Source organism: Monodon monoceros, unplaced genomic scaffold (genome assembly GCF_005190385.1).
Source record: "Monodon monoceros isolate NGI ecotype Baffin Bay Population unplaced genomic scaffold, NGI_Narwhal_1 Super_Scaffold_4, whole genome shotgun sequence".
Lineage (NCBI taxonomy): Eukaryota > Metazoa > Chordata > Mammalia > Artiodactyla > Monodontidae > Monodon > Monodon monoceros.
In genome coordinates, this window is record NW_021703781.1 from 29,171,190 (window position 1) to 29,240,985 (window position 69,796).

Sequence of the window (69,796 nt, forward strand, 5' to 3'; positions counted from 1 at the left end):
AAAAAATCAACATACAGAAATCAGCATTTCCATATATATGAATAATGAAACATCTAAAAAAGAAATGAAGGAAGCTAGCCCATTTCAATAGCTTTAAAAGCAATAAAATGCCTAGCAAAGATTTTAACCACTTAAGTGAAAGATCTGTACAATGAAAAGTACAAGACTTTGTTGAAAGAAATCAGAGGCAAAAACAAATGGAAAGACATTTGATGTTCATGAATTGAAAGATTTAATATTGTTAGAATGGTCATAGATTTAGATATAGATAACAGATTTATAGATATAGGTCACCATCGATAGATTCAATTCTATCCCTATCAGAATTCTAATGGCATTCTTCACAGAAATAGAAAAAAAAAAAAATCCCAAAATTTGTATGGAACCACAAAACACCCTGAATAGCCAAAGCAATCCTGAGAAAGAACAAAGTTGGAGGTATCACACCTCCTGATTTCAAAATACCCTACAAAGCTATAGTCATAAAAACAGTATGGTATTAGACTAAAAATAGACACACAGACCAGTAGATCAGAATAGAGAGCCCAGAATGAAACCCTCCTAATATGGTCAAGATATTTGACAAGGGAGCGAAGAACACTCAATGGGCAAACGATGGTCTCTTCAATCAGTGGTGTTGAGAAAACTGGATCAACACATGCTGAATATTGAAATTGGACCCCTATCTTACAACACTCACAAAAATTAACTTGAAATCATTCATAGACATAAGACCTGATATCATAAAACTCCTGGAAGAAAACATAGGGTAGAAGTTCCTCAACATCGGTCTTGGCAATGATTTTTTAGATATAACACCAAAAGCACAAACGATAAAAGCAAAAAAACAACCAATGTGACTACATCAAACTTAAAAGCCTCTGCACAGCAAAGGAAACAATTAAATGAAAAGGCAACCTACAGAATGGGAGAAAATTTTTGCAAACCATGTATAGGGGTTAATATCCAAAACATATAAAGAACTCATACAACTCAATAACAATCTGATTTTAAAATAGGCAAAGGGATGAAACAGACATTTCCCCAAAGAAAACATGCAAATGGTTAATAGTAGGTACCTGAAAAGATGTACATGAAACATGTACATGTTAATAGGTACATGAAAAGAGAAATATAAGTCAAAAGCACAATAAGCTAACACCTCACACCTTTAAGAATGGCTATCACCAGGAAGACGAGGGATGGCAAGTGTTGGCAAGGATGAAGAGAAAAGGGAACACATCGTGTATACTGGGAATGCAAGTCGGTTCAGCTACTATGGAAATCAATATAGAAGTTTCTCAAAAAAATAAACAGATCTACCCTATGATATAGCAATTCCATTTCTGGGTATATGTCATAAGGAAATGAAAAGAGGTTTTTTAAGAGATATATGCACTCCCATGTTTTTTATAGCATTATTCTTAATAGCTCAGATATAGAAACAACCTAGGTGCCCATCAACAAATGAATGGATAAAGAAGATGAGGTATACACATATGTGCAATGAAATACTATTCAGCCATGAGAAAGAAGTATATCCTGCCGCTTGCAACAACATGGATGGATCTTGGGGACATCAGGCATAAGGACACAGTCAGACAGAGAAAGACAAATACTGTATGATATCACTTATACATGGAATCTAAAAAAAGCCTAACTCATAAAAACAGAGTAAATGGTTACTAGGGGATAATGAGGGGGGAGTTAGAACATGTTATTTTAAGTGTACAAACTTGCAACAAGCAGTAAATACGTCCTTGAGATCAAATACATAGTACAGTGAATATAGACAACAGTATATTGTAATCAAACATGCTAAGAGACTAGAACATAATATTCCATCCACTATAAAGAAATTATAATTATGGTTTATGTTAAAGGGGCTAATTATCACTACAATGGTAATCATATTACAATATATAAATGTATCAAATTAACATGTTGTACACCTTAAATTTATACAATGCTGTATGTTGAGTATATTTCAATTAAAAAAAAATTGGCATTCCAGAAACTAGAATCCAGGTATGCTTGAATTTCTCTTTCATTATGTCTCAGGGTCAAGATAAAGAGACAACCTGGGCTAGCAATTTTGACTCAATACCTTATATCAGGTATTTTGCTAAGAAATTTTTGCATGTTATATCATACAATGTGAAGGATTAAATACGAAAAAATAAATTTGTCTATATCTTCTACCAATGGAGGAAAACTTGGTTTGGGGCATTCACTGATGGGGGAAGGGAATTGTACTGGATATTCACTTCACAATAGAAAATTAAGTCACATGTGGACACTGTAGAGAATGTAAGCAATAGGGTCAACTTGATCATGGTACATTGTCATTGATCACTGCAATCAATACTACAGAATAATGAACAATATATAGTATAAGGACTCTGGATGAAAATAATACCCATATTTCCAGTTTTCAGACCAGGATTCCTTTTTTTGTACTACTTTTTTTTTGACACAGGACAGTTTACAGACCAGTAGAATAATTTTGAATGGAATAATCAATGTAAAAAAGAAAGAAAACAATGCATCTAGAGATCAAAGAGACAGCTAGAAAGAAAATAGTTATTCTAGAAGAAGCCATATTCAGACTACCAACAAATAAAGTGAAGGAACTTATTAGATATAGGGTTTTTTCAAATGTTATAGTTCCCAATAAGCTATGGGTTACAGGAACTTCCATCTGAGGGCATGCTGGGGAGAAGACTTTTCTGGGGTTTTTTTTGGGGGGTGGGGGTGGGGTTGCACCACGTGGCTTGTGGGATCTCAGTTCCCTGATCAGGGGTTGAACCCTGGCCACGGCAGTGAAAGCCCGGAATCCTAACCACGAGGCCACCGGGGAACTCCCAAGATGATGTATTTCTCTTCATGCTTCCCTTTTGGGTGTCTGAGACAGCATATACTCAAATCCTAGTAGTGAATGTGCATCCCTTGGGAACACGTGGCCATAGGTGGCTGATGGCTCCAGGCCCATTTGAATGGATGGTCCAAAAGGAAAGTCCATGAAATAATGAAGGATCAGGCTGGTTAGGAATAAAGAAATAAACAATATGTCCATCTCCAAGGTACTACCCGTGCTGAAGACTGCATCTCTGGTAAGTTCTGAAGTTATTATGGAAGCAGAGGTAACATTTGTTTATCAGCATCTTGGGCCTGAGGGGCCTGGGGGCCCATACAGACCCTGCCCAAAATCCACCTCCATCCTCCCCTACCTCTAATAACCTAATCATATAGGGTCATTGACCTTATCCTTGGTTGGGGGTGGAGACACAATTGCCCCTGGTTGAGAACTGTTGTTCTCCATAAGTTATGAAGATAGTGGTTTTGGGTATATCAGAGTCTCGAAAGACTCATTTGTATCCAAGAACCTGTGATTCTACTTCAACTGGCTTGCAAGACCTGGTGTCCTTACCTCTGTTCTCCATGGATGGAGAGGAAATTCAACCTCATCAGGAGAGCTCCTTTCCTGATACAACCCTGAAAGAAGAGGGTTGATTCTAGACTCAGGTGCTTTTCATCTGGACTTGGTGGCTGCCTGTGTCTGCACGTCTGTCAGTAAGAGATGGGCTTGCAGTCGTATCAAGTGGGCACATTCACTGAAGCCATGAATTTCAACCATGCCTGAACCGGGACATCCATCTGAGTCAGAGAAGGTGATTTTTCCTTTGGATCACAGCTCTTAGCAGACGGGGGAAAGGTTTTAAGGAATGCTTGTATACCTGAGGACTTGAGTATTCTGGGTAGGGAAGGGGAAGCAGATCACTATTTGCCCTAGGACTCATTAAGTGGGAGATATTAAGACATCAACTTTCAGGGAAAGGGCAAGAGAGGTAATAGTGTATGAGGAGCCCGGAATTCTAGCCAACCAATGTAGGAGCCACTCCTAGCCAGGTGTGGATAGTTGCCCTGAATTTGCACCTAGTTTGCAAGGACCAGGTGAAAGATATAAATAGGACCCCAAGATTAGGCCTAACAGACATTGCCCTCTGCCTGACAGATCAGGGGGCAACTGAGCCGGAATCTTACTTCTTCTGAGGTCCACGTCTCCTTTTTTCTACCCTAGACATGGTTTTAGAACCAAAGAGCTCAGCACCCAGAGCAGAGCAGAAGTGGGTCCGTGAATGCCCCGGCAGAAGGCCGCAATGCCAGACCTCCCCTGACTGTTCCCTGGGACCGAAACCAAAGCAACCTGTCCACCATTGTTGGGCTGCACCTCACAGGCCTGCAAGCCTTGTAGATACCCAGCCTTGAGACTGAAGAAAGAGCCAGAGACAGTGAAAAAGACATCAACGGTTTATTGGACAGGGGATCTTACACATCCAAAGCAGAAGTGTCCTACAGCAACACCCCACCATGTACGGCAGCAGGACATGGCTGCAATCTTTGACACTGGGGGGAGAAGGAGGCTACCATTTATAGGGGGAATTGACGTCAGGCTGGCTTATCAGTTACCGTGGAAACCAGCAGCTAGGCAGGGGCAAGCATGTAGGCAGGTACTAGTTAAGCCCTATAATTAAGAGGATTGGATAGTCATGTGAGCGAAGCAGGGACTGTTGGAGCAGGGGGATGTAGAGAGAGCAAGACAACAGCCATCTTGAATGACCTGACCATACACTCCCCCCCTACCTATCCCACAGGACCCTTGTAATCTTGGTCTGCCCCTCTTCCACGATATCCCTGGGGTCAGCTATGTAGAGGTGCACTGCTACCAGATACCACAAATTCGATACAGACAACAGCAGCTAGAGAGTACTGGGAGCCCAAAAGGTGGGTAAACTTTGGGGCCAGGCGCTTATCGGGTCAGTTGTTCATGGAATTCCAGAGGAGGACAACAGTGGTATCTCACTGTAGACCCACCAATCAGACTCATTTTGCAGTGAGGCCACCGTTGTCACCCAGTCTGCAAACAGATTCCCTCCGCTCAGACTAGAGACGAAATGTAAGATGTCTAGCCAACTCGATACAGGGAAGATCATGACCATTAAGCAAAATACAAGCAGTAACAGCATTCTTTTTTTTTTTTTTTGCGGTACGCGGGCCTCTCACTATTGTGGCTTCTCCCGTTGCGGAGCACAGGCTCCGGACGCGCAGGCTCAGCGGCCATGGCTCACGGGCCCAGCCGCTCCGTGGCATGTGGGAGCCTCCCGGACCGGGGCACGAACCCGTGTCCCCTACATTGGCAGGCGGACTCTCAACCACTGAGCCACCAGGGAAGCCCAGTAACAGCATTCTGACATAACACCACCCCTGCCTGTGGTTTTTGTCCTGAGCTGCAGTACCATACCACCTGTCCACCCTCAGTCCCCACGGCCGGTGCCAAATACTGGGGAGGGGGTTTAACAGACCGTAGGGTTAATATAATGGCGTCTTTCTTTCTACAGTAAGGGGCCTGGATTTATTACCTTAGTAGTCTTAGGTGGGGCTGGGTAGAAGAAAGGTGAAATCTATTAATTCCTTTTTAGTCCTAATCTCCATGGGACGGCAAACCCAAACCGCCAGGGGACTTACCTGCCAGTCCCAGGGCCATTTATAATATGTTCCCCTGCGGGTAGATTCTGTGGGAAGGGCAAAAGTGAGTTACTATCCTGATCATTAGCTGGCAATGGTCCTGGGCCGCTCAACAGTTGAACTCGGATAGTGTTGACTAGTTGCCTCTGGGTTAACACGGCATAGGCACTGGGATGATTGCTCCTGGGATGTTTAGCTATAAATTTGTATGAGCTGAGTTAGCCTCCTGGTCCACAGGTTGAGACAGCAGGTCTCCTGTCTCAATTGTTGTTTAAGTAGGCTGCTCATCCTTCAATTAGCCTTCAATTAGCAGCAGTGGGGTTGGAGAGCAGGTGAAAATGCCAGTGTATAGCATTTTATCGGCCCAGGCCTGAACTTCATGGCTGCTAAAGTGGGGTTTTTTGCATTGCTTAACAACGCGGGTAGGCCTTTTGTAATACCTTCCACCTGTTGTAAGGCCTTGTAGGCTGCATATAGCTTTGCTCCATCACACTGTATCGCTGCTCTGCCCCCTGCCATAGCTGGGACCAGAAGCCCAAGGGTACCTTTATTGTTTTGCCGTTGTCCCGGCCTCAAACAAACCCTTCAGGGTAACTGGCCACGTCCAATTCACAAGCCTGTCCCTCAGTGAATATCCTTAAAGCCTGTGTCTGTAATTGTTTGGGGGTGGCAGATCAGGGGTATGTTTGTATTTTGTAGATAACAACAACAAAAGAAACCAGAAAGGCTCTTGCGTTTTGTCTGTATTCACCAGCCCTCCTCATGCACTGGGCTGCTGCTTTTAAACTGGAAAGAGGCTCTAAGGTTAACAGGATGTCATCAATACAACGGGACAGAAAGACAACTCTCACAGTAGTCAGCTGCCGTGGGGCCCCACATGCTGGTGGACGGCCACCCCAGGATTACCCCCGCAACTTTCCATTCCCCGTCCTTATTCCCCGGCATCTCGGCTCTCCCGGGAGTTTCCTCAGCGTTTTGGCTGACTCACCGTTTGTTGAGCTGCACCCCGCAGGCCTGCAAGCCTTGTCGACGCCCAGCCTTGTGACCGAAGAAAGTGCCCGGAGATAGTGACAAAGACATCAGTGGCTTATTGGACAAGGGATCTTACACGTCCAAAGCAGAAGGGTCCTAGAGCCACAACATACCACCTTCGGCAGAGAGCAGGAAGAACATAACAATCCCCACTCGGGAGGGAGGAGGCTACCATTTATAGGGGGAATTGACGTCAGGCTGGCTCATCAGTTACCAAGGAAACCAACAGCTGGGGCAGTGGGTAGGCAGTTACTAATTAAGCCCTATAATTAAAAGGATTGGATACTCATGTGAGTGAAGCAGGGACTGGTCGAGCAGGGGGATGTAGAGAGAGCAAGAGAACAGCCATCTTGAATGGCCTAACCCTACATGGGCCGACTGAGCTGGGTGTTTCAACAGTAACGTGGACAAGCAGCCGGTAAAATACCAGAGGCTACAGCTTAGCTCTGACAAAACTGCAGCTCATGAAGTCCACCACGGGGTGCAGATACTTCTGCGGCTGCAGTACAGCACCAGTGACCAGCTCCCAAAGAAACTGTGCAGTCATCCTGGACTTTGTATTGGGAAGACAGTGTGGTCCAGTGATCCTCTGCATGAAAGCCATTGTGATTCTTCTCACCTGTGTTGGTGGAACTGAGAAAAGCAAAGGTTATCATTGCAACACGAGTGTCTGGGCTGGATCATAAATAGAACTGGATTCTGTTGGAATGTGAAGTTAGACAAAGGAAACACCATATTCTGGGCTATAATGGGGCCTGAGGGCATCATGAGGGATGTATCTGACAGTCTAGGAGGTGGTAGTTAGTAGAAGCCAGCTTGCAGGAAGGAACAAAGTATAGGACTCCTGAAATAAAAGTCACCATAAATAAGGAGGGTTTGTCTAGCCACCGGCATAAGACTTGACAATTAGGCTTTGTGGGGAGAGGAGAGCAAATGTTCAGTTCAACCTCCATGCTGACCTACATCTCTAGGGGGCAGGGCACATGAACCTCTTAGAATAGAGAGGGCTGTGTGTTAATAATGGAAGAGCTCAAGCATTAGGGGCCCATGTTCTCTACTATGGGATCCTCCTTCAAAAAATTGCAGGATGGAAAAGAGAAGACCTTTCCCTACCAACTGAGGAAAGCTGGCATTATAGATTCCATAATATACAGGGATCATCAAAACCCAGGAGCAAGTCAGCACCTCCAGTGGGGTGGCCAAAGGAGAGGATTGGAGACCTGGGGTGGCTGGTGTGTAGACCTAGGTGAAGGGTTGATGGAAGAGATAAAGTCACAGGGATCTAAAAAGCAAGCAGAGATGCCAGCAGCTGCCCCACAGTCACTGGAAGTTAGAGTTTCCTTGGGGATGGCTGCAACAGTATATTAGCAGCTCAGGGATCCAAACTGGCCACTAGAGCCATGGAATGGACAAACACTGGCAAAAGAGGTGGAGAGATTCGGGCAACCAAGTTAAGGGGAGGCCATCCCATAAAAGGCAAGGGGGAGGCTGTCCTACATCTAGAGCAGGAAGCAAAAGAGCGACCCTTGCCGGGTGGCAGCTCTCCCAGCCACTGGCTCCCACAGGCTGCTGCCTTGGCAGCCCTTCCACCTGCTCCACCCCTGCTCAGGTATGCCAAGGAGCTCCCACCTCTTTCCTAGTATCTGAGCCGTAATGTGGACATGAAGGAGAAAGAGAAGTGGGCACAGCAGGTGCTGGCTCTTGGACTCTGCAGACACAAGCTGCTTTTGCAAGAGGTGGAGGTCATTGTACAACTTGCTGGTCTTCTCTGGACCTTGGATTCCCGGACATCTGTGAAATACAGACACTGATGCTGCCACTTAACTCACAGGGCTGCAGTGAGGTGCAGATGAAATCGTGGGCTGAGGGTGCCCTATGAACCCTAAGGTGATGTGTGTGTAGTTTTACGAACATCAGTGACAGGTGTCCAGAACCCAGGTGGGGTGAAATTGAGTGTGTCAACAAGGAAGTAAATTGCCTTACTTCTTGATGCGAGTTCTTGGGAAACCGGGGCTGGGAGGCTTACATTACAGGGCGTGTATAAATAGCCCGTGCCTGCCCAGGAAACTCTATTTGCCTGGAGATTCTGGAGCCCTAAAGGAAGCAACTGTGAGTGTCTCTGTCCTTGCCTCTCATTCTGTTTTCCCAATGTCTGGTGAATATCTTCCTGCCTGTCTGGGTGGTTTACCCTAGGGGTGTTGAGGAAGGCAGGTCTGTGCAGCTGCTCCCGTCTCGGAGGGTAGCTGTTGCAGGTGAGGGCACAATGGAGTACGAAGGAGCGCTCTTCATTCTGTTCCCTTTGCTCGGTAGGAGATGTGTTTCCTGGGCTGGGAGAGGTTGGGTGAGTTGGATGTGACATCCAACCAGACCTCAGATGCCATTGTCTGGAAGCCCCTGTGGAAAATGCAGTTCATCTTCCTCTTGGAAGGAGGCACTTCTCTGGCCAGGAAGCCTCTCCCCTCCCACTACCTCAGCCTGCCTCGTGACCCCCTGTCCTTTGCACAGGTCCTCAGGCTTTGTTCCCAGCCTCTGCAACTCCCATGAGCCCTTTCCACGCTCGTAACTTTACAGTTTCTCTCTGAGAGAGGAACGAAGCCCAATGTTGGGCCCAGGTCCTGCACCCACCCTGACCTCACTTAATTCCTGAGTCCCTTTCCGATGGTAACCGGATGTGCTCTTGGACATCTGCTCTTTCCTCCCCGAGACTAGCCTTCCCCTGACTGTGCCCGTCTCACACGTCCCCTTCCTCCATGAGGCCCCTGTTCCGAGTCCTCTCAGGAGGCCTGGACAGGACTCTAGGTGTCCCATGGACTTTCCTCATGGAGCCCGGGAATGGCAGATCACCTGGCAAACATGCAGTCATTCACCCATCCAGTGCTCGGGGCTCTGGCTTTTTCTCAGGCAGCCCTTGAGACCACCAGGACTAGTCCATCCAAGGCAGCAAGTGAGAGGAAACGAGTTTGCCTTGTCGGAATTAAGTCAACCAACTTACTGGTACAGAAAGGGAGAAGGAGGTCCAGAGATGGGAAGGGTCCCGCCCGAGAGCTCTCAGTGAGTCCTTCCTGATGTGACAGATGGCCTAAGTGAGGAATTCTACATCCTTGCCACAGTGCCCATGGCAGTGCCCAAGGGGAGGCACAAGAAGGGATGACACAGAGCATCTAAGAATAGGTTCGTGCTGCTGGTCACCCCCGTCAGAAGTCCAGCTGGTCAACTCATGTGCTCTCAGGCCAGACCTTATGCCCACCTTGTCCCTAAACTGCTTTCAGAGCCCCGCTGCTCTTGGCCCCAGAGCAGAGGAGAGGAGGTTGAGGATGTGCTTCTCCTCGCCTCCAGGAGCTAGGCCAAGCCCTGAAATCCACATCCTCTCACCAAAAGCATGTCCCCTTTCTTCCTGTTCCTCTGCCTAGGACATGCTTCTCCTCCCTCTCTCCACGCTGATTCTGTTCTCACAGCCCCCAAGGTCTCTGGGGGCAGAAATGAAGATCTATTCCCAGAAAACACTGGCCAACGCCTGCACCCTGGTCATGTGTAACCCCCCGGAGAAGGGCCTGCCTGGTCGTGATGGACGAGATGGGAGAGAAGGCCCCCAGGGCGAGAAGGGGGATCCAGGTAGAGCTGGGACCATGGGCTTGTCCTGGTGGGAAGGGGTGGGCATTGGAATTGTAACCAACCCAGAAACTCTGGATTTTCTTCTGTGTAAACCTTGGAGATGGTCTTCTTCATCCCGCATGGGTGGGTTTCCCCCAGATATCCAGCCCACTTAAAACACAGCCTTACTGGTTGGCAAAGACGGGCTGCCCCGAGCCCCCAGCTCCGTCAGCAGCTGCCCTGATTCCTCCGCTAGGATCTTGACTCCACCCACCCAAGAAGGAGCAAACAGTGAGTAAATGACTGGTATTTGGGGTCCTCTAGAACCATACTCCGGAACTTAATTGTTGTTCATTCTGCTTACATGGTGCCTCTGCAGGATGTTAAATATTTTTAATATGCAATTAAACTCTACTCCATGAGGGGTGGGAAAGGATGAGGCTCTGTGGCCCCATACTCAGGCCTGGTCAAAAGGATTTTCCCTAAATACATTATGGAGAGAGGAGAGAAGGAAAGGCAGCTGACATTTCTTTGTTCAGCCCCGTGCTTGGGTGTTCACTTGAGTGGTTTATTTAATCCCACCAAAAGTCTTACAAGGGATGTACTAATCTCATTTGATAGGTAGGAAAATTGTGACACAAAGGTGCTATGTGAAACCCAACCTGGAAGATGAAAGGGACATGGGCTTCTGTATCAGACACATCTGTGCTCGACTGCTAGCTCCAGCTCCACAGCAGGGACCCCCAGAGACAAGCCACTCAGTGTCTCTGAGTCTCAGTTTGCTCATCTGTAGATGGGAATAATATCTACTATACAGTGACAAATCATTGAGCCAAGGCTTCATTCTCCTGTTGAGTCTTCAGGATAAAGTTGCATCTTCTTGCTGCACCAATCAGGTGAATTCTCCTGAGGTTTCCAGAGGTACTGATTATTAAGGGAATTGTCCGAGAAATACTGCCCCACAGGGGAGGATCTGGGTCTTACTGGCAAGAAGTGAGAATTCAATGAACCAGCAACAAGAACAAGGGGACCACCATGGCACTAGGCCAGGGCTATGCAGGGATCAACTGAGGTCTTTATCTTTCTGGAGTTTGCATTTTGGTTGGGGAGGAAGAAAACGAGCAGCATTTAAGCTGGAGAGAATAGGTAACATCCCCAGGCTTTGTAGGATAAGGGACAATTAACGGTCTGTCCTTAACAGACAGAAAGTAGTTCCCAACATAACTGGGCTGGGGCTTGGAGAAGGTTGCCTGGAAGTGAACTCAGGAGGAGGGTGGTATTCAAGGTGCCAGCTCTCTCTAGCTCCCGGTGGGGCCCTGAATTGAATCCCGGGGCAGGGTGTGGGGTAGGGAGCCTTTCCTACAGTGGCTCTCTGAGCAGCATGGATGTGGCTGAGCCCTCCCCTTCTTGTGCGTTCCAAGCCTGGCCTTGGGTCGGTGCTTGGAGAGAGAACACTGCACAGCTGGACCAAGGACCAGGCTCCTCTCTGGCTCCTCAGTCCCAGGCACTTTAGTTATTCAACTGTTATGGGTCTGAGGATTTCCTGGAGATCAGAGCATCCTCAGAATCCTGACCCAGTAGGTCTGGGTGGGGCCAGAGTCTGCACTGGTGACAAGATTCTGATGCACGTGGTCCCAAGAACCTGCTGTAAAGCACAAGATGGGCCTGAGAGGAGAGACCCTTGGGCAGAGGTAGAGGGTGGAGCTGGGTCACTTGGTGATGCTCCAGACATTTCATGCAGGGCCAATAAGACCCGGACCCTGCTTGGGCGGCTGAATTTCCAAGGACAATTCCCTCATTCCTCAGCACCTCCAAGACCCCCGCCCGAAAGGATTCAGTGAGAGAGTCCTCCCAGGGGCGCACATCTCCCTTGGAGTAAAACCTCACACCCCACAGCAGTCCCCAAGACCACCCTCCACCCCTGCTGATCCCTCTGATCTCATTTCCTTCCACTCCTCCCACTCTCCCTGGGCTCTGACCACACTGGCTTGTCACTGGTCCCTAAGCACGCTTGGCCCCCTGCCTCCTCAGGGCCTTGCTCTTTCCATACACATCCCCATGGCTCACTCCTCACCTCCTTCATGGCCTTAGTCACAGACAGAGTCCTTCTCTGGCCCTCCTATTGGAGAGAGAACACTGCACGGCCCCACCAATACTCTATGCTTTATTTTTCCTCTGTGGCACTTATTCTGATCTTATAAATTGTCATATGTTGTACATTTTAATTTTGATTATCTATTTCTATGCAGTTGAGTTTAAGTTCCATGAGGAAGGGATTTGGTTTTTGTCTGTTTTCTTCACTAATAAAATCCCAGCATTTAGGACAGTGCTTTGTACCTAGTAGAAGCTCAGTGAATACTTGTGGAATAAATGAATGTAAATTGCCAAGACGGGAGGAATTTTAATACAGTTAAGACTGGCCAAATCGGTGGTGCATAAAACTTCACTTCGGGTGGCAGTAAGGTACAGGGCTAGGACTTCGGGGGATGCTAGGATGCAAAATGAGTGCTTTGGGAGGCATGGTGCTTGCTGCTGAAAAAGGGTGCTCTCATGGCCTCCACAGTTTGTGCACAAGGATGGGCAACCTCTAATGCTCCCCTCTAAGGAGTGGCTTTTTTCCCACGTACCTGCTGCCACCCCGGCCAGTGGGGAGCCCAAGAGAGGCTTGGCCTGGGGCCAGGATGTCTCTGCCTGAGCACGGCACACTGTGGGATTGGGATGCAGGCCCATCCTCTATGCTTCCATTCCACGCCTAGTGAGGATTGTAACTAAAAGCAGAACACAATGCCCAGCACAGAAGCTCTCAGCCACCCATCAAATGCACAGTCTCCCACCACCAGCACATTGCTTGGCCCAGGCAGGCCCTGGCCTTTCTTACCCTGGAGCACGGTTTCCAAATCTGAAATGTCACCTCTCTTCTCCTTGAAGTCCTGTTTCCTCTGACTATGTGTGTGTGCTGGGGTTGGAGGTGCTGGGATGGGATGAGGGACATCTCATAAACTGTCTTCCTCGCTCGTTACCCATGCCTCACAGTTTAAAATTCAGTGACAAATCCCTTGCAGACCAGGACCTGGTGCTCACATTTACATCCTGCTCAGTGCTAAGCAGAAAGTTATGTTCCATAGTTCGTTTCCCAGCGAACAAATAAATGAAACAATGAGGAAATGAACAAATAAGTGAATGAATAAGTTAGCAGCACCTGACAGGTGTCATTTCTTCTCTTGTTTTTTTGCACATGAATGCTTTATTCACAACAGCCAAAGGATGGAAACAGCCCATGTGTCCATCAACGTTTATCCGTGGTGAATGGATAAACAAAACGTGTTGTGTTCATACTCTAGAACATTGCTCAGCCACACAAAGGAATGAAGTGCTGAGACGTGCTACAAATTGGATAAGCCTCGAGAACGTCACTCTGAGTTAAAAAAGCCAGACACAAAAGCTCATATATTGTATGTATTTACATAAAATATCCAGAAAAAGTAACAGAGACAGAAGCAGAATGGTGGTAGCCGGGCCTGGGAAGAAGCAGGGACAGAGTTATAACGGATATGAGGTTTTCTTTGGGGTTGATGAAATATTTTTGAACTAAATAGAGGTGGTAGTTGCACAAAGCTGTGAATGTGCTAAACGCCAATGACTTGTAAAATTTAAAAAGGTTAATTTTAGGGAATTCCCTGGCGGTCCAGCGGTTGGGACTCAGCCCTCTCACTGCCAGGCCCCAGGTTCGATCCCTGGCCAGGGAACTGAGATCCGGCAGGCTGCACGTGCAGCCAAAAAAAAAAAAAGAAGGTTAATTTTACATTATGTGAATTTCATCTCAGTGAAAGAATAACCAAACTCACAATTTTACACACAGTGTAAAATTCTTAAATCGAGGTAGATCTCATATAATTTCAGACTTAGGCAGTCTTTCTTGAGGTAACAAGTTTAAAATGTTTGGTCATTTTTCCAATAAAAAATAATATGTGTAAAAAATAATAATAATAATAATAAGTGGTCACTAAAGATAAAAGGAAGAAAATTAAAAATACCTTAATTGTACCACTTAGAAACAGCAACTGTTAACACTTTTGTAGGTGCTGTTCTTGTGGTTTATCCAATGCGTTTTACGTGTGCACACGCCCTACACATTCACGGACATATTTAGGAAACAGAATCGTATTAAATAGAGTGTTTATAGCATACTTTTATCACTTAATGATGCATAATAATTTGGTCTAATTTCTATAGTTTTAAGAGCATGTTACATAGCTTTTTCTCTTCTTTTTATTACAGTATAATTGATATATAATATTATATTACTTTCAGGTGAACAACATAATGATTGTATATTTGTATATATTGTGAAATGATGATAAGGCTTATCAAAATCCATCAACACACAGAGCTACAATTTTTTGTGTGCGTGATGAGAGCTTTTATGATCTACGCCCTTAACAACTTTCAAGCGTGCAACACAGTATTATTTACTATAGTAACCTTGCTGTACATTACATTCCTGGGACTCATTTATTTTATAACTGGAAGTTTGTACCTTTTGACTACTTTCACCCGTTCTGCTCACTCCCCAGCCCCACCTCTAGCAACTACCAATCCGTCCTCTGTATCTATGAGCATGCTGTTTTGTTCATCTGTTTTTTTAGATTCTACATATAAGTAAGATCGTATGGTACCTTTCTCTGTCTGACATATTTCACTTAGCATGATGCCCTCAAGGTTCACCCAGGTTGTTGCAAATGGCAAGATTTCATTCCTTTTTACAGCTGAATAATATTCCATTGTATATACGCCTTGCATTTTCTCCATCCATTCATCTATCCATGGATACTTAGGCTCTAGGCCACCTCCAGGTCTTGGCTACTATAAACAATGCTGCAATGAACTTGGAGGCACATAAATCTTTTTGCATTAGTGTTTTCATTTTCTTTGGTTAAATACTCAGAGGTTGAATTGCTGGATTGCATGGTAGTTCCATTGTTAATTTTTTAAGGAACTTACATACTGTTCTCCATAGTGGCTGTGCCAGTTTACATTCCCACCTACAGTACACAAAGGTTCCCTTTTCTCCACACCCTCCAACACCTGTTATTTGCTGACTTTTTGATAATAGCCATTCTCACAGGTGTGAGGTGGTAGCTCATTGCGGTTTTGATTTATATTTCTCTGGTGATTAGCATCTGGTGTCATTTCTGATATAAACTTTGGTTCTGGGAAGGGGGAGGGCAAGGAGTCCATGATCAAGGGCAAAAGCTGACAGACTTGCCTGCTATAAATACTGTGGCCTTGGGGCAGGGGAAGGTGCATTGTATGGAAAGTCAGGGCAGGTCTTGGTTTGATCTGCCTCCAGCTCTGGCAAGCCTGTTTCTTCACCTGTAAAATGGGGATGTGGACGCCCATTTCCTGGATCACCACTGGACCGGGTCTTGTGGAGATGAAGGGTCTACACCTTATAGAAACCTGAAGGAATATCACCTGGCTCCTCCGGGGCCTGGGGCCAGGTTTATGCCCATTTCTTCTGCTGCCATAGGTTTACCAGGACCTGTAGGAGGAGCAGGGATGCCTGGACCAGCTGGCCCAGTTGGGCCCAAAGGGGACAATGGCTTTGCTGGAGAACCCGGGCCAAAGGGAGACACTGGACCACCTGGTGAGCAGCTGGGCATGGAATGCAGATGTCTGCAGGTGGTGTGCTGTCGCTAGGACATGCCGGTAGGCATGCACGGATTCTACCCCAGGAAGGAGGCAGAAGGTTGTTTTCAAGGTGGCGCTGGGTTATTTCAGGGAAGACTGGAGCTGCTGTGGGGCAGCACCTCTAGGAGGATGCTGCCTCTCAGACTTCTATTACTGCCCTCATCTTTTATGGACTCCCACTTCCAAGGAGATTCAGTGTCACTAACTGGGCTGGTCCTTTTCCCCAGGGCCTCCAGGACCTCCAGGTAGGCCTGGTCCAGCTGGAAGAGACGGTCCCTCAGGGAGGCAGGGGAACATAGGACCTGCAGGTGCACCAGGCCCCAAAGGCGAGACTGGACCCAGAGGTAGGTGGCTGGTATGTGACGGGTGTGGGAAGGAGGCGTGGCAGTCTGTGATGGGGCCTAAGGCATGCGCACAGCGCCTGGAAAAGCCCGGACCACCTGCAGCGGGTAGGCCTTGCCAGGGTCTCTCTCCGCAGATTCCCACACTGACCGTATTTCCCCATACCCTCCCCAGAGGAGGCCAGGCATCAAGGAGCACCATCTCCCAGTTCATTCTCTCACCTGGAGCTGTGGGTGAAAAGCTCCACTTCCGAGGCCATGGTAAGCGCTGAGCGAACTCTCAGCCGTGTTCGTCCCAATTTGCTCCTTCCTCAGGAGGAGTGGGTGCCACAGGCATGCAGGGCTCCCCGGGGACAAGAGGCCCCGCAGGTCTTAAAGGAGAGAGAGGTGCCGCCGGTGCACGCGGAGCCCCTGGAAGTGCTGGGGCGGCAGGTGAGTGACGGAAGCTGGGCTGGGCTCCTGTTCCCCTGTGCCCACCATCACCACGCGCCAGGTCAGAGCTAGCACTCCAGGGCGACAGCCAGTGTTGGGCTCTGGGAACTGTCTGTCTCTAGGGAGAGGGTAGGGCGAGTAGCAGGGACCGTCTATGTACAGGGAAGGTTGGGTGTTGGGTGACAGGGACAGTCAGTACACAGAGAGGATGCAAGGCTGGGTTCAGGGCACAGAGGGACATATGTATATGGGGAGGGCGTATTGCTGGGCGATAAGATAGTCCATGTACTGGGGGAGGTGAAAAGGCTAGAAAATGTGTTCAGAACTCACCCAATTCTTCTTCTCTGATCCCAGGGCCTTCTGGAGCCATGGGTCCACAGGGATCTCCAGGTGCCAGGGGCCCCCCAGGACTGAAGGGGGACAGAGGTGCTCCTGGAGAGAGAGGAGCGAAGGGAGAGAGTGGACTCCAAGGTAAGGAAGATCTGGGGGCCCCACAAGGGCGCGGGTGGGGACGGAGGGTGGGAGGAGGCCCTCCCGGGCCCTCCTCTCAGGCGTCCCCCTTAGTTACAGGTGGGGGGCTGGAAGTCAAAGCGGACGCTGGTCTTAGCCTCTATGACTCGCTGGAGGGCAACCTGAGCAGTTTTTCTGTCTGATCTTTGGGACGAGCCCACCTCCCTTCCCAATTCATCAGATAGCTTTGAACTTCAAATAACCCAGTGGATGGGAAGTACTTGAGCTACATGTATTCCTCTACTCCCACCCCCCAAAAGGAAGTGTTATCAGGTTCCTAGAATTTGGAATTACAGTGTCACCTGGTTCAGTGTCAGTGTGGTGCAGGGACCTGCTCAGGGAACAGTGTTCATAGCAGAAACACAGGAAATCCTGTGGGCAGCACAGGCCCACCTATGTCAGCAGATGTGGGCTTCCTAGGGCTGCGTCCCAGTTCTTTACCCCCACCCCCAATATGTGTCTGCAACTGGGTACCCTTCCCTTGAGGCCCGGGCTCTGAGCTGATCCCAGGCTGTGCTGGACCTCTCTTCACTCGACCTCTCTGCCCTGCAGACATCACCGTTCTCCGGCAGCGGGTGGATACCTTACAGGGACAGCTACAACGCCTCCAGAATGCTTTCTCTCAGTATAAGAAAGGTGAGTTCCTGGACCTGAACCTGAACCAGACACCAAGGGTGGGCCTCATACTAGGTCTGGGTCTTGGCTTGGAGTTGGCTGGGCTTGGGTCTAAAATTGAACTTGGCTGGGACCATGTTTAGGACTGGAACTGGGGCAGGGAGTGGGGCTAAGGATGGGCTGGGACACAGCAGTGCAGCCACGTATTCCAGGAGCTGCAAGTAGATGCAAGGGAAAAGGAGGAGAATGCAGTCCTTGTCACCAATGCAGGAGACCTTCACCCCTGCCTACTCTGGGCATGTGCCTATGATAGACAAGGGGACACCCAACCCACGATGCATCTCTTCCCTCTGTGGAGCCAGGTATGCAAGTACCCAGAGATGCAGCTGCACAGCCCAGGCACCAGAGAATCCAGACATAGTCCTGTGAGCAGGGGCTGGGATGCTGCTCATGGGGTTCAAGTCTGGTGGGGCCCAACCTTGCTGTGTGGCCCCTGAGTATCTCACCCTAAAGATGCCGCTGGGTCTGGCAGGGGCAGGCTGCCTGCAGTCTCTGGCCAGTGCTGGACTCTCCCTGCAACTCCTTGGGTGTTTAAAGCAGAGATTCTTCCCTAAGCCTGGAATCCTAAGGAGGCGGAGGCCTCCTGGAGTGCGCACCTGAGTGCCCGGTGCCTTTGGGACTCTCTGCCTCAGTCCCCAACTGCCCCTCCCCCTTCTCTGCTTTCCTTGACATCAGCTTTGAGTCCACATCATTCATCAAACCTCATGATCCAAAAAAAGAAGAGTTTTCTGAAGGAGTAGAGCATAAAGGGGTGGGATATAGATTGGTTCCTAAGGACTCAAGCCAACTAAGTACCTAAGTAGTAAGGATGAGAGTTTCCAGCGTTTGATGTTGTCCTCCCTCTACAAACATATTTGCATACCCGTTCACTTGCTCATATGCACACTGATGTAAACAAAGGAGAACACGGGCATAGGCACCGGCCACATGTGTGGGTACTCAAACACCATCGCACACTCCACACCATCTACATACATGTGCACACATGCACACACAAATATGCACACCCATCCAGATGGACCTTAATTCCACCTGTGTACCTTCAGATGGATATATGGACATATTCACGCATGCACATGCATACCCACCCAGATGCATGGGACATAAACCCAATTATGGCACATGAACTTGCACTGGCCTCGTCCAGGGCTGCTCTAGGTGCCATCCTGACCCCGTGGAGAATCTGGCCTCTGAGTCCTTGTTGAAACTACTCAGAGGAGAAGGGCAGTGGGTCAGGGTGTAGTCTGGGTTCCTACCCAGTCCAGTGAGCCCTCTTAGGAGCCCTGAAGATTTCCATGCATGAGCCTAGAAGTCAAAGGGATGGGGATAGGATGGAGTAATAAGAGGTACTTAACATGTCACACAGGTGATGCTTTTATGTAGTGTACACCTACTTTAGAAATAAGGAATGGGAAACCCTGAAAAGGGAAGTGACTTTCCCTTGCCCACCTGGACCGTCATTGTCAGGTTGGGGCTGAACACGTGGCCTTCTGACTCCCAAACAGGGGTCTCTCCAGCGCCGATCCCACTCCTGCCCCCCATTCCCACACACACCTCTCAGAAGCCTTCATCCCCTGTCCAGCGGTCCAGGGAGGCTGACTGGCTGGGGCATCACCCATAAGCATATCAAGAGGCCAACACTGGGCTGCCCCCAGTGCAGAGATTAGCATGTCGCTGCTCTCAGATGCCCCACCCTCTCCTCTCCTTTCCCCTCACCCCTTCACACAGCACAGACCCACTTCTGACAACCCCACATGCCCAGCCATCATGCAGGGGTGAGAGCGAGCCCCCTGCATGGTGTTTTCCACACTCTTAGGAACTGCCCTGGGCAGCACCGTGTCATTTCCCTGGTCAAAGTCATTCCAATCTACACAGTAATTGAAAAACCAGTTCTGGCATATGACATGGGGAGGAACAGAAAGTGCACGTCTAAGCTTTAGTGTCACATCCAACAAGGTTTGATCCTCACTCTACATTTGACAGCTGTGTGACTTTGGGCCTCTTACGTAAGCTCCCCGAGTTCCAGGGTCCTCACCTGTAACTGGAGACCACAGCACCACTCACAGGGCGCATCGTGGAGCCAGGGCTGCTGTGGAACCAGTGCCTCGCTTTCATCCTATCTGGTGCCCTGGTACCCTGGATGGGAGGCTGGGGGGCTCTGGTTGGAGCACAAAGGTCCAGGTGCTGCCACACCCCAACCTGACTCTCCTCTTCCCCTAGTGGATCTCTTTCCCAGTGGCCGGGGTGTCGGGGAGAAGATCTTCAAGACGGGAGGTTTTGAAAAAACTTTTCAGGATGCACAGCAGGTATGCACACAGGCCGGGGGACAGATGGCCTCCCCACGCTCTGCAGCCGAGAACGAGGCCTTGAAACAGCTGGTCACAGACCAGAACAAGTCTGCTTTCCTGAGCATGACCGACAACAAGAAGGAAGGCAGCTTCACCTACCCCACAGGGGAGCCCCTGGTGTATTCTAACTGGGCCCCCGGGGAGCCCAACAACGACAGAGGCACAGAGAACTGTGTGGAGATCTACCCCAATGGCAAGTGGAACGACAAGGCCTGTGGAGAACAGTGCCTCGTGATCTGCGAGTTCTGAGCCCCCGGGGAGGGTGGGGCACTGCCCAGAGCTGTATGCTGCCAATGTCCCAATAAAAAGGTGACCCTCAGGCCTTCCCTGGTGGCGCAGTGGTTAAGAATCCGCCTGCCAGTGCAGGGGACACGGGTTCGAACCTTGGTCCGGGAAGATCCCATGTGCCGCGGAGCAACTAAGCCCGTGCGCCACAACTACTGAGCCTGCGCTCTAGTGCCCGCGAGCCACAACTACTGAGCCCACGTGCCACAACTACCGAAGCCCACACGCCTAGAGCCTGTGCTCCGCAACAAGAGAAGCCACCGCAATGAGAAGCCCGTGCACCGCAACAAACACCCAACGCAGCCAAAAATAAATAAATAAATAAAATTTATAAAAAAGAAAAAGGTGACCCTCTGCTGGCCAGGGCTTCTCCACAGAGCCATGGGTGAGCCCAGCAGGCAGGGCTGCTATGGAACGCCTCCCTCAGAATAAAGTTTGAAACTGGCTTCACACCAGGAAGGCCTATCAGAGGAAAAGGGGGCCAGCCTGCTTTCCCAGGGCAAGGGCTAAAACGAGATCTCCAAGACCTTCCTGTTGCAAAATCCAGCGTCTCCTCCTCTGCCCTCCACCTCCTCCAGCCATCGGCCGCATTTGACCCGGCTGATCACTGCCTCCTCCTTCCCTTTTCCTCTTCTGCTTGCAATTTTCTTATCCTTCTGGCTGCTCTGCATCAGCCTCATCCCTCCTCCTCTCCTGGACTGCTCCACAGAGGAGCTCGGGAGCCTCAGCTCCAGTTCCCCTCTCTCCTCATTCTCGCTCCAGGCTTGGGCTCATTCTCTCCCACGGCTTCAAATCCTTTCTATTGATACCTCGCCCATGTAGAGCCCTGTTCTAGACCTCCCCCCCGAACCCCAGACTCCTCCAGCCAATGCAATCTGGAGCCCCGGGGCTGGGAGGTCTCAGTGTCTGCCTCTTGCTTCAAGCCCTGAGCCTAGGAAACTGCACAGTTACAGAGGGGTGACCTGGCAGGGAGGCACCTTCCTCTCTGGCCAGATTGAGTGGCCTTACACCCAGTAGACTCCCCTCACCCTTGACCGCCCAGGATCTCTCTCTACCCATGACAGTCTGACTGTGGTTGGCTCAGGGGAGAACATACCATCTGCACAACCCTAATCCCTTCTGAAATGTCAGACACGGAGGGTGCCCAGCCGTGTTCAAATTCATCCCCAAACCTCTCCCTGTCTGGCAGTTCCGGGGATGTTCTCCACTCTGCCTCAGAGATAATCTACTCAAACCCTTCTCATTTTACAGACATGGAAACTAAGACACAGAGAGGGAGGGAACTTGCACAGGTAGTACCGGTGCTACAGCTCATGAAAAAGGCCATCTGACCCCAGAGCTTATACTTCTGGCCTGTAAATTTTTAGGCCAAAGGCCTCTGTATATTTAGTTGATTTTATTGACACACTGCTGCAAAGGAAGATTTAAATGACGTCGTCTGTGCTTAAGAAGTTGGAATGACGCCTGGATGAACCATAGGCTCATGGGAGGGGGCAACGAATACCCCTCCCCCAGACAGGAAATCTACCACTCTTTCCTTTGCTCCCAGGCACCAGGAGGACTGCCCTCTCTGGCCCTTTCTGAATGGGACCCCCGAGCCCTACCCGTCTTCCCAACACTCTTGCAGCCACACTTCATATATGGGACAGCACATCTGAAAACAAAAGCCACACATCTCAACAGCATGCAGCTCAGCCTCCCTGTTCATATCGTTCCCCTGTTACTTGAAAAAATCCCCAGTTCCTGGAAGCTTCTGAAACATAAACAGTTACACAATAATGAGCAAACAACTGTCCAGTACAAAGGCCTGGAGCTTAGAACAGACTGCTTTTACTGCAAATAAGAAAAACAACTGGATCTAGTTAAGCCAAAAAGAGGGTGTTTTTAAAGAACAGAGGATTCTGAATTGACTTACGAAGGACTGGGGGTGCACAGGCACCGCTGTGCCACCTCCCTGGCTTCTGCCTCTCTCTGCCCATCCTCACCTCTTTCCCTCCTTTACACACCAGCTTCCTCCGCGTCCAGGTCTCTTGTGTGTCCCAGAGATCAGAAACTCTTGCTTGATATCAATTCAAAACTATGTAGAAATGCATCTACTTGTCTCAGATGCCCACCTCTGATCCAATCAACTCACCCTGGGGGCTGGGGAGGAGCCACATCGTACAGTATGGCCACTGGGATCCTTGCGAGGTCATGGTGGTCTGGACAATGCTCTATGGGTGATCACTACTCATCCCAATATGTAAGCCAAGCCTATTCCTTGACAAGGGGGAAGGAAAGAGTGGCAGAACTATGTGACTCCATAGGAAGAAAAAAAAATCTCCTGTGTTGTTGAAGGCCGGGAACGCTGAGACCCCAAAGCCTAGGAGGAAGCTTCAGATCAACCTGGACCATGGGCCACGGGGGTCTGGTTTGCTTTCCAGCGCAGAGAATAAGTAAGGTGGGTCATTTGGGTTCTGCAGACACAGCCCGATTAAAGCAGAGGATCGAGGCAAGTATTTCAGAAAATGCAGGTCCTTACCCATTCTTGAGCACAGAGGTCTCTCCTACACCATCATTCATGGGCAAAGGTCAACATAGATCTTAAACAATGTCAGCCCCACCCCAACCATAGTAGCCGTGTCCCTAGTTTGGTAGCCTAGGTGCCAAATGAAGCCAGAGCTGTGTGACCCTTATTCTCAAGAGATGTTATGACACTCGCAATGCCAGGTGACATCATGGGAGCAAGCTGGGAGCCTTCCATACCTGGAGAGGGGACAACCACAAGAGGAAGTCCCTGTTTTATAGTATATTCTCAAGTTGCGTCCTGGTTCTCAACCCTCCTGTCACCAGATCAGCCCACATCCCATACTGAGCAGCCTATGGGAAGCCCTCTGATGTTTACTTTTCTAGGATTCTATCTTTGTTCTGAATTCCACTGACATAAAACACGGGTATTGGGATTTCCCTGGTGGCGCAGTGGTTAAGAATCCACCTGACGATGCAGGGGACACGGGTTCAATCCCTGGTCCGGGAAGATCCCACGTGCTGTGGAACAACTGAGCCCGCGAGCCACAACTACTGAGCCCACGCACCGCAACTACAGAAGTCCAGATGCCTAGAGCCCGTGCTCCGCAACAAGAGAAGCCACCGCAATGAGAAGCCCACGCGCCGCAACAAAGAGTAGCCCCCGCTGGCCGCAACTAGAGAAAGCCCCCGTGCAGCAGCGAAGACCCAACGCGGCCAAAAAATATATAAATTAATTAATTTAAAAAATACTTAACTTTAAAAAACAAACAAATAAATAAATCAATCACCGGCATTTGAGTTGCTTACATTCAGAGCATTCTCAATCACTATTACCTTCCAGATGTCCTTAATTCAAGTTTAATCGTGTACTGGATCTTTTTGGGTTACTTGTGTTTTATATAGTAGAGCAAAGATACCAGGTACCTATCAGAAGAGATAAAATATTAATTTATATGCCAAAGACTTATCCAGGCACTGGATACACAGATGGAAACAGCTGGTCATGCCCTCACATATGCTACAGCCCTGCACTTCCTTAACATTAGAGATCAGCTGTAGAATTGTGCTTCAGCAACGGGCAGTGAGGGTGCTCAAGGGGTAGATTGGGAATGAGTGGATGGATTATAGAGCTTTTTAACCAGGAGAATAGAGGAGAGCCATCTTCTTGTGAAGGCACCAAGATACTCAGAGACCAAGACACTTATTATTGTTCAATCTAATTGCCTGTGACTATTAGGCCTCTGTATAGCTAATAACTGGTACCTTTTGGTAGATTTTATTGTTTTTCACTGTTTCAATAAGAGAGGCCTTATGGAGGCAGGCGTTACCCTGTGACATGTATTCCTTCTGGATGGAAGCAGTTGAGGGCAAGTGCACATTTCTGAAATGCCCAATTTTCTGCTGCCCTGGTGAGCACAGAAGTGTTGGTGGTTATTGAGTTGGACGATCCAGGATTCTGGACACCTGAGCAAATGGATGGAAAACAACTGCCCTTGGGGATCACCCAGATCCACTTGGATTTTGACTGGGGTTTGGGGGTTGTTACTGCAGCATGTGTAGCCCATCCTTACTGGATACATTTTGAATACTCACATATTTGATCTCCATTTACTTAAGCAGTATAGTCTCTCTCAGACTGCCTGGCTGAAACAACTTGGAGCCACAGAAGGACTCAAGAGGGCCCTGCCTGAGCAAAATGGTACTTTTCCTATTTATTTAGTAAGGAGACAGAATGAATCAAGTGAATAAGTAGAAGAGTTGAATGAATGAAATCCTTAATTCCTGCTTATAAGTCTATTCGTAGGCCTGAAGAAAGTGACTTCAAGATGCTTCCAGGCTCTTTGATATGAGGAAATAGCACCATGACCTCACTGCCAGACTTTCTGCACATTTATTAACCCCCTGAATACTTCATTCATTTCAGGGGTAAGTGGCTGGGGCCAGGCCAGGGCCAAAATGTCAGATGACAACTTCAGGCCAAGCAAACGCATCCTGTGACCAGAAAGATGGACCAGGGCAGGAAAGGGAAGAAAACCAGTGGTGGGTTTTGTGCAAGCCTGGGATGCCTGGTCCCCAGCTACAGAGAGTCTGAGAGGGATGTGAATTCTCCAAAGATTCAATCCCCCCCAAAAAGAGTGATTGAGGCTGTGAGGACTTCATCAAATGATTCCAAAGCTCTGATGAAAGAATAAACATCCTAGAACAGTCATAAACATTAATTTAAAAACATAAGGAGAATGGACGTGGTCATTTTGTTTTAAAGGGTTTTAGAAAGCTAACATAGTTACAACAGTGTATTACTGACACAGGACTAGATAAAACAATGTAAAAAACCACAGACTCCAAAAACGGGTCCAAATATACATATATATACATATATATCTTATATATGCCTGATAAAAATAGAAATAGAATACCCAAATTGTAGGAGAATAATGAATTGTTCAATTAGTAATACTGAATTAAAAAGTTAAGCATTTGGAAGAAAAATGAAGTCAGATTCTTTTAGTTATATATAAAAATCAAAATCAGAAGAAAATGTAAGTAATGGTTTATGTAGTCTTAGAAGGGAAAAGAGCTATCTAAGACTATCAGAGAAGAAAATCCAAATAAAATATTGATATATCTACACACAAAAATATATAAAACGACTCTGCCAAAAACTAAAACACAACATAAAATCAGAAAAGTCTGATTTATTTGCAAAGTACATAACAGATAAATCAATAAGAAAATTAATATCTAAGTAGAAAAAATGGGATAAGTAAGAATGAGACGAGGGAATTCATAAAAGAAGAAATACTGATGGCCAATAGTATGGAAACAGGAAAAAATGCACAATCTTAGTAGTAATTAAATTAATTAAATTAAATTAAATTAATCAAGTTAATCAGTAATAAGTACCCAAAATCTATGAGCTATAGTTAAAGCTATAGTCAGAGGAAAATATACTTTACTTTTGTTATTAAAAATTAAAAAACCATAAAAAGGTGCACTGAAAATAATTGAATTGAGTGTTCATCTTTTTAAAACAAATTTTAAAAACAACAAAAAATAAAGGCCAAAACAAATAAATATAAAAAGTGAAATTAATGAAATGTTTAAAAAATAAAAGAAATGATCAATTAACCCAGAAACCAGACGTTTTAAAAGGCAAATTAGAAAAATATATCCTGATAAATCTATGTAAAAAAAACCCAAAAAGACAAAACACCAACAGGCAGAGTAGTAGAGATAAAACAGGTGCTATAACCACAAACATGAGAAAGATTAAAAGAACTTTAAAACAATATATTCATCTCCTTTCAGGCACTGGTCATAATTAAACAGGGCAAGGATGAAGGGAATTTGGCATCTCTCCTCAGCCCTCCCTTAACCTTTACTTTGTGTCCTGGGGTCAGATTTGACACCTGTTGCCCTGGGGCTCCAGGGGGTTTACAGCTCCCTGGTCAGGGAGGAGGAAAGTGGCACTGCTTTTTCTCTTATCTGGAATTTAGCCCATAGCCTCAGTGCATTGATCTAGAATGACGATGTAACTGTGAGCATGGTCTTAAGCTGTCTGGGTCCAGGGTGCCAGAGACGTGTGGTCACCCAGTGGGCGAGGACATCTGGCCCTGCAGGGTAGGGACTTTTAGGCAAAGGCATTCCAAGGGAGTGTAGCAACCAGGGGAAAGAGGGAGGGGAGGAAAACAGGATCATCTGAAGTCGAAGACAAGGGGCTCACGGGACCCCGCCTCTCACCTGGCTCGCCATATGATCTCTGAGTTTGCTGGCCCTGCCTTAGAGACAACAGCAGAGGGCAGCAGGAGGCTGTAGCTGGCGGGGTACAAAGCCACTGAACCCAATAACCCGAGAACGGAGGCTGTGCCCACAGCCGTATTCCAAAATAAATCTGGCTGCTTCTCTCATTGATCCAGCTTGGAGCTGAGTCAAGCTCCAGAGAAGGGAGTTGGGTCACACTCATCTGGGGGGAGGACTTAGATTCAGTCATTCATTTGTTCATTCTTTTCTTTATTCAACAGTTATTGACTGTGCGTGTGGCTCCCAGTCCTTTTCTAGGCCCTGGGACCGCAGAGGTGAGTGATCGAATTTCCTAATAATCACAAGAGCAGCAAGAATGAACGCCTGCATGGCAGTCACTGCAGGCCAGTGCTAACCTCAGTGCCTTATTTGTATGGTTCATTTATCCCTCATGAAAGCCCTGTGGGGTGAGCACTATTATTATTCCAATTTTACCAAGAAGGCAACTAAAGCACGGAGAGTGTATGTGACTTGCCCAGGGTCACACAGCTACAATGCGGTAGAGCCAGGGTTTGAATCCCGGCAGTCTGGCTCTTCGTTGACTTTGCTACACTGACATAACTGAAACAAGTAAATGGTCAAGTTGATTTCAGGTGACTATAATTGCTAATAAGAAAATAAAATAGGGCATCATAATGGTGACTGGGGCTGGGTCAACCTTGATTCAGTGGTCAGATAAGGATTTTGGGGTCGGGGGTAGTGGTGACATACAATCCAAGACCTGGCAGGGGCGGAGGATCATATTAGCACCCAGACGGTCTCTGTTGAGCCCTAGCGGGTCCCAGCACACAACTCACAGCCATTTGCGGACCCTTGAGTCCATAACGAAGCACCCACACACCTTACCCAGAGCCCCTGGGACCACTCAGAGCCAATGGTCCTCAGTGAAGGGTGTGCAGAGAGCAGCTTGGACACAGGCTGGGGGCAGGGCAGAGGCTGAGGCCCCTAACAACAGGATGCTGGGAACTTCAAGCTCTGGGTCTGTTGGTTTTCCTACAGATGCTCACACACGCTCAAAAATACACGCTAATACCCCCAAGTCCAGGTACACACAATTCCCCACCCAGAGTCTCACCTGCCCAGGGCCTCGCCTTCTCTGACGCTCCCCAGGGCTGTTCCAGGCCCAGACCCACTCCCAGGGGTCACAAGAAGACCCTGGAAATGCATAGGGAAGGATTTCAGTCAGCAGTGCTTTTACTAGTGACATCGATCAGCTGACAGGAGATTATTTCAGGTCTGACAGTATAGAGTGAAGCACTATTTATATGCGATGATGGATGTTCCCTAGATTTGTTGTGATAATCATTTCATGATGTATGTAAGTCAAATCATCAGGCTGTATGCCTTAGACTTATACAGTGCTATATGTCAGTTATAGCTCAACAAAAATGGAAGAAAAAGTGTACAGAGGGAAGCAGGACGCCCTTCACCTCATGAAGGGTCTACAAGGAAAGGAGAAGCCTGGCTTCCTGGCTCTAGGCCCTCCTGCAAAAGTGAGAGGGAGGCAGAAAGCAGCTACGGTGACTGTATTTCTTAGGGCAGTCGTTTCCCAAACTGACAGAAAACCCGGGTCACCTCGGGGCCTCGCGGCCGTAACAGATTTCTGAGATTTTGATTCACTGGGTGCAGAGTGGAGCTGAGAGCCTACGACTTTGGCTAGCATTCCAGGCAGTTCTGCGGGTCGCTGCTCTGAGAGCTGCATGAGGTGGCATAAGCGCTGTGCTTGCCAGGACAGGGCAGGCTGGATTTGGGGTCGGTGGCGGCTGGCCCAGCCCAAAGCGTTTGTTAGGCTAATAAATGGTTACTTGCATTTCACCGCTTTTGAGCATGACACCTGTATTTGCTTGGACAAACCACGGGTCCATAGTTAGAGATACTGTCCTCCTCCCCGCACAGGTTGCCACCAGGGCTAAGGGCACCCAGTCCAGGTGGAGCCCAGCCCTGAGATCCTCCTCGTTTCCCAGCACCCCACCAGCCCCTGAGGTCTGTCCTTGGAGCACCTGGCTTCATTAGGTCCCCTGTGCAAGAGATGTCAATCATCATATGTCCCTTAGTAAAGGAAAACAGCCTGCCCTCAGCCCTTGAGAGAGTGAAAGAGATGGTCTGGACCGTATTCTTGAATCCATAATTTCCCTCTTGTTTTAGGTCTTGGGAAGCCTGGATGAACTGTAGTTTCTATCCTTGGACTCTCATGAGAATCCATTTTTAGGTTAACTCCACCCTCTCTTGAGCTGATTTGCCCACTGCTTGCTGATAAGAATTGGGAAGTAAATACAGGGAGGTTGTTGCCTCAATCCTAGACTGAGGGAAGAATGCTGGCCAGGGGATACATTTAGAGAGAGGAGATCTGAAAAGACGATCAGGTGCTAGATCAGGGGAAGAACCAGCTCCACATGTCCAAGAGCCTGGGGAGAAAGCTTCATGTCCACTGGGGATGACTTAAGGGTAGGGGAGCAGGGTCAGGTCTTGGGTGGCATAGAAAGCTCTCAGAGTAGGAAATGTGAGGCTCTAGTGATTGAGGGATGAAGGGGGAAGGGAGCACCATGGAAGGAACTAGAAGGAGAAGACTGAAAGGGAAATGGAAGAATTTGAGCTCATCCACAGAGTTTTATTGCATTTCCCTGACTGAGGGGGCACTCATTACATGCTGGGAAACAATTCCTGTGAAGCACATGACTGCGTCTTGTACACTGACCTTTATACACAGTATAAACAAAGGAGACAATCATCTCAGGGTAGACATGGTCCCCGCCCCCCCTTACATAAAATAGAAAGAATTATATAACGGTTACCTGTCCATTTTCTCATTTTTGTCTTGGCAATGAGGAAATTCAGGTGCAACTTTCATGCTTGATTATGATAATTCTCTCGTTCTGGGTTGTATTACAGGTACCTTCTTTCCTTCTAAAAACTTTCTGGTCTTTCCTTTTTCTATTTGCCATAACCTACGTTACCTAGGTTTCGTGTGTGCCTCTAAATTTTAGGCAGTTTCCCATTCCTTTGGCAAGCAGTCTGGATTTGGAGCGCAAATAGTGAATTGTTCTGCTGTACATCACAAAAGTACCCTTCTCACTGCCCCCAAGTGCATGCCTGAAGAAGAGCTTCACGAGGTTGAAAATTCAGTGATGTGACAGTCTAAGTGGGCCAGAGGCTGAGGACACAGGTACTGTCTTCCTCCCCCTGCCAGCCCCAATGTCTTCAGCACACCCCACCCCTACCCCGACAGCCTCACAGAAGAAGCACACCTCAGAGAGAACTCTACCCTATAATATTCAATGTGCAGTATCCCACCCACTCGTCCATTTGGTAATTCTTTGGTGCACCCATGCAACGAACACTCATCAAGCACTTACCAAGTGTGAGGCGCTCCCTCTGGTAGGTCGGATACAAAGAAAAATAAAATGGAAAACTAATTTAGCAAAGATATTTCATTAAGTTAAAGTGGCCCTTAGCCCATTCATGAAATATTTTCAATCTCATTTTGTGATTGGCATACAGCTGGAAGCGGAATTCACTCTCTTCCCACAGTTTGCTGCCTGGGCTCCATAGAATCCCAGCTCCGTCCACCCTGAGATTTCTCAAGAACATCCATGGTCATGAGCTTGACTGTGGGCCAAGATGGTGTCAGAACTCTGCTCAGAGGGGAGGTTTTATTTGCTGACTGGATGGTGCTGCATCATTTGCCCCCCAGTGTGTGAAATGCACCTTTAGGGAGATCTTCCCTCTTGTCTCTACAAATAATGGACCCATTGACCTATAATGGGATGAGGATGTCACAGAAGAAAGGGGATGTTGAACATGGAGGCATTAAGACCAATGATGCCCTGTAAGGAAGGACCCAGCGTGCCTGACCACTTGCCTCCTCCCGCGATACTGGCATAGGCCACAATATCGAAAGAGTCTCCTAAAAGCATACGGGAAGGGAAGGGTGCCCTTTGTTCTCAAGATCACCCTAGTGACTATTGGGAGGCCACAGCCACTTGGGCAAGTGAGGGGATTCCTAGGACTATTCGCTGTCACCCGTGAAGGACACTGCCAAGTGTCACAGTTTCAGTGTATAGCTCATGAACAGCTAAAAAACAACACTCATGTCGTAGACAGGGCTGGGCTAGCCATGGGAAGGAGACGCTGGCACCAGGTAACGGCAACTTGGAAAAGTGGGAATTGGATCTCTTGGAAGCTGAGACACTGCCTGCTCGGACACAGATGTGGACCTCCATTGATCCATCTGCTGGGCTGCAGTGTCCTCACTAAAAAAGGAGAGGGTTTGAATGTGCTTTTTCTGAGATTGACTCTGACCCAATGCTGTGCTCTTTGGCAGGACAGAAGGTGTCCTTTGCCATGGACTGGACTGGACCAGAAACCCTCATGCCCCACTGTCAGTCTCTTTTCACTTCATCCCCCCACAGTCAAATATGTCCCCTTGCTTTTCTCCCATCCCCATGAAGGAATGAATCAACACTGGACATGGGGAAACTGGCACTGAATTCTCTTTCAGAGCAGCAGGGACCTCAGCAGGGAGCCAAGGAGGGGGCGGAGGAACCTGCCTCTTCAGGCTGGGAATTCACAGATGGCCAAGAAGGAGGAGGAGCAGGAGATGTCATTCCAGAGCCCATCTCTTAGCAGGAGGACACAGTCCTCCCCTGAGCCCTGGTTGTTAGGCTCATTCTTCTTCCAGTTGCTGTAGCCCATCCTCCCTCCTGTTACGTACATAAACTGGCCTTCGGTCACCTCATCTGTGATGCCCAGGAAAGCAATGTCAGGGGCCATGTCCTGGATGGCTTTGTTCTCCTCAGCATTCTTGGGGGTGGCCACGGTGGCCCCAAGCTCAGCACACAGAGCCTTCACTTTGGAAAAAGGCATCTTTTCACCATTGGTCACATAGAGCATCTTTCCAGACTTTTTACCCAAGGAGAAGCTTTGCACTGAAATCACAAAATGTAGGTGAGGTTGACTTGGCTTCAAGCCCAGCCTGGGACAGCAGATGAAAAAGCCCTTCTCTGGGAACTTAGGAGTCTGGGGTTGAGCCCCATTCTCTACCACCTCTGGTGAGATCCTATTAAGAAGGTGGAAGGCAAGTCCCTGGCAGCAAGCCGGGGCTCTCCTGACATATCCCATCCTTAGGACAAATATCTGTTAAAAACTGTCCCAGTACAGGTGGACCTAGGGAAACATGCTTGAGCCCCACTGCCAGACATGGGCACCAGGATGAGAAAGAGGCATGGACCACCATCTGAGGCCCGTGGGTGCTAAGGAAGGAGCAAAGATTCCAGAGTCAGCAGACCTCCACGCCATCCTCCTTCCCACTTCCTAACTGTATGCTGTTGAATGAATTATCTATACTTCCTGGACCTATTTTTATCTCACCTGTACATAAAATGGGTGTAATACCCACAAATAGGGATGGCAAGACGATTGAATAAAACCAAATTATGAGAAAATTCCAACCTAGTATATAATAAGTTGTCATAAGTGTAAGTTCTTTTCCACCGTCCCCCCAAAACCTAGAGCACTCTGGAGAAAAAAGTTAGAGTCAAGAACACATTGGGGACAGAAAAAAAGCTTACACTTTTTGACGTAATCCAGTTGTGATTTCAGGCTCCTTATCTGTCCCTCTAAGTCAGCCAGCTTAGCCTCGGCAACTATAAAGCAATAGGGAGAGGATATTTATTTAGAAGAAGACCCTCAAATGGAGAGCAGAGTATTTTGAAAAAAAAAAAAATTAGCTTACTGAAAAGTATTCGTATTCCAGAAAAATAAGAAAACAAAAAGAAGCAAAAGGGAAAAAAACTGTATTCCTGCCTTCTCAGATATACTTAGTAACTATTGTAAACCATAACTCTGGAAATAATAATACCATAAACTATAGCTCTGGATCCTTTTCTTCATATACTGCTTAAATATTGCAATATTATAATTATTTATAAGGAAAGGCCCAGCTAATTTTTCTCCTTTTTGAAAATTTTTCTTAATCATATTTTCATTTCCTATTCTGGGCAAACTGTTTAATACGTTTATTATTCTGATAGGCCAGTGGACAAACATAAGTAAGAGGTCATCCTTTTGGTTTTGTTGTTACCGAATTTATTTTACTCTGAACTAAGTTGCTGTGATGTCCCCCATTATCCAGGGGTCCTATGAGGCCAACCCTTTTCATGCCACTCTTGTGACAACAGACATAATCCAACAGCAGAGAGGACCAGTGTCCTCCCTTGCAGCCTGGAACCACATGCTGGACTGTTGCAGCTGAAGAAGGGCCAGGGCACATGTCCTACAGAGATGTGCTGAGGGTGAGGCAGGCAGGGTTCGGAAGTCTATACCCGGGCACCAGTGGGAATCCCCTTGGGCCCCAAGGAACTGAGAGGAATGAGGGCGCTGGGTCAGGAAGCAGAGCTGAGCATCTTCCAGTGGGGCAGCAGGAGACGGGGCACCTCCCACCTGGCCCTGGAGTTCCCAGGTCCTGGGTCCCCTCAGCCCACATCACTTGCTGGGGTGAGCTCCTTACCCGAACTGTCTCCACGATCTCCTTTGTGGCCCTTTTGTCCTGGAAGCCCAGGATTCCCTATATTTCCTTGAGGCCCCATTTTCCCTGGAGGGCCCTGCAAGCCTCTGAGCCCTGGCCCTGTTGGAAGAGGAAGGAAATGTGACCCAGTGTCTGTCGCTCATTCTCTTTCTCCAAAAGCTCAAGATTTGATTGACCCCAAGAAACCACCACTCAGCTAGTAGTGATCCAAAGAAGAAAGATCCTCCTGCGTCTCAGGGGATGGCCTGTCCTAAGGGCCAGCTCCCTGAGCAGAAAAGACACCCCTTCTCTAAGGACAACCACACATCACCAATTCCTGGGTGGCAATGAGGGATCCTGGAGAGTCAGAGAAGCATCTTTATTTTGGAGAGAATGCCCTTTTACAGGAATTTTTCTGAGTGAATCATCACCTACCATAATGAAAGGTGAGCCTCCTCATGTCTCTGTGCTAGATCCCTTATAGAGAACACTCTCCCGTTGGGGTAAAAGATTTAAGAAGTCAGAGCGGCCTGTCCTATACCTGGTTCTCCCTTTTCTCCCTTGGGTCCATCTCGCCCATCTCTGCCTGGGGTGCCGTTGGTGACCGGGATGCCACAGGTCACCACTGAACAGGTCTTCTGGGCATCCTCACAGGCTTTTGTTTCTGAGCAGGATGCTGTCACCACACACAGAAGGAGGCCAGGAAGTGACAAAAACAGGAACATGGTCCTTACCTTAGAGTGGAGAAAGTCAAAGAAAATAATTCCATCTCATTTGATTTGCTACCATCTCTGATGTGTTGGACCCTGTGCTCAGGGCAGCTGACACAGAGGGGGATATCACAACTCTTGGCCCTGAGTTACTCCCAGGCTACTAGGAAAACTACTACTAGCACAAGCAAAATGTGTTAGAGTTAGATGAGTGCTAAAACAAATATAGATGCAAGAGTAATGTCACAGGGGCCCACTTTCCCTGGGGCTCATGCCCTGCGGGCCCAAGGCTTAGTTGCTTAGGCAGCCCTAAGCACGAAAGCCCACAGGGTCTACAAATGACACACAAGCCCCGTTCCCGATGGCCCAGCCAAGAGAGCTCATTTCTTGCATGACCTTTGGCTGCTCTCTTCTCAACTCCCTTTCTTGAGAGCCTAAGTAGCCCAAATTTCCCTCTTCTTCTCCTTCCTATGGACGCTAGAGGTAGACTCAAACTATAGCATGTGACCCATTGCTTGGCGGGACCTGTTTTACAACATCCGTTGTCTCATGTCACATAAAAATCTGTTTTACACCACAGGGCCCCAACCACCCCCAGAATCACAGCTGTTTCCCCAACAACCTGTCAATCATCCTGTTTAATAAAGTCTCTACTTTGTGACAGGCACTTGCTGGGACTCGGGACCCAGAGTACCCTGAGGTACGGAAACTTATTCTGACCCTGAGAATGGAACATTCTTTGGTCATTGATCCTGGCCAGTTGCCACTTAGATTTACCTCCCTTCCCTTGGTTTGAGATTTTCCACTGAGAGGCCATTTTTCCAGCCAGAACCCAGGCTCCTAAAATTTCTGTTCACCCTGGGCCCAGCAGGGTCAGCTCATACTCCTCCTGGCAGGATCCTCTGCATGCTTCTGAGACGCTTCTCCGGCTCTGTGCCCCCATCCAGCCATCAGATTCCCATCCAGCCTTTGCTTGAGCTGGTCCCCTTCCAGGAAGCCTCACAGACCAGCCCCCATGGGCCTATCCCCCTGCTCCTCTCTGACCTCTAATTCCAACGTCCCTGCCTTTGCTGCATAACTACTGCATCTGTCCTTGGCCACCCTGGCCTGTCAGCTCCCTTAACCCTTCCTTCCCTCCAGGACTCAGTGAGAAGTAGGAAGTTGGGAGGGAATTTTCTTTCTTCCCTTCTTTCTTTTTTTTTTTTAGGATTTTTAATTTTTAAATTTATTTATGTTCTCTCTCCTTTTTGTTGTTTTTTGTTTGTTTGTTTTGTTTTGGCTGCACTGTGTGGCATGTGGGATCCCAGTTCTCTGACCAGGGATGGAACCCGTGCCCTCTGCCGTGGAAGCACGGATTCTTAACCACTGGACTGCCAGGGAAGTCCCGGAAGGGAATTTTCTTGATCAAATCTTCCCCACCTTCCCTCTCTCTTAAGCTCCCCTGATTATGTGGGAGGCCAAAGCCAGAGCTAAACATGTTGCTGGCATACACGCCCCACTTCCATTCTTCTGTTTGGCTGAAAAGACCACCTTGAGTTTGCAGATGGTAACCTGGATCCAGGAAGGGCACAAGGCCCCAGGTCAGAGAGACAGAGGCCCTCAGGGGGCCTGACAACCCCACCACAGCCCCTGCCTGGAACTCACCAGGATCAAGCCAAGTGGCCAGACTCTGGGCCGAGGCCTCCTCTTCTGTCCTCAGAAATGACTTACTAGGGGCCTCCTCGGAGCACAGAGGCTATGGCAGGGAAGCTGGTCCTCCTGCCTAGGCCTCTGGTAGATACCTCAGCAATGTCAGCCCCAATTAGTCTGGTGACCAGGGACAGTGCTGGACTGGCCTTCAACCCCAGATTAATAAACAACCATCCTTAGAACCGCTGTATCCTGGGCAGCTCTCCAGGGCTGCTGGTGGGGTCTCCAGCTTAGCACTGGGCAGCTCTCTACTGCAACACCCCAGACTCCTCCCACTGCTCCCTCCCATGCATCTGTCTCTATAGCTCTGCTATCTGATCCTCTAGAATCACAGATTCTCAGATCATAGATCAGAATCCCAGAGGACAGTTCTTTCCAAATATTTGTCTCTGGAAGGGACGTGCATAGACATCCTACCAAACACGTGCCCCTGCAGACACACATGTACAGGCGTACACCTGTGTATCAGTTGTTCTGCCTAGTTCCCCCTTCCATTCATATTTAATTTACTAGGAGCAGGAGGGAAGGGGTTAAACACCTACAACACTGAGTCACCTCATTCCTCCCTTGTCATTCAGAACATTCGTCAGCTGCCCTGTCTGGGCGCGTTGCAGCGCGCTAGGCACAAGGAAAGGAAGTGTTTGTAGACAACTCAAATTCAAGGCTGAACATGGGCATTTGCACTAGCTCTTCCAGCCTAGGACACTTCTCTCCATCTTTGCGTAATTGCTTGTTGTCGTTCAGATTTCATCTTAAATATTATTGCTGGAGAAAGGGCTTTCCCTAACCATTCTATCACAAAATTATAATTCTCTGTTTTAGTTATCTGCTTATAATTCTTCTCTATGTAAAATTGTCTTATCTCTTTGGTTGCATATTTATTGACCATCCCACTCCTTTAGAACAGGAACTTCATGAAAACAGGCATCTTGCTTCCCCACCTCTAAGAGGGCCTGGAAACGGAATCAACGCTCAAACGTTTGTGGAACAAAGGAATCCTCTGGCATCGTGTCCTCAAAGTGGCCCTCTTGACTTGCCTCCAGCTAGAGCTAACATCTGTGCCCACTCTCCCAGTGCTTTTAATACTTTTCTAGGGCAGGAGCTGCATTTGATTCCCCTCCTTGTCTCCAGGGTGTAACTCAGGGCTGGGCACGTGGGGAGGATCCACTGAGAGAGTAAGAAGGGAAGCAGAGACCCTGAGCAGGGCAGACACCAGATCAGTCTGCGGCTCCTCCACGCCTGGGTTTCCAGGAGTGTCTGGTTCTTATCTCCAGAGCCTGATCAAGTGGCCTTTTTCAAGTCACTGATATAACTTTTGATTCCTGCCTTCCCCCAAACTTACACCCACTCTTTGAAACACTTAGTCTCACCAAACAACTCTAGAGGTTTGCTTTTTCCCTGTGGTGGAGGAGGGGTAGACTCTGCCTTGTGATTGGTGCTTTGGTCCCTCAGGAGTCATCGGCCCTTGTGTACTCAAGTCACTGTGCCCTGTTCAGCAAGCCTCCCAGGTTCCTGTGATTTATCAAGGAGGCTGCCAGGCACTGAGAGGGGCCCATTGTAAAGAAGACCCCCCTCAGGGGCTGTGTTTCCTGATGCCATTGACACAACTCCGAAGGGCGCATAGGCTCAGAGGACAAAGAGCTCTCAAACCCTACGGCAAATGAGCAGACCCCCCAGAAAGGTGGAAATCTGAAGCTGAGAGACTTACATACAACCAGGACCCTATATGTCCTACAGACTTAGAGGAAAGATGGCTTTAGAAGGAGGGGAGAGGATAGAACGGGAGGAGGGAGGGATATGCACTGCGAGCAAAGGGACAATAAGAAATACTTGACCCTGGTGGGAAAAAGGCCCCCCTCGAGGATGCATATCCATTGAGTCTGTCCTGTCATAGATCTGGGGTTTGAATTTATGCTTATTAGTATTATTTTGCTATTATTATTATTATGAAAAATTTCCCTTCATGCCAAGATGAAAAATTGTTTTTCAAGTGTCCCAGCTCATCACAATCTAGTGTAGCATGGGGACGTAAAAGCAATGGAGGACCTTACCCTTAACCCAGGCACCTCAGGATTTTCTCAGATGGAGATCAGGTAAATTTGAATTCACCTTAAGAAAACTACTGAACACAGTAAAAAATAAGTAGCGTGAAATCTGACTGACACAAGACTCAAAACTAGGCCTCGGAATGCTGTCAACTCTAGACAACAGATAAATTGATACTTTTAAAAAGACAGTATAGGGCTTCCCTGGTGGCTCAGTGGTTAAGAATCTGCCTGCCAATGCAGGGGACGGGGGTTCGATCCCTGGCCCAGGAAGATCCCACATGCAGCAGAACAACTAAGCCCGTGCACCACAACTACCTGCGCTGTAGAGCCCATGAGCCACAAGTACTGAAGCCCGCGCACCACAGCTACTGAATCCCGCGTGCCTAGAGCCTGTGCTCTGCACCAAGAGAAGCCACGACAATGAGAAACCTGCGCACCACAAGGAAGAGTAGCCCCCACTCGCTGCAACTAGAGAAAGCCCGCTCAAAGCAACGAAGACCAAACACAGCCAAAAATAAATAAATAAATTTAATTTTAAAAAAGACAGTATAAATAAGGAATAATAAATAAATAAGGAATAAATAAAAATTAAACAGTGAAACTCAAACTAGAATAAGGAAATAACTATAGAGCTATTAATAAAATTTCAGAAACGCTCGTTCTTTGCAAAAATAAACACATTTGGCAAACATAACCCTGGTGGTTTGAATTACTCTCCTGATTTCCACATTTTCTTTTCGTAGAAATATATATCCATGCCCTTTGCCATGGTACTTTGCAATGCCTCCCACTGGAGTATGTGGAGTAAACACCCCAACCCCTTTGATATTTGGCTTGGCCATGTGACCGTGAGCGGACACTACGGGAGCAGCAGCTTTAAATGTGGGAAGAATATGTCCCCAGTAGCCACTAATATCAGAATAATGAAATGATGTGGAGCGAACAGGAACTCCCCTGAAAGCTTGAAGTAAAAAAAGAGCTATTAAAGTCCAGCCATGCATCCATGGTTAATAGCACAGTCCCTGGAATCTGACTTCCTGTATTCATAGCCCACTTCTGCCATGAACTGGCTGCACGATCTTTGGAAAATCACTTTAATCGCTACGTGCCTCAATATTCTTATCTGTAAATTGGGCATAATAATAACGTCTACATAAGAGGGTTAATGAGGATTATATGAGTTAATGGAAGTATAATACCTGGCACGTGGTAAGTGTGATGAGAGTATCAGCCATTAGACCAAGTAGGGTATCCCAGGAATGCAAAGATGGTTCAACATCAAAACACAGTCCAGTTAACTCACTAATTTAGTATATAACAAGTTTAAGAATCTTAATGCAGATATGTACAATCTTGAGGCTTGAAGCTCACCCTTTTCTCGAAACTAATACATGCTCTCAAAATTCTTCATACCTATTCTTCCCTTGGAATACAAACTTTCTAGGGTTGAGTTAAAATATAGTCCAAATGATTATTGTCCCTTAGTTTTGTCACTAAAATCTGTTTTATCTCTGATTCATCACCACCCTGGCCATAGAGTAGTGGCTTCTTGAAGTGAAGGGTGGACAGTGCCTCCTCTCTTATTTTTTTTTTTTGCATGTGTGGTTGGTAGAGAGAGTGATGGTGCCCAGGGTGGCAGTACCTGCTCACAGGAGGCACCATATATCAGTGGGAACACTGCTGCTTCTCAGCCCATCCTAACTGGTTGTCGGGTCCCTCGGTATGACTGATTATAAATGACAGCTCCTCCCAGGAGCTGGTCCTTCAGATAAGGGGCTCTGTAAAAGCCTCCAGCTGCCTGCTCCCTACCCTCAACATGACATCAGTGAACATTTCACTTCATAGTCTCTTGCTCTTCAAGTCCCTGTGTTCCAAGAAGCAATCTGCTCATGAGTGGGGCTTAAACTCTGGCTAGCTTCCATGACATCGACATTGGCAGCCCCTGGGAAATTCCATCCAAGTGGTGGAAATCCACATTGCCCCAGAACACACCTGCTAACAGTTCTATTCTCCCCCTTCTTCATCTCCCCATGCCTCAGCAAGATCAGGCCCTCTGCTGGTTCAGCTCTTCAGCAATTTTAGAACAGGAGATTCCTGCCTTAGGTGACTTAATGAGGGAAGGAAGGCAAAGTAATTCGGGCATCCCTATTTGCAAAGATTAGGAGGAGGATAGGACAGTCCCCTCCCCCATGCCACAGGGAGAGGAGAGGAAGGGATAAATTCCATTGTGAGAGTACAGATGTCACCCATGGAAGGTCAGCTTGCTTTCGCCTCTTTAGTCTTCCTTATGCTGACCAACAGAATGCGAATTACTAAACCACTCACGTTGAATGGCCCTCACCTTGCAGGTTCCATGGTGGGGTCCCTGGAACCCCCCGGACTCATTAAAAGATGACCCTTTTACTCTCACCTGTGGGATCTAGATGCCAGTACCCAGGAACAAGAAATGACTCAGCTCACACTTGACACCCTTTTGATGTTAACAGCTTAAAGGAAATGCCAAAGAAATCATCCGATAAAGCTCAGTACACATTCATGATGAAAATGAATCTCAGCAAACTATGAAAAAGAGGGAACTTTGCCGTGATAAAAGGCATCAGAAACCTAAAACAAGCAACTCCATGCTGAAATACTGGAAATGTTCTCATTGTACATTCAATGCGCCCCTAAAGATAACATTTATCACTGAGTGTCTTCAACAATATATAGGGTCTCCTGGCCCCTATAAAAAGATAAGAATGATATATAAGAAATATAAATATCATGAGGGACAGGCAAAATTTCTGTCATTTGTAAATATAAGCATATATTTATAAAATGTGAGAATCAATTATTAGAAATATTAGGGGGAAAGTGAGAATCCAAAATGGTTGGATATACAATCAACCAAAAATAAATCAGTAGTTTTCTTATAAACCAGCAATAATTAATCTAAAATGTGATAAAAATAATATAATAACAATTGCAAATAACACCATAAAGGGAGTAAAAATAAACCTAACAAGAAATGAGAAGACAACGATTTTCAGAGACTTAGACTGTTCCTCTGTAAAATACGGGAAATGTGTTTCTCCGTACTTTTTTGAATTTTGGGGAAGGCTCAATAATTTGTGTGCTGGGCCCTAAGCTCATGTGGTAGGGTGACCAGATTAAAAATTGACATTCATGAAAGAATGAGAAATATTTCTGCTCATTCCCATCTGGTTTTGTGGATTGTGATCCAGAACTTCCTCTTGTCCCGAAAAAGAAGTATATGCAGTGAGGGAGGGCATTATGTGAAGGTGGGAGAAGTGGGGACCTTTCTGGAGATGGGACATATATATGGTCACCTCCTCAAGCAAGTAGAGACATGATCCAATTCCCACACAGCCTTGGGACATGGGGGCCATGGTCCCTTTCCATGCAGTCCTGAGACTGAGGTGGCTCACAGAGCCCTGAATGCCACCACTGTTGGGCTATGGCAAACATCCAGGGGGCTGAGCGGGGAACGGAAGGCATGATATCACCACCCTCAAATGGAACATGTAGACTTAGATCAGGAGCTATCTTGATGCCCGCCATCAACACTAATGCCCATCTGCTCCTCCAGACGTTTCTGTAACTCCCCATCTGCCCATACAACCTGAGGATGGGAGCAGGTTGCCCCTTCCACCCAACAAAGAAAGCTTAACCTGAGATTGAACTTTCCACTTTTCAGATAAGTGGGGCCTCAGAGCCAGAGTTAACTTGATTTCTAAAATCACAGAAATATTTCTTGAAACCAAAGCAATGGAAACTCATGTTAACATATTCATGATTTATTGCACTTGAATCATCTCTGTTCAGTGAGAGGATGGGGTGGTGATGAGCATAAGCTTCAGGTTCAGGTAGATGGGTTTGAAAACAGCCTCTGTCACTTGCTCCGTGTAACAAAACTCAAAACATTTAACTTAAGTTTCAGTGTTCTTGTATAAAAAATGGGGAAAATAATGCTCATTCCATGGCACTGTGTGAAGATTAAATCATAGTTTATAAGATGTTTTAGAAGTGCTTGTCAAGGTGCTTGGTATATAGTATATGCTCAATAAACACCTCACTGAGGTCTGAAGTGGTGGGGATGTGTTCCTCAGCAGGAAGTTACTTGGGTAATGTCTGAGGTGGGGGTGAGATCTTCCCTAGAGGCATAGGCTGGCTGCTTTTAGGTCAGGGAGTTGAGTTGGTACCCCAAGAGTCAAGGGAGTGGATAATACATGCCAATCACTAGGGGTGGGTTGGCCTCCACCATGCTGGGGCACCACCCGGCCCTCTGACCTCATGGAGAGCCTGAGCAGATGTGCCCCACAGACCTCAGGCTGCCAGATAATCCCGAATGTATCCTTAGCTCCACACATTTGGAATTTCCCAGAAGTCCACCCATCTATCATTACGCTTGCGCAGCACTGCTAAATCTTGATAAGGCTGGGCGGGCAGTGGGCTGCAAAGAAAGAGTAGAGGGGCCAGGAAGCAGGCACCCTGTGCGTGCTTTTGGAGGGAACCTCCATCCCAGGACTTCACTGTTGCCATCTATAAATGAAGGAGTTGGACAAGAAGAGGAAGAAAGAAGCCTCCCTCTCTTGCCAAAGGGCAGAGTTAGAGTGGCTGTCTAGAGTGCAAAGCTGAGAGGGGCTCCGGGGGGGGGGGGAGTCACACTGATTAGTAATCAAGGGCGAGGAGTCAGGGCCCACCGGGGAGTGCCGTGGCTAAGATACCTCCGACTCTTATAGCTACAAAGGTGTTACAGCACCTCATAGACCAGGTGGATTCCCCAGGACGTGGGCTGAAAGGCAAGGCAGGACCCTCTCCATCCTGTGGCCTTGGTGCCTGCTCAAAACTCACAGATGGCCAGTCGGGACTGCAGGCAGTTCTTGTCATTCCACTGGCCATCTGTGTACATCTCCACACACTTCTCTTTGCCCCGCCCCCCGGGCTCCCCTGGGTACCTGTTGGTGTAACTGGCAGGGGTTCCATCCAGGTAGTGGAAGTCTCCAGCAGTGGGACCCTCAGCCAGGCCCAGGTAAGCATAAGTACTGTGCTTTTTCACGATGCTTGCAATGGCCTCATTCCCCTCTAGACTCCTTGGGGCAGCAATGCGTCCACCTGCTCTGGCACACAACTCTCTAATGGCATCAAAATTGACCGACTGCCCATTGGTGGAGAAGACCTTCTCTCCCGCTGCCAGCATGGACCCCTGCAGACTGAGGACTGACCGCAGAGGAATCCGGGTCAGGCCACAGGCCTCTTTGTTTCCAAGTCCTTTTCCTTCCCTTTATGCTCTCTGCCTTTATGCGCTTGGCAATCTCTTCACCTCTTCCTCTCTCTCCTTCTTCCCTCCCTCTTCCAATCCTAGTCTTTCTGGATTCCCCTCCATGCTCCCATCATTTAATTATCCATTCACCCATTTAACAATTACTTATTGACCGTCTATTATGTGCCTGAAACTGTGCAATTTCCTGGGATTCAATAGAAAGCAGTATAGCCAGGAACATTGCTTCCCCAGGACATAGGGAGATAATCCATATCTACCTCGGTCTCCTCTGAGCCGTTCAAGAACATCTGAACAAGGACCTCCATGTCCACACTTGTTTGTCAAGTCTCTAGATTCTGGAGTCTGATGCTGAGGACGAGGAGAACTTATGGGAACCCCCTACCCTCTAAGGCCCCAAGGGATCCCCTTACCGCGCATCGTCTTCAGGATCTGATGGCTGATCTCAAGGAGTGTGCTCTGGAGCTCCTCGTCTAGATAAGCTGGAAGCCCTGTAGAGAGATCCCCAACAAGAAGAGGGGCAGGCCAACAAAAACCCTCACTTGTGCCAAGCAGGTGCGAGGCCAGCTGCAAGCCTGCCATTCTGCCCTTCACTTGTCTAGAGCCGCTGCCCAGGCCCCAGGTCATAAGGGTCCCCGAGGTTGGAGCGTGTTTCCTACTCCCTACACACTTGTCCTTTAATGCAGCCTCGCACTTGCTCAGCCCCCTCTCTGCTCTTCTTTCCTGCCACATCCTCTCATGGCTCTGTCTGTCCACTTCCGTAGGGTTTTCTAGTTTCTGGGCAGGGCTCCCTTCCCCACCTTCCAACCACAAGAGCAAATGTGGTTCTCTCTGACTCTCCTGATGGACCTTGATTACTGCTCAGAGCTCCAGAGGTGCCCTGGACATGCGGGGTTCCCAGTGATATCATGTCTGGTCCTTGGTCCACATAACCCCCTGCGCCCTCAGAATTCCCCTACGCCTCAGCACTAGGAAGTGCCTCCCCTCCTCGCAGTGCTGCCCCATTCCCCACACCTGACGCCCTATGTCTCCCCATCAGCTGCTGTGATGCGTGGAACACTTCCAATACCCACCAGTCCCTGCGCTGTGGCCCACGACCCAGACCCCTCTGATTTCTCAACCTCATATTCTCTTATCTAGGCTGAAACATATACCCTTTGGGGACTTCCGTGGTTTTGTCTGCTCCCCTTCATCCCTCAAGTAACTGACCACATGGGCACGGTGTCCAGTTGCTTCTGTCCACTGGCCACATCCTGCTCACCTGGAGGACCCCTCTCACCAGGCTCTCCCTTTTCTCCACGCTCTCCAGTGAAGCCAGGGGCTCCAATCATCCCATCACGCCCAGGGGGGCCTGGCATTCCTCCGGGGGGCCCATGGGGCCTGCAGAGAGAGGGGGACAAGGATGTATGCTATCTATCATCCACAGTGGGTTGGGGCTGATGGGACTGGACCTCCATTATCAGCCAGGCTGACTCACCTGTCACTCCACGGGCACCTTGAGTGTAGACCCTCCAGGGCTGCTCCAGTCTAAGGGTCCCCGGAAACTCCCACCATCCAGCTGACCCTTGAACCCAGCCCAGAACCCTGGACAGCAAGTCCCCCTGAAAACAGGTCACTGTCCCTCAGCTCCCACTCAGTACCTGGAGGTCCAGGGTCTCCTTTGATGCCATCTCTCCCATCTCTTCCTGGCAGGCCATGGGATCCAGGAGTACCAGGGACGCCACGGCTTCCTAGACAAACTTCCTTCATGTCGCACTCAAGGCCAGAAACCACCATCCAGATGAGGGTGAGGGTCAAAGAGCACAGCAGCATGGTGCCTGCTCCAGCGGCTCCTTCTGTAGAAGGGAAAGGCTGTGGCCCACCCGAAGCATTTGCCAAGGTCTCCCCTTGCCGTGCTTTGTCAAGATTCAGGCACATGATGGCGCCTGAGGGCCAGGGCAGGTACAGACAGGAGCTCTGGAAAGACCCATACTATCCTTGGAAACTCCCAGCATCATCTGGTACCTAGCATGGTCTCATGCCCCATCCCTCTGGCTGGAGGTGGAGTGGTACCTGGGCAGGTGAGGAGTTGTAAAGAGCTCTGGAGAGTCAGAGGACCTGGGTTCTAATGGAGTCTCTGTTCCTCGCTGTGTGGCCATGGGGAACTCACTTCACCTCTCTTGGCTTCAGCTGAAACTTCTGTCCTGGAGGCAATCCTGGCCTGTCCCTCCCAGGCTGTTGGGGGGAAGGATGTGGTCAACATCCACTAGCTCCATCTGTCCCTCATCCTCTCAGCTACCCTCCTTTTGAGTTCTAAGGGATCATGATCCTGAGGATGAGCAGAGATGACCAGGGCCCAGGTCTTGGCCACCCCACGGTGGTCAGTGATAGGGAGTCCCCTCCTCCCTGCTTTCTCGGGATGCTTTCTCTTTGGCAGGCTGTTTCTCCCCCTGCCTCCACCCTGCAGGCCCTGCTGAATCCCTGGGGCCAATGGGCCCGGCCCAGGCGCACAGTGAAGTATGAGGATATTCGCAAGCCCATCTTCCTGTACCCATAGTTAGGGTTCTGTGGAACAAGTCCCAGTGGTACCCAGGGAGGGCCCCTCCTTCCCTGCCTGACCCACAGTGAAGCCTGTGGCTGCTGGGCTGCTTCATGCTGCTGCAACCCTGGGAAAGACCCAGGGGATGGGGCTAAACTCACCCACACGAACAGAGCCTATGTGGCTCTCTGCCTCCAGATCTGCCTCCAGGTGGCGAGGTGGACAGCAACATTTATAATGATGTAGGCTACCAGGCTTCCTCTCCACCCCAGAGAGGGGCCTGCCACAAGGGCCTCTACTCCAGGACAGCCAGGCAGGAAGCTGCCATCTTGTTTACCCAGTACATTTCCCCACAGGGCACTCAAGCTGGAGGGCCACTTAGGAAACCCACTAAAGAGAAACTCCAGATCGGTAAGAAGGGAAAATTCCCATGGACCGGAGGCCACCCACTCTCCCTCCACCCAGTTTCCCCAAAGCAGTGAAGAGCGAGAGCACTTATACGGGAACCGATGGAGGCACGTGGCAAAGGGAGCCCTCTCCCTCCTGGGCCTTGGCCTCCCGGTCCTGGCTAGTGACACGTTCACAGCCCCAGAATCACGATCCCCCAAAAGCCCACCAGCTGGAGAGAACATACCAGGGCTGGACTCTTTTCCCAGGGGAGCAAAGAGGCAGGTCAGTGACATATACAGGGCTTCCTCCTGGGGCCATTCCAGCTCCAGAGCCTCTTTGGCTCTTGGAAGTGTCCATAGGGCTCCAGAGTGTGCAGAGGTCACGTCTGAAGCCAAAGGGTGGTCAGGGTGAGCTGGAACAAGCTGTCTGTCATGGGGCGTGGCCCCAGCTCTTGCTTATGGGGCCTGCAGCTGAGTTGATGGAGCATAGTTCACAGGTACAGGTGAACCCTTGGCGGGTTCCCCATCCTTCCGCCCCGGCAGGCTCAGAGGTGGGGAAGCAGGGCGGGGGCTGGAAGGTCACAGGGGGATAGCAGTTTCTGTCTTGGCCTTGGTGATGTCTGATGACCTGCAGTGGTGATTTCTTTAAGTAGTGGAATGACACGTGAAGCCTTAATTGATAAGATTCCCTCTTCGAGCCACTTGATGAGGACGGAATCTCTAACGTAGGGATGGTAACGATGGGGAACAGAGACAGGAAGACGTCGCCACGCTTACCTGTGAGTGGTCTGAAAAATCTTGAGATCCTCAGGGAGAGTGGGAGCTCAGCTAATGGAATCCCTTTCCCAGGAGCAGGGAGCCCGTCAGAGCCTCGCTGGAGCCCTGAGTGCTTTCAGCTGCCCTGCTGCCGCCTGTCACGTGCCCTGCGACTCTGTCAGGCACAGGATGGGGAGCCAGGGCCAGCGCAGGGTTGGGGCAACTGGAGAGCAGCTCCAGCTTAAGGACCACAACTCGGCCTGGAGGGAATGCGGTTCTGCAGGTGAAGGAATGGGAGCAGGGGTCCTCTTGGGCAGATTTTAAAGGGTCTGGGGGGAGGCAGCCTGGAGGTCCGGGCCATGGCTGGCGGGGAAGGGTGTGAACTAAGGAGTCAGACACACCTGAGTTGCACTTTGGAGCTGCCACTTGTTATCCCTGTGGCCTAGGTCAGGTTATATAACTTCCTGAGCCATGGTTTTCTGGGGTTCTTTTAAATTATTATTTTGAAGTAATAACAAACCTACAAGAAAGATGCAAGTGCACTACAAAGTTTTTTCTGAACCTATGAGAGTAGGTTGCAAACATGATACTTCATCACCCTAGTATATTAGTTTATATTTCATATGAAGATGTTTTCCAATATAACCATCAAAATCAAGAAATGAACACTGGTTCAGATATTATTTTTATTTAAAAACATGAAAGAGTATCACGGGGTATTTTATTTAATCTTTTAAGTCACCTGTCTAACTTAAGTCACTCACGTGGCTTAATGCCAATATATTAAAGTATGTCATAAAAATTCTAATAAAATGACTAATTAATTATTTACCTGGCCTTACCTCCTTCTTCATCCTGTGTTCCACCACTCTCCTTCTCCAGCTTCTAAGAGGATGCTCCAAGTTCACGGAACTGAGGGGTGCTTTCCATGTCGCTCTTCCTCTGAGCATGATTCTTCTCTTGTCTGGAGTGTTCTGACTGCCTTTTCTGCCACACACAGAAAAGGGTGGATGTCATACAATATTTGTCTTTCTCTGTCTGACTTATCTCACTTAGCATAATGTCCTCAAGGACTACCCACGTTGCTGCAAGTGACAGGATTTCCTTTCTTCGTGGGTGAATAATATTCCGTTGTATGTATATACCACTACGTATACACCACATCTTCTTTATCCATTCATGTATCAATGGACACTTAGGTTGTTTCCATCCTTGTGAATAATGCTGCAATAAACATGGGAGTGAAGATATCTCCTTGAAAACCTGCTTTCATTTCCTTTGGATATATACCCAAAACTGGGACGGCTGGATCATATAGTAGTTCTGTTTTTAAATTTTTGAGGGACCTCCATACTGTTACCCATAGTGGCTAGACCCATTTACCAGTTTATAATCCCACCAGCAGTGCACAAGGGAACAAATAATTTTTTACTGTAAGTATGCAACATTTGGGACGTACTTATACTAAAAAATTATTCATTGTTTATCTGAAGTTCAGGTGTCGTTGGGCATCTTATATTTTATCTGGCAAACCTACCTGCAGGTACCATCAAGCAGAGGCTCTGGGTGAGGCAGGAGAGACCTCCTTTGGCTTGCTGTCATCTTATGGGTTTAGTCTGGGCCCACATTGTCAAAGTTGCTGATTTTTGGCTCAGATACAGATGAAAAGTCTTCCTGACCTCTGTGTGGCTATTGAGCAGGGGCTGAAGTGTGGAGTGTATGGGTTACAAATGGGGCTGGTATTTAAAACAAACCCCAGCTCTCCTGAAGCAGCAGGGAACATCCAGGAGCCGGGGGTGAGAAAGCCCAGGATTTGCTTTATCCCTGCCTCCACCCGGACTAGAATGACTCTCCCGAGGAGTTTCCATGGCTACATTGGGAGGGAGGACAGCAAGGTAAGACACAGCAGGACAGAGCAAAGGAAGGGACCAAGTGTGGCTGCAGCTCCCAACCAGCCTTCCTGGGGATGAGTGTCCATCAAAGCAGGGATGTTGACCAAGTGCACAGGCTTCTCACAGAGTCTAAGTGTCCCTTTCTCTGGGGCAGTGGGCCCCAGATGCCTTGCAAACCACACGTGCAAAGCCCAGAGAGGAGACACCAGCCAGGGCTCAGGCCCTGGTGGATGTTTACATGAGGCTGCCTGGTGGAGACAAAGCTGAGAGCAGCCGGTGGGACGGGACAGGACAGGCAGACGGCAGGGGCAGGGAGGGGTTAGCAGCAAGCAGGCTGGGGTTCTCCCCAGGAAAGATGCAGGATGGGCTGCACCTGGATCGCAGCCTGAGGGAGCTAGAGAAACCGTCTGCCACCTACACTGTGACAGGAGAGAACTTTCAATGGCCTGCAAGCTTCTTCATGGACAACACTTTAGTTTAACTCCAGTGCATCACAGGATCAAGGAGGCCCTGGTCTTCAGAATCAAACAGGTACATTAGCATGTGCTCTACGTAGTCACAGCTGTTCCCCTGGGAGGAATTCCAGGCTCAGGACAACATGGGACTCTTTTCGCCCTGCTTCACGGAACAACCAGCTTCTGGTCTGATCCCAGCCTCGTGTTTTCACTGGAACTGAAGGGACTCTTCCCATCACGGATCTCCCCATTCCTCCCCCACATTCACTACATTCATCCAGGGCCTCCACTGTCCTCAGAGGACACCTGAGCCCACATCCTGACACCCACGTGACCCTCCCGTGACAGCCTTGGCCCCCTCCTGGCTCACCCAGGAGCCAGGCCCCGGAACACCATGGCGTCAGCTGTGGGAGCGTCCACAGAGCTCTCTAAAGAGGCTCCTTCTTCCTGGTCCTACAGCCTGGATGTGTTCTACTCTCTCATGAGCAGTGCCCTTCTGTGAGTCCTCCTATATTTAATTAACCTCAGATTACAGCAACAATACCTCAACACATTCATTCTAGACTTTTGAAAACATTTCAGAAGGGACCAAAGCCTCTCGGCATTTAGGCCTGCAACGCTTGTCCCAGTGATCTGGGATGTCGGAGCGATGTCCCCTCAGGCCAAGTTGTGGGCCTAAGACTGGCTATGGTCTGGGTTTCATTTTCTAAAAGACCTGAATGTTCAAGAAGACAGGGCATTCTCCGGAGCTTTCAGCTTAAAAGTGGCTCAAGAATGGGGCTGAGAAGGAGGTCTCAGCACCGCCCACCCTGCTCCCTCAGGGCATCCTGAAGGGCAGCCAGACCACAGGCTGCTCCACCTCATTGGGCTGAAGAGATGATAAAAGATGACAGTTCAGGTAGAGCTCCTGGCAGCGTGACTGGTGTGGGGAAAGTCTGATCCTTGCTGGAGTGTCCCACATCTGTAGAGGTGAAGGGACCAGCTCCTCAGGCACCCGTCCAATGCCCGCCCTCTGCGGGGGCAGGCAGGGCTTCCCTGGCATCTGCATCACTCCTAACTCTAGGGTCTTCTTCCGAAACTACCCCCTGGTGTGTGGTTGCTGCTTTCCAGGCCCCTTGAGGCAGAGGATCTGTTGGGTGGGTGCTGGAGTTGTTACTCACTGACCCAGGAGAAACTGACGAGGAACAAATAAAGACTCCAGCTTCCAGTCAACATGTATTTAAAACAGCTTCAACCAAACACATCTTGGTTTACTGGGAGATGGTGTTAATATAAAAATTATGACTGTGAGTATAAATATAAAAAACTGAATCTGTGCTTCATATATGACCCGAGCCAGAGGAACTCAGCCCTCTGCAAAGCGAGCACAGCCCCACCATGTGCCAGAGCTGGGACTCTCCTAAGCTACACGGCTGTGCCCCAACTCAAGACCAGAGGGCACATGCTGGGCCATGGACCCCACACTGCCCCAGGTCAGGAGCCAGGCCTGCAGGGACATTCAGAGAGGCAGGGCCTTCAGGAGTGCAACTATGGCAGGTGACCACTGCAGGGCCACTGGCCACCAGCCACATCTGCTTCCACCACAAAGCCTTGTCCCAGCAACCCAGCGGTACTGTCCTGGGGCTGTGCCCACTGCCGTGGCTTGTGTGTACACAGCCCTGCAGACATCCATAGGACAAACACGGAATCTGCATGAGATCCTGACCCAGCATCCAGCCTGGTCCGAGGAGCAACAGGGATACTGAAGCTGGAGGAGAAAGAGCCTCTGCCTGTGAAGTGTGGAAGGGTAACCTGAGGATGAGTGTCTCGGATAAACATGAACCAGGGAAGGGAGCAGGTGACTAATCACAGAGACCCACAAGGACGCAAGCACACCCTGCGAATGCAGAGGGAACTGAGAGACCAGCAGAGAGCGGTTGCACACGGCTTGAGGTCCACCCCAGAGAACCAAGGAGAGTTAGCCAGATTGGGAGAGACACATGAGAGGAATAGAGGGGCCCACGGGGGGAAGGAGACCCAGGCTGGTACATGTCACGAAAGGCCAGGGAGTGGTAGGACACAGCGCCACAAATGCTGCCACCTGTGCCTCAGACTCTTATGACCCTGGGGAGAATCCTCACTCAGGAAGCCCGCGGTTCCCAGCTGTGCCCCTGAGGCCTGGCTCGCTGCAGGGTGGGGGATGGCTCCTGGGCCCGGGGCTTCAGTGTCCTTGATCGGGAATTCCCATTCCCTTCTAAGTTCCACTTGAGAGCAGACACAAATGTTGGACGGCATCTGTGTCCCGCCTGGTTTCCTGAAGAACCTGAGGGTCAATCTCTCATGTGCATAATCCTTCCCCACCCCCAGAACAGTACACCCCTAACAAAGGAGAAAGAAGGGGGTACTCTCTGGGATGAGAAGGGGCACAGGCACACCAAAGCCCTGAGAAATCTGATCTGACTGACACAGGAACATTTGCCTCAACTGGACTTTTTTGTTCCAGAGAGATGGAATGTTGAGAAAAGGGTTCTGACCTCTCAGGGGCTGTGAATGGCTTCCGTACCTACAGAGAGGAATGGTGGTCCCTGAGTTCTGAGGCTTATCATCCCCAATAGAACTCACAAGAGGGAGTCTGGCCTCGATCCCACGAGGAATGTATGGGTCAGCTCTGCCCTCTGGTGGCTGTATGAAAAACTGCAGTCAAAGGAGAGGATGTGCAGACAAACGTCACACATCACCCTCCATGTTCATTGATTCCACCTTCACGGGGGGCTACTTTGTATCAGGTGCTGTGATAGGCCCTGACTTAATCCTCTGACTCCCCTGACTCCCCTGGTTGTATCCATGAGGATTATTCCCTGCCTCCTCCTGACCTAGTCTGATACAGAGTCTTCACCCTCGTGGGCCTCCCTTTGTCAGGGCTCTTCTTGCTAATCGTCCCATCCCTGTTTGTCCACAGAGGCTGACTCAGTGCTGTGCCCCAGAGAAGGCTGATATAAACCAGTGTCCATTCCTGAGCACCTGCTAGGTACATTTACATCTACCATATCCCTCCCAGGCTCACTGGAAGACAGGGCCCATCTTTACCCCCTTATAGCAGAGAAGGAAACTGAGCCTCAGTGAGGTTCCCATAACTTACTAGAAGTGCACAGCCTGCAGGTTCTAGAGCCTGGTGTAAACGTCTTTCCATCTGATCCCACAGCATCTTAGGCATGGCTTCCCTGAAGATCCAGTGCATTCTTTGCCCACAGCCATGGCTCAGGCCCTGGATGGGCTCCTCCGGGACTGTCACTCTGGCAAGGTGGACCTCATCCAAGCCTCAGGTGCCTGGACGGCTTACTGTATCCCCCAGAAGCTCGAGCCTTGCTCTTTGCCTAGAATCCACATCCATCCCTGGACATGCTTGATCCTGGCTCAGCTAGACTGAGCTCAGCAACGTATACCCCAGCCTTCAGCCCCAAGGCTGCTGGCCCAGAGCTTGGTACAGGCTGCCCCCAAGGCCCTCAGCAGGTGCACTGCACAGCCGGTGGTGCCACTGGAGCAGGCTCTTTGCTCTAGCTGAAAAGACCCAGATGCCCTGGAGAGGTGGAACAGAGCTGAGAATCCCAGCCTGTACCCACCTTCTGCAGCCCTGAGTAACTGAGTTCAGTCCAGCCCTGGCCAGGGGCCCTGACAACCAGAGGGCAGCAGCTCTACTGGGCCCAGAACACCAGGAGCCCCCTGGGCCCCTCATTCCACACACCTGCTCCCCACACAATCAGCACAGCACAGCCATTCTTTAATCAACTACAGAGACCATGACATCATCCCCACTGTTCTCTTATTACCCAGCAACACAGAAGCATCGGCAGAGAGAAGGTGTTCTGATATCTCCAGTGTCTCTGGTGGTTGAACTCCTCCCAGAGAATAGTTGTTAAAGAAATAGTGAATTGTGTCATCAACTTAAATTTAACCCGTTATATTTTCTAGAAATTAAAATATGAAGAGAATCATTAAAAAACCCACTACTGGGCTTCCCTGGTGGCACAGTGGTTGAGAGTCCGCCTGCCGATGCAGGGGACGCAGGTCCGTGCCCCGGTCCGGGAAGATCCCACATGCCGCGGAGCGGCTGGGCCCGTGAGCCATGGCCGCTGAGCCTGCACGTCCGGAGCCTGTGCTCCGCGACGGGAGAGGCCACAGCAGTGAGAGGCCCGCGTACCGCAAAAAAAAAAAAACAAAAAAAACCAACCCACTACTTACTAAACACTATCCAGAAGTTTGTTTATAATACTATTGAGATACAATCTGAGAAAAAGTAAAAAACTTATGTAAAAAGAGTTCTTTAAACTAAAAACAAATATAGATAATTCAAAATTACATTTGGACAAAGGTGAGCTATTATAGTGGGCCTTGGGGTGATTTGGGATTTGGTCATGAAGCTAGGAGGTAACTCATTTGCACGTTCTGGATGAGCGTGTTCAGGGAAGACCCAGCCCCTGAGGGAGGACGACGGGGAGGACAAAGACCCCTTGGTGAGAAGCCAGCTCAGGGCCCCGCCTGGGCTTCCTGGAGGAAGGGGTGGAAGAGAACATCCTCCCACCATGAACTCCACATGTGGATTCACTGGACAGCGTGGAGGAAGAGGAGGGGCAGGGAACGCCTGGCAGCCATGGAGGGAAAAAGTGGGGGGGAGAAAAACAAGGGCCCAGGGCTCGGGTAGCATGTGCTCCCTGGTAAGTGCTCCATCTGGATCATCAGATGGGTGACCCAAGTCTAGAAGCTCTGTTTGTTTTTTTTTAAATTAAACTATAGTTGATCTGTTAACATTATATTAGCTTCAGGTATACAACAGCGATTCAATATTTTTATAGACTATACTCCATTTAAAGTTATTATAAAATATTGGCTGTATTCCCTGTGCTGTACAATATTCCCTTGTCACCAAGTTATATTAAAGATAGTGCTTTATCTCTTAATCCTGCCCCTATCTTGCCCCTCCCCGCTTCTCTCTCTATTGTGGTAACCGCTAGTTTATTCTCTGTATCTGTAAGTCTGTTTCCTTTTTGTTATATTCATTAGTTTTGCTTTTTAGATTTCAAATATCAGTGACAACATACAGTATTTGTCTTTCTCTGTTTGATTTATTTCACTAAGCATAATACTCTCCAGGTCCATTCATGTTGTTGCAAATGGCAAAACTCCATTCTTTTTTATGGCTGAATAATATTCCATCGTAAATACGTACCACATCTTCTTTTCCATTCCTCTGTTGATGGACACTTAGTTTGCCCCTTATCTTAGCTGCTGTAAATAATGCAGTTATGAATATTAGGATGCATATATCTTTTTGAATTCGTGTTTTTGTTTTCTTCAGATAAGTACCCAGGAGTGGAATTGCTGAATCATATGGTAATTCTATTTTTAATTTTTTGAGGAACCTCCATACTGTTTTCCACAGTGGCTATACCACTGTACATTCCCACAAATGGTATATGTACTAGGGTTCCCTTTTCTCCACATCTTCACCAACATTTATTACTTATTCTCTCTCTCTGTGGATTTTTTTTTTTTTCAGTCATGCCGCGCAGCTTGTGAGATCTTAGTTCCCGGACCAGGGGTTGAACCCGGGCCATGGCAGTGAAAGCACCGAGTCCTAACCACTGGACTACCAAGGAACTCCTTATTTATTCTCTTTTTGATCATAGCCATTATGACAGGTTCAAGGTGATATCTCATTGTGGTTGTGATTTTCATCTCCTGATGCTTAGTGATGTTGAGCATCTTTTCATGTGAATGTTGGCCACCTGTATGTGTTCTTTGGAAAAATGTCTACTCAGGTCTTGTCCATTTTTTTTATTGGGTTGTTTGGGTTTTTTTTTTATATTGAGTTGTAAGAGCTCCCTTCTGGCCTGTGAAGTTTCTGCAGAAAAATTGGCTGATGAGGGTTCCCTTGTATGTGAATCTTTTTTTTTTTTTCTCTTGCTGCCCTTAAAATTCTCTTTAACTTTCGCCATTTTAATTATCTTGATATACCTTGGTGTGGGTCTGTTTGGGTTCATCTTGTTGGAGACCCTCTGTGCTTTCTGTACCTGGAAATCTGTTTCCTTCTTCAGCTTTGGGAAATTTTCAGCCATAATTTCATCAAATACATTTTCTACCCCTTTCACTCTCTTCTCCTTCTGGGACTCCCATACTGTGAACGTTAGTACACTTGATGTTGTCCCTAAGGCCCCCTTAAACAATCCTCCTTTAAAAAACTTTTTTTTCTCGTTCTTATTGGTTGACTTCCATTATTCTATCTTCCAGATTGTTTATGCATTCTTCTGTGTCGCCTAGTCTGCTGTATCACCTAGTTTGCTGGTAATTCCTTCTGTTTTTCATTTCAGTTACTGCATTCTTCTCTGACTGGTTCTTTTTTATATTTTCTGTTAAAATTCCCACTGTGTTCATCTATTCTTTTCCCTAGTTTAGTTAGCATTCTTATTACTAATGCTTTGAACTCTTTATCTGGTAAATCTCTCTGTTTCTCCAGCATTTTTTTTCTTGTTATTTTGTTTGAAACAAATTCCTCTGTCGTCTCATTCTGTTTAACCGTCTCTATAAAATTAGGTGAAAGTTAGTAACCTACCCCCGTCTTGAAGGTGTGTCCTTGTGTGAGAGTGCTCCTAAGCAGTTTGCGTGTGCCCAGTGGCTCTAGTGGAAGTGAGCGTGGGTCACATCTTCCCTCAGGGTGCGCTGGCAGCTACCGCCCCGGTGGGGGGTAGGGCTGGAGATGGAGGGGCTAGAGCTGGAGCCAGCTGTGAGCAGGGGTGTCTCCTCTGCTCAGTGGCCATCAGTCCCTATTGGGGGCATGGTCAGGGCCCCAGGTGCTGGTGCAGAAGCCCTGAGGGTCAGGTCCAAGCTGGTTCCAGCACTGGAGCAAGACAGGCTGGAGAAGGTGCCCGCTGTGGGCTGGGGTACGCTCTGGGACAGTTCCAGCAAGCCCGTCAGAGCCCCGGTCATGGCTGATCTGCTGTCTCTGCACGCTCGCCACCTACAGGAGCCCTCACCCTTTCGGAGGCAGGGCCAGGTTCAAGCCATCTTCATCCCCCCACCAAGTGTGCTCTCTCCTTAGCAATGGCAGCCTTTGCCCTGGGGGACAGCTGCACCAGAGCCAAGAGTGGCTGGGCAGGCTCCCGCTGTGGGCTGGGGTACGCATGAAACTGGCCAGAGCCCGGGGGAGGTTTCCATCTGCTTCCTCTGCCTTGTTCCCAGGACTAAGCACGAGTATGTGTGCGCTCTTCAAGGGTGGTGTCTAGGTCTCTTACAGCCCTCCAGTAAGTCCCACTGCTTTTCAAACCAGCTAAGGGTACTCGTCTTCCCCGCATCAGACCCCAGAGCTGGGGCGTCCAATGTGTGGCTCAAACCCCTCACTCCCCAGGGAGGATCTCCAAGCCCATGCAGTCCTCCTCCTCTTCTGTGTCCCCTGCTAGGGGCACAGCTCCTGACCTGATCACTTCTCCCTTCTGCCCAACTCCATGTGGATCTTTCTTTACAGCCTTGACTGGGGAAGAGGCTTTCTGCAAGTCCTGTTAGTTTTCAGTGAGAGCTGCTCCACATGTATTACAGATGCGCTCGTGGGGGGAGGTGAGCTCGGTGTCCTCCTACTCCGCCATCCTGATCTCCCTGCTGGAAACTCTGGTGTAATCGCTGTTTCCGATATTCTTTGTCTTGGGCCTGCACCTCCTGTCTGGAGGTGATATTGTTTCTTTCAGCCTTCAATGATCATGAGTTTTCAGTTCAAGGGACAGAATCCTGTTTTGAGAAGAAGAAACGGATCTTTCCAGCTTTGTTCCAAGATCTTTGTGCGTTTTTTAAAAAAATATTAATTATTTGTTTGGCTATGCCGGGTCTTAGCTGTGGCAGGCGGGATCTTTAGTTGTGGCATGTGGGATTTAGTTCCCTGACCAGGGATCGAACCCGGGCCCCCTGCACTGGGATGTTCCAAGATCTCTGAATCACTCTCTGTAGCTCCAGATCCATTTTGGACACGTCCAGGACATCTGACACTTCTGGGCTTTGGTCTTCTATTCCAGGACAAAACTTGATGAGGGCTTTACATCTTCCTAGAATTAGTGCTGAACTGCTACTGGCATGCTTCTCAGCTCCCCGTAAAGAACGTCTGCCACTGGTTGAACGAGTCCATCAGAAACAAGAGAACTATTATCAGGACACCTACCACAGCACCCTCCAGCATCTCCCACTGAGATCCAGGGAGAGTTAGACTTGGCCTCATATCATACGGAAGGTTCTCCTGCCATGAAACTCTGCAGCATCTCCTAGGTTTGCCGCTATAACAGCTTCATGGGAGGCTAGGTCCTCCCTAGTTCCCCAGGCTGACGAAGGGCCCCCACCCTCAATGGTCTGCTGGGCCACAACAGGGAGGAGACCAGGGGACACACCTGCGCCTGGTAACCAGGACAGACCAGCACTACAGGGGGGCAGGGAAGGACAGCAACAATAAAGGCACACACCCTCAACCCTCCTGCCTTCTGCTGAAGCCTTGCTTCTGTGGTCGCCGAGGACCCATCTCCCATCCTCTGCCCGCACTGTCCCCTCTGTCTGGTGAGCCCTTCCTCTCACTGCTCATGCTGTGAGCACATTCCCACATGTAACCCCTGGGTTCCCTGGCCCATGTCCCCAGGGCCCGCAGCACGGTGCTCCATGATCCATGCGAGTCTTGGACGGCAGGAGGGAGGGAGGGAGGGAGGGAAGGAGGGAAGGAGGGAGGGAGGAAACCACCGTTTGCCATTCCTGAGCATTCACACATTTTTGTTCTCTCTTGTCTGTGGCTCTCCCTAAGGAAAGCTTAAAATTACCGTCCACAGGAGTATCTGAATTACAAATTACATAATTTAAAATATAAATACGTGTTATATAAATTTAAATATTCAACAAATTAAAATAAATGCAAATCTACATGCTAATAACATCAGGTGACCACATAACATTAGAATTCACCATTTTGGACTGTTATACAACAAAAACCTCAAAAATTTTTGAAAAGTACAAATAACAGAGATTATTTTCTGTAATTGCCTGTCAGTGAAACTAGGAACAAGTGAAAAAATTCAAGCAAGAACAGCCACGTGGAAATTTTAGAACTGCCTCTGGGGTAAATTTTGGATCTAGAAGCAGCTGAGCCTACATGCAGCTCAGAAAGTTAGAAATGGAAAATGAAACACAAGGAAAGCAGAGAAATAGAAATGAGGTCAAAACAAATGAAATATCTTAGAACTCATAACCTCGGGATGCTTTGACGTCAAAATCAGAGCTAGTTACAAGGTGATATTCCTTTTCTTTCCTTTCTTCCCTTCCATCCTTTTCTTTCTGTCTTCCTTCCTTCTTTCTCTTTTTTTCTTTTTTTTTTTAAAGGGAGAATGTTCAGAGCTGCCTTTCAGAGTTCTGTGCGGGGAGATGGATGGTCCCACAGTGCCTCTTGGGAGGTCGGAGCAGCCCTGGAGGAGGTGATGGGGAGGGGGCAGGGTCAGCCTGGCCAGGTGCTCCCCCTGGGACTCTTACGGGATCCCTCAGCCCAGAGTTGAGACTAGAACAAGCCATCCAACCTCCTGTCGGGAGGAGGGAGGTGAGCACAGTGGTTGGGGCCAGGGCCCCTGGAGGTGAGGGGTGGGTCCAGGACTGAGGGGAAGCGGTCTCCTACTCCTCCCCTAGGGGCTGCCCCTCCTGCTGGAGAACATGCACGGCTCCGAGGGTCCTCACACCCCTCCAGAGCAGCAGGACGAGGCCCAGTGCTGGGTGAGGACACGATCCAGCCACTTCTCCCAACGAAGGGAAGGGGAATCATGCCGCCACGCCATGGTTCCCATCCTGCCCGGGGACGGGGTCTGCCCTTTACTGAGTGGGGATCCTCAGAAGTGGCCTCACCCGCCTGAGCCTCAGTTTCCCCCTCTGTAACCTGGGGATCTGAATGGTCCTCTTAGGCTGCCACGGTCGCCGCAGCAGCTTCAGCCTTGGCTTGCGCAGGACGAGGGCTCCTCCCAGCCCCCGTGTCCCAGGGCCATCTTTTGGGGGCTCCACAAAACACCCTAGAGGTAGCCCCCTCAGCCTTGGCAGCAAGGGAGGGAGTCCTGCTCTCAGGAGGCCAAGAACAGACGTGGGCTTCCTGAGAGTCCCCCCTCCTGCCGACCACCCTGATCCGTTCAGCCCACACTGACCTTGCCCTCCTGCTGTCCTCAGGACAGGGTGTGGCCACCTGACCCATAGGTCTGGGAGCAAAGCACTCCCTCCCTATCTTGATGGCACCTCTGACCCAAGGGTCAAACCTGACAAACGTGGCATTTAAATTTCAAGAAAAAAGAACGAAGTACCCTCCAGAAAGTTTGTAACAAGTCACACCGACCGTATTTGGAAATGCACATTTCCTTACATCTTTGCCAGCCCTGGATTTTAAGAACATTTCCCCCCCAGCCATTTGTTCGCCAAAATACAATATTGCATTTTTGAAAAGTTATTCCTTGAAATGTGCGCCTTCGAGCAACTTTCATTTCTTGTGGTTTCTTCCATTTCTTTAATTACATGTTTATTCCTGTCCTTATACTTTGTCCATTTACTTCTGGGGTTTTGGCTGCTTTCTTATTGATCTGTGGTTCATTAAATTTGACATTGTAAATATTTTCCATTTGTCAGTTATGTTTTATCTTTGTGGGTTTTTTCACCTAATGCACAAGAATTTCTTTCATGACATCAGATTTAGCGAATTATTTCCCTTATGCCTTTTGAGTCTCACACTGTCCTGTGACAGTCACATCAAATGGGTCTGCTGTAACCTCCCATATTGTAAGGGGACGTCCAATGCCACCTTTGACGCGGATTTTGGGGGTTGTAAACTCCCCTGTTCCCCCCGGTTGGTTTCCTCTTCCAATGAATTATTTTCCTACCCACATTTTTTTGCATCTAGGGCTGATACGAACTGAACTCAGAACACAGCCCCTCTTCCTTATTTCTCCAAAACCTCTTTCATGAAGATGCCAAGGCAGTAGACCTCAGAGCCCAGGAACCAGGTGTCTGTCTCAGTTTTTTTCCCCACAGACTTACTGAGATATAATTGACATATAACATTGTATAAGTTTAAGGTGTGCAAAGTGCTGATTTGATACACTTGATACACTGCACAATGATTACCACCAGCGCATTAGCTCACACCTCCATCATGTCATGTAGTTACCATTTCTTTTTTGTGGTGGGAACATTTAAGATCTGCTCTCTTAGCAGTTTTTAAGTATATAATACAGTGCTATTAGCTATAATCACCATGCTATACATTAGATCCCCAGAACTTATCTTTTAACTGGAAGTGTGTTCCCTTGAACCAACATCTCCCCACTCCCCCATCCACTCACCCTCCCACCCCCTCGAGCCCCTGGTAACCACCATCCTACTCTTTTCTGTGAGTTTGGCTTTTGTAGATCCCACACGTAAGTGACGTCATACAGTGTGTGTCTTTCCCCGACTTACCTCACTCAGCACAATGCCCTCCAGGTTCATCCATGTTGTTGCAAACGGCAGGATTTCCTCCTTGCTCATGAGTGATATTCCACTGTACATATACGACACATCTTCTTTATTTATCCTTCCATTGGTGGACACTTCTTAGGTTGCTTCCATATCTTGGCTATCGTGTCACTGCTTCTTACACTGTGCCTGGGTCACATCTGCTCTGGGGAATTTGTCCCAGGCCAAAATTTCTCCTGAAGTTTCAATTTCCAAGCCTTTCACCCCAGCCACCCACTGCTGTTTCTCCCATTCGCCTCTCATTCCCCCACCCCCCCATCCACCACCACCTCTCAGACCAAACTCCCAACTCCCCTTCCTCGATACCCGCCTCCGAGTGCCTCCCCATCTGATGTCACCTTCCTCTGGACCCTCTGTGGGAAATGGGCTTTGTCATATCGTGTCATTCATTCCCTGTTCACTTCCAGTGTTGAAACATTAAACTGCCAAGTGATTGCTGTGTTAACTACTCACGGTTACAGTGCTACTTTTTAACAAGTGCTAAAACACACACACACATACAAAAAAACAAAACAAAACCCCAAAAAACCCCCACACAACTCTGATGAAGGATGGTAATCTACATCTACATCTCTGGGCACCTGAGCCTGGCACAGAACCCACCGGAGGGCAAGCAGGATTCGCAGCGCCTGCAGAATCTCTTTGGTAAGGGGAGCTCAGGGAGCAGGAGAGATGGGCACACCTAGGATTCATTCTGATATGACTACATCGAGCACCTTCTCTGTGCCAGGCCCTGCACTGGAGCCAGGTATGAAATGGCAAACAAAGCAGCCAAGGCAAGACCTCAAGAATTCTGAGTCTGGGGCTTCCCTGATGGTGCAGTGGCTAAGAATCCTCCTGCCAATGCAGGGGACACGGGTTTAAGTCCCGGTCCGGGAAGATCCCACATGCTGCGGAGCAACTAAACCTGTGCGCCACAACTACTGAGCCTGCGCTCCAGAGCCTGCGAGCCACAACTCCTGAAGCTCATGTGCCTAGAGCCCGTGCTCTGCAACAAGCCACTGCCGCGCACCGCAACGAATAGCCCCTGCTCACCGGAACTAGAGAAAGCCCACGCACAGCAACAAAGACCCAATGCAGCCATAAATGAATGAATGAATGAATGAATAAATAAATAAATAAAAGAATTCTGAGTCCTATGGATGCGACAGGCATGAACAAGCAAGCACTGCCACCCACAAGGAATTACAGCTTTTGATGGCTCAGGACCAGAGTAAGATGGCCATCATTTATGGAGGATGTTTGGGAGAGTCTTTCTGGAGGGTGATTAGTAAACGGAGACTGGAAGGGATCGGAGGAACCACCTGTGAAGAGACGAGAGGGTGGGTGGGTATAGGAGGAGACACGAGGGGTTTGGGCCCCAAGGTTAAACGAGGAAATCACATATTTACACATTATACACACTGGACAAGAAACAAAACACGGGAGTAGAAAGGGGAGGTTACCGAGGAAGGGGTTTTTCAGAAACACAGAAATTTCATCTGAAACCTACAGGATGAGACAGAGCATCCATCCAAAGACAGAAGAAGTGTATCACAGAAAGAATGGCATTTGCAAAGGTCCTGGGGCAGGAGTGAGTGGGGCCTGTTTGGTGAAGCCAGGGAGTCTGGAGTGGGGTGGGTGGGAGAGCCCAGAATGAGGGCAGACAGGTGGGTAGTGGGCAGGCACACGGGACACTGACAGCTAATACCTGGTGCATTAGAGGTACCCAAGGATTACAACTGGGGTGCGAAACACGGCCACATTATTTTAAGGAGTCTCCTTTCCCCAGGTCACCAACAACCTCCATGTGGCTGAAGTCCCTGGGCACTCGGAGGCCTCATGTCACGTAAGCCGCTGGTGTCATTCCACGTGGGCGATCCGCACTCATCTTCACTTAGCTCCGAAGGACGCTCCCCACTCCCACAACTCTCCTGGCTTCCCCCTCCCCCACCCCCCCCCCCCGGCTCCCCCCCTCCCGCTCCTCCCCCCACCCCCTGCCCACGGCTCCCTTCCCGTCTCCTTTGCTATTTCATTTCCCTGACACTTTGACACTTGGGAACTTCATGGCCCAGAAAGGGCTTCCCCTCCATGCTTTCACTAATTATTCGGCCTTTGATGCCTACAGAGCCATTCTTCTACCACCTTCCCTCCCGGGCACATATCCTAACACGTGCATCTTTCTATCCATGTGTCCTCACGTGTATTATTTTCTAGGAAACGTAGTCATTGCACAGCCCAGGCAATAGCCTCTAGCGCAGTCTCCTCTCTCTGCCGCACCCCCAGGTCTGTCCTTCCTGGCGCCTGGTCAGCCTGTCTTGCGCTGGGGTGTCACCAGAAACCTCTTTCCGCAGTCTCTCCGTCCTCCGGACGTTTCCCCAGAGCTGACCCCCTCCCCACCGCCTGCTCTGACCATGCCCCGGGACGACCTCTCCGGGGGCTCCTGCGGGGACAATCTCTCATCCGAACGATGGTCTGTTAACTCTCGTCACGAGACGTGTGAAGGGAAACGTGCACCCACTGAAGGCCTGGCTCGTCTCTCTGCCAACCAACCCCCTTCATTCACTCACCTCACTTCAGTCACTGAACCGGCTGACAAATACCGCACGAGCGCCCGCCTCGTGCCAGGCTTACTGCAGACAACACGCAGGGAGGGGCAGCAGAAGGAACCAGGTGAGGACAAGGGGCACACTCTGAAGCCACCTGCCAGCCAGGTGCCCTCGGCCACACTCCCATCCCACTTCGGGCCTCAGGGTCTCCACGTGTGACATGGGTTGGCTAGGAATGCCTACCTCTGGGCGGCGTGCTGCAGAATGAATACGGTGATGCAGTGATGCCGCAGGAGGTGGCACGAGACGCCTTAACCTGTGTTGGCTGGACCCCGCACACACGGGATCGGAGGGACCCTGGCTGGCAAACCCCGAGGGCAGGACACCTGCTTCGCTGCGGGACGGGGATCAGGTGATGTTACTTGGAGGGGAGGCTTCTAGGGGGTTGTGGACAAAAACTAAGCACAGGGTAGTTGTTCCTTGTGTTTTTATTCACCAGTTTAGCAGGAACTATTAACAAATAGACTCTAGTTTCATATAAACAGTGTTGACCCAAAAAAACCTTGTTTCTCCAGCGGGTGGGGAAAGTATAAAATTCTGAATTTTCACTTCGAATATGGCCCAAGTTAGAGGAACTCAGCCACCTGCAAGGCTGAGCCTCCCTCTCCCGAAAGGAACTCAAGACTTCCTGGGTGACCTGGAGCCCTGAGAGAGACCTGAGCTTCCGTATCACACACACCAGCTCTAGGCTTTTATGGAGATCTGGGCTTCTTTCTCTGCCCTGAACAAGCTGCCTTTTCCCTGAGGGGAAGAGAAAGCCAAGGGTCTTCGTGCTTCAGGCCTAGAGCCCAGCTGCTGGCCGTCTGCCACCCAGATGAGGCTTCCTGGGCTGTGTCTCCCAGCCAGATCCAGCACTGTGTGCCCCAGAAAGAAGGCCAGTCCCCAGTGTTCTCCAGAAGCCGGAGGCCCCTACCTGAGCCTGTGGTCTGGGGAGCTGGGGAGAACGTAGAGGTGCAGCTGTCAGAGGCCCAGGCTGAGGAAGGGGGATGGGGGGAGTGGGTGCCGGCCACAGATAGAGAGGCTGGGGAATGTGCAGCTTCCAAGACCCCGGTGCGCAAAGGAGCACCCAGGACCTCAGGGGTAGGGCTGCCCCCAGAGGCTGCCTGGTAAAGGCAGAAATCACCTCTTGACATCCTGATTTATCTCCCATTAGGAGTCAAGCCCTGCCACTTTGAGTCACCATTTAACATCTGATATTCAGGCCTTAGGGCTGTCCTCTCTGGAAGTGGGGTCTGAGGGGCTCACCCACTGATTCTAACAGCAGTCAGACTGCAGGGGTTACAGAGGGGCCAGAGAGAGAGAGAGAGCCGTGGAGGACACAGGGTTCCATCCCCTGTTTAAGGGCCAAGCAGGAGGAACACGGCTCCTGCTCTAGGAAACCCAGTGGGACAGGACTGGCCTTGGACCCTTTCCCCAGGGGTCCACAGGCCCAGCCCTGCATGTCCCTGAGTGGTCAGGGGCTGGGATTATACCGCTGCCTCTTAATTCCCAACTCCAGCCCAGCCCCGTGGGCCAGGATAGCCAGCGCACCCCGAACTGTCTTCTGAAATGAAAGAGGCAAAGGAAACACCCCTCTGGGTCTGTCCTGACTCTGCAGATCATGGCCCAGGGCTCACCGAGGGCTTAACCCCCTAATTCCCAGAGACCTCAGGTCTTCAGGACAGAGGTCACAGCCTCATCTCAATGCACCTGGTCATCGCTCAGACCTGTCTCTGGCATGAGATGGGGGCGCTGGCGGGGGGAGACACGGTGTATGGGCTCCCGCTCTCACATCTAGGCCCTGACCCACGCAGCTATGGGGCCTTGTGAAAGCTACTTCGGCTTCCCCATCTATACATGCAGGTAACACAGGGGGTCACCTCACTGTGTTGCAGTGAAGAAGAAATGAGATCAGTGAGTAGCTCGGTCCCTTACACACTAGACGCTCTCACCCCTGCCACAAGCCCAGCCTGGGAGGGCCTCTGGAAGGCCTGGGCTCAGGACGCTGACCGCACGGCCGCAGACGTGAGGGGCAGCCCCGGCACACCCAGGCCCACACGGAGCCCTGAGATCTGTGCCGTGTGCTGCCCTCGGCACACGCCAGGGAGGCAGGGGCTGGTCAGCGTCCAGGCCGTGGTGGAAGGTGAGCGAGGGGATTTACTGCCGACACGAGTGGGATTTCCACTAAATTCGCATCGCCTTGGCCTGAGGGAGAGGCAGGGGAACCTCGTGACTGTCCTCACGAGGAGATCTGAGCCCGGCACCAGGAGGCCCACTCCTCCTGCTAAATCAGAGGGGCCTGGCTTTGCCAGGGAGGCGGCAGTGGGTGGGCAAGGCCCAGCCCGGGGTCTGGGAGATCTGAGAGTTGGGGTCCTAGAAAAGAGGAACACGGCTCTGTTCCACCCAGATGCCTCCACGGTGCGGCCAGGCCTGGTCCCACCAGCACTAAAACACAAGGTTTTTCGGAACTTCCCAGGGGAACTCGCTTCTTCCGAAATGGCCGTAGCATGCCGTCTTCTGGTAGATGGGCTTCTTCAAATCCAAGTCCCTGTGTGTTCAGCAGAAAAAAAGGTCATTTCTAATGGAAAAAGGGCAGAGTTTCTTCCTCTGAATTTGGGCACAGGAGCAATTAAGAGACTACGACAGTCTGTGTGGGTGGTGTTACCCACCTGAGAACAACTAACTCCCTGTAAGTGTTCTGTCTCCGCCATGCCACGTCTTACGAGGTGACTGCCACTGGTGCTTAGGAAACAGGCTCAGAGTTCAGGGACAGCCCGACTGATCACACAAATGCAGCAGGAACCAGGGATTTGAACTCTGGCCTACTCTCCACTCCACTCACTTGCCCAGACCGACATCAACACCGCCAAGCTCCACGCAGCAGGGGTGGCATCAGAAACGAGAGCAGGTGGGGCTGGACTTGCCGACTAAGTTCCCAGCCAACGGGCCTCGTGATTATTTTCCTAAGATTCCCCACCTGCTCAAAGATGGCCCCCCTGGGGTCAGGGTCTGCTGGGCCAGCAGGGACCCGACCCAGCCGCCTTCAACCTGAAAACCAGACATCCTGCATTTGGGGTTTGCACTGTGCTGGACCAAGAGCCTGAAGCCCCTCCTGCTTCTGCGAGGCCGAACATCCTTCCTTCTGCTTCCCTTTCCAGTGAGCTGAGCACCGGGTGAGGGAAGAGGGTCCTGCCCAACAGAGGGGGCGGTCCTTTTACCTAACGATGACGCCAGGCCGAAGGTCGAAGTTCTTGTTGACCACATCCAGCAGCTCTCTCTCTGTCTTCTGGGACGTTCCGTAGGTGAAGATGGAAATGGACAGTGGCTCGGCCACACCAATGGCATAGGACACCTTCCAGAAGAGTCCAGGGTCAAGGACGGGCCCCTTGCAGAGACCCTGACATCCTCAGGGAGGGGATGCGGAAACCACACACGCCCTGCCCAACACGTTCCCCCAGCCCCCCATCTGCCTAGAAATCCCTGCCATCTTCACGGTGGGCAGTTTCTGTACGTGCCCCGCTGCCTGAAGACTTGTTTTCCCGCTCCCAGGTTTGCAGGGCACCGGCCACAGAGCCCAACACGACACACACAGAGTCGCATCCTCCGGCAAAGTGTGGGCCTTCCCCTAGGCCAGGGTGCCCTTACTCAGGGTAGACCTGGGGGTCCGAGCCGGGGGGCTCCGACCCACCTGCACAAGCACTCTCCGGCAGAGCCCCGCCTTCACCAGGGACTTGGCCACCCAGCGGGCAGCGTACGCGGCCGAGCGGTCCACCTTGGTGTAGTCCTTCCCGGAGAAGGCGCCCCCGCCGTGCGCCCCCCAGCCGCCATAGGTGTCCACAATGATCTTACGGCCAGTGACGCCTGCATCCCCCTGCGGAGGGAAAGGAAGACACAGAGGGAGGATGTGGGAGGAGGGGGCGGCCAAAGCACTGCAGTGGCTGCTGGACCACAACTTGGAGGTGGTCCCCGAAGCTTCTGGGGGCACACATTCCAAAGACCCCTTGGCTGGGAGTCAGCCAGAAACCCTGGGCTCTAATCCCAGTTCAATCACTGACTAGTCACAGAAGTCAGGTCACCTGTCAGAGCCTCGTCAGAAAGGGCAAAAGGTGGGCCAGCTGGGGTCACAGCCCGCTCGTAAAGCCTTTGTTTGTAGGAGTCAATCATAACGGAGAAATCCAAGTGCAGGAGGAAACCGCGCTGTGACAAATACACCCCGGGCTGTGCCCTGGCTGGTGCCACCCGGCAAACGTTAAGTTGCCCATTTCCTCAAGTGTCTGCTCTGTGCACCTCTGTCAACAAAGACGTTTGGGGGCGGGGGGGGGGGGTCTCTATGTTTCTCTGTTAAATGATGTGGGGGAAGTCTGCATACTATACCATCCCCCCCATCCAGCTTAGAGATCCACAGTTCACAGCAGCATGCCGAGGCCCTGAGAAGTCCTGCAGGAAAACACAGTGAGCTGTGCCTTCCTTTCACCCTGGGTTTCTGCGCTACTTTGGCTATAGCACCCAACCCAGGGACTCCGTTTTGCGGCAACACGTCCACAGGGCGGTGCCCCGGCAGTGGTCAGCAGCCTCTCGGAGGGTCTAGGGCACTCTCCGACTGCTCACGCCGGCTGCACAGGAGAAAGGGGCACCCCCACGTCCCCATCTAAAACACAGCCCCACCTTGGTGCCCACAAGAGCTGCAGGTCACGTGTGGCCAAGACCCAGGAAGCGCCACCCGGGCAAGCTCAGCGCCCATGATGGTGAGTTAGCCCCGGGCAGGGTCAGGCGGCAGCTGGACACGTGTGAGATGTCTCGAGCGGGAGGGCCAGGCAGCACTGAGGGGGAGCCTCCTGGGGACATGTCCCCGTTCCCCCTGTACTCAAGGGCGCACAGCAGGCTTCACAGAACAAGCTGACTTCACATTTCGTCCAGGGCCAGACCTGCCTGGCCGAGCCACACAAAGCCACCACCCTCCTGTGGCCTTTGCACTCAGGGAGGTAAGCAAAGGCAGGGCCTCACGCAGAGCCGAGGACGCACCTGGGGGCCTCCGATGACAAACCGCCCGCTGGGCTGCAGGTGGTAGATGGTGTCCTTGTCCAGGTACTGGGCCGGCACCACGGCCCTGATCACCTGCTCCTTCAGCGCCCTGCGCATGTCCTCCAGCGTTATGTCTTCGTTGTGCTGCACGGAGATGACGATGGTGTGGATGCGCACGGGGATGACTGCGCCGCTCTCCTGCGTGTACTGCACTGTCACCTGGCGGGGGGCAGGGAGGGAGGAAACGTCGTGAGGCCCTGCCCTGAGCTGAGGACACACTGTTGCCAGGCGCAGGTGCCCAGGAGGCAGGCAGGGCTCCCAGGAGCCAGAGGGAGCCCCTGTCCTCAAAGGGCCTTCAGGCAAGTTCATCTGACACATTCTTAAACTGGATAACTGCCTGGTGCTGTGAGATGACTGGGCATGAGGCACAAGCTATTCCCACCTGGGACCACAATCAGTGCCACTTGGAGACTCGGGTGTCACAGAGTTTCCGCTCTGTGACCCGCTAGGCTCCACTCCTCCTACCTCAGAGGGCTCTGGGTGCCAGCAAATGTCCCTCTGCCAAAGCCCTGTCTTGACCCTCCGCGGCCCAGGACCAAGACACCCCGGCTCCCACCAAGGAACACAGGAGTCCACAGGCCACACGCCCACTGCTCCGGCCCCCCCGGTGGAGGAGCTCTGGAAGCATACGGGGCCAGAGGCCTCGCCTGCTGGAGGGACAGGGTGACAGGGACTCGAGCCAGGAGGACTGAAGTGGAGGGAGCAGCAAGCTCTGGGTCACCAGCCTCTGTGTGTCTGCACAAAAGCAAGGAAAAGCAGAGCGCGTGGAGGGGAGGATCCTGCCTGCAGCTCCCACGCAGGGCAGGCCACAGGGACAGAGCGGGGGTTCACTCCCTCCAGCGTGGGTCAGTTCTGTGCCCACTCTATGTATTATCGATGAATATTTAAACCATCCCAGCAAGATCGGCATTACTGTCTCCACTTTACAAATGAGGAAGACCAGGCTCTGAGAAGTGAAACAACTTCCCTGAAGTCACACGCCAGTCAGTGAAAAGCCCAGGAGCCAACAGTGCTCTGCCTGCCCCCAACGCTGTGCCCCGCCCAGAGCAGCACGGAGAAAATGCCTCTGCACTCTGTCCTCTACCGACGCGTCAGGAGGGCGCGAGAGCCCGACGTCACAGCCTGAGGTGTCCGGTGACGAAGGACAGCAGCCTGGGCACCCTGGGCTTACAGAGCGAGAGGGAAAGGGATGGTGAGGATGGCCGATGAGGCTGGGAAAAGAAAAGAGAAGCCAGCAAAACACACTCAGCCAGACCGAGTGTGTACCGTACGCGACAAGCCATGCCAAAAGTTGTGAGAAGCTGTTACCAGCCCCACTTTAAAGACAAGAAAGCTGAGGTTCCAGAACATAAACGCTCTAGAGCTCAAGATCGCACAGCCAGCAGAGGTGGGCTGTGACCTTGCGCTGTGCGGCCTGGTGCCTGCAGCTCTGCCCAGCACGAGGTCGTCACCCAAGACCCTCAAGGCTGGAGCCACAGGCCCCGTCACTACCCGAGGCAGCATGGACCCACAAGGGCAGTGCCCAGAGGGGCTGTGCGCCTGCAGGAGTGCAGCTACGCTGTGTGGTCTGGCAGGGACACTGGCCGGCAGGCACATGACTGCTCCCCACCCCAAGGGCCTTGACAGCACCACAGGGCA

At 49.9% G+C, this 69,796-nt stretch overlaps 4 protein-coding genes across 6 annotated transcripts in view; 1 reads left to right on the forward strand and 3 right to left on the reverse strand.

The window, feature by feature from the left end:
* Positions 1 to 9,971: 9,971 nt before the first annotated feature.
* SFTPD (surfactant protein D) lies at positions 9,972 to 20,395 on the forward strand. Its single transcript, XM_029245878.1, has 7 exons — positions 9,972 to 10,170; positions 15,680 to 15,796; positions 16,068 to 16,184; positions 16,497 to 16,613; positions 16,968 to 17,084; positions 17,676 to 17,759; positions 20,019 to 20,395. The coding sequence occupies exons 1-7, from the start codon at positions 9,972 to 9,974 to the stop codon at positions 20,393 to 20,395; spliced, it is 1,128 nt and encodes a 375-aa protein (XP_029101711.1).
* A 10,813-nt stretch (positions 20,396 to 31,208) lies between these two features.
* On the reverse strand, positions 31,209 to 35,747 carry LOC114908901 (mannose-binding protein A-like). Its single transcript, XM_029245644.1, has 5 exons — positions 35,597 to 35,747; positions 33,784 to 33,976; positions 33,246 to 33,362; positions 32,308 to 32,382; positions 31,209 to 31,665 (listed from the first exon to the last, which is right to left on the reverse strand). The coding sequence occupies exons 2-5, from the start codon at positions 33,965 to 33,967 to the stop codon at positions 31,292 to 31,294; spliced, it is 750 nt and encodes a 249-aa protein (XP_029101477.1). The 5' UTR covers positions 33,968 to 33,976; positions 35,597 to 35,747; the 3' UTR covers positions 31,209 to 31,291.
* A 6,785-nt stretch (positions 35,748 to 42,532) lies between these two features.
* LOC114883259 (pulmonary surfactant-associated protein A-like) lies at positions 42,533 to 47,797 on the reverse strand. 2 transcript variants are annotated; one of them, XM_029200875.1, is made up of 5 exons: positions 47,779 to 47,797; positions 44,604 to 44,805; positions 44,232 to 44,350; positions 43,384 to 43,461; positions 42,533 to 42,909 (listed from the first exon to the last, which is right to left on the reverse strand). In XM_029200875.1, exons 1-5 carry the CDS (start codon positions 47,795 to 47,797, stop codon positions 42,533 to 42,535), a joined length of 795 nt encoding a protein of 264 aa, XP_029056708.1. The 2 variants fall into 2 exon arrangements, with proteins under 2 accessions (XP_029056708.1, XP_029056710.1); XM_029200877.1 differs by lacking the exon at positions 47,779 to 47,797 and having other exon boundaries at positions 44,232 to 44,291; positions 44,698 to 44,782.
* Positions 47,798 to 63,507: 15,710 nt separating this feature from the next.
* LOC114908622 (S-adenosylmethionine synthase) overlaps positions 63,508 to 69,796 on the reverse strand; it is an 81,320-nt gene continuing 75,031 nt past the window's right edge. For both annotated transcript variants that reach the window (XM_029244908.1, XM_029244910.1), the window contains 4 exons: positions 68,099 to 68,317; positions 66,765 to 66,947; positions 66,295 to 66,428; positions 63,508 to 65,624 (listed from right to left, as the gene is read on the reverse strand). In XM_029244908.1, coding sequence (XP_029100741.1) covers positions 65,522 to 65,624; positions 66,295 to 66,428; positions 66,765 to 66,947; positions 68,099 to 68,317 — 639 coding nt within the window. In that variant the 3' untranslated portion in view covers positions 63,508 to 65,521. The remainder of the gene's footprint in view (positions 65,625 to 66,294; positions 66,429 to 66,764; positions 66,948 to 68,098; positions 68,318 to 69,796) is intronic.

Excerpts from the sequence above, each read along its gene's own strand:
- LOC114908901 (XM_029245644.1), bottom strand. The coding sequence starts at position 33,967 with ATGTTCCTGTTTTTGTCACTTCCTGGCCTCCTTCTGTGTGTGGTGACA. Across the intron at positions 32,383-33,245 it reads AGATCGTGGAGACAGTTCGG|TTGCCGAGGCTAAGCTGGCT; the intron begins GTAAGGAGCTCA and ends ATTGCTTTATAG. Across the intron at positions 31,666-32,307 it reads ACTGGATTACGTCAAAAAGT|TGCAAAGCTTCTCCTTGGGT; the intron begins GTAAGCTTTTTT and ends TTGTGATTTCAG.
- SFTPD (XM_029245878.1), top strand. The coding sequence starts at position 9,972 with ATGCTTCTCCTCCCTCTCTCCACGCTGATTCTGTTCTCACAGCCCCCA. Across the intron at positions 15,797-16,067 it reads GGGAGACACTGGACCACCTG|GGCCTCCAGGACCTCCAGGT; the intron begins GTGAGCAGCTGG and ends CCTTTTCCCCAG. Across the intron at positions 17,085-17,675 it reads GGGAGAGAGTGGACTCCAAG|ACATCACCGTTCTCCGGCAG; the intron begins GTAAGGAAGATC and ends TCTGCCCTGCAG.
- LOC114883259 (XM_029200875.1), bottom strand. Across the intron at positions 43,462-44,231 it reads TGGTGAGAGGGGTCCTCCAG|GGCTTCCAGCTTATCTAGAC; the intron begins GTGAGCAGGATG and ends ATCTCTCTACAG. Across the intron at positions 42,910-43,383 it reads GATCCTGAAGACGATGCGCG|TCCTCAGTCTGCAGGGGTCC; the intron begins GTAAGGGGATCC and ends CTCTGCGGTCAG.